At 35.2% G+C, this 72,089-nt stretch overlaps 2 protein-coding genes across 2 annotated transcripts; both read left to right on the top strand.

Annotated features, from left to right (window-relative positions):
• Positions 1–31,575: 31,575 nt before the first annotated feature.
• LOC142241424 (uncharacterized) lies at positions 31,576–41,009 on the top strand. The gene is made up of 2 exons (XM_075313195.1): positions 31,576–32,126; positions 39,530–41,009. Exon 2 carries the CDS (start codon positions 39,536–39,538, stop codon positions 40,424–40,426), a length of 891 nt encoding a protein of 296 aa, XP_075169310.1. The 5' UTR covers positions 31,576–32,126; positions 39,530–39,535; the 3' UTR covers positions 40,427–41,009.
• On the top strand, positions 34,242–39,455 carry LOC142239948 (uncharacterized). Its single transcript, XM_075311679.1, has one exon. The coding sequence runs from the start codon at positions 34,242–34,244 to the stop codon at positions 39,453–39,455; it is 5,214 nt and encodes a 1,737-aa protein (XP_075167794.1).
• Positions 41,010–72,089: the final 31,080 nt, after the last annotated feature.

Here is a 72,089-nt window from a genome sequence, read left to right as displayed (position 1 = left end):
CTTCATTGAAAAGTTTATCGACTTTTGGACAAGGAAAATAACTTTATTTTAGAGAAATGCGTCTTCTATGCTAGGCAAAATTTGTATTCGTATTTTAAAGACATCAAATCTTTGACCTCACGACAATATTTTTTTCAGTGTGGGGGCTATACGTAAAAGTGGTCCATTTTCAATACCATCTAGGTTAGGTTAGGTTAGGTGGCAGCCCGATGTATCAGGCTCACTTAGACTATTCAGTCCATTGTGATACCACATTGGTGAACTTCTCTCTTATCACTGAGTGCTGCCAGATTACATCTTAAGCTCAATGACAAGGGACCTCCTTTTTATAGTCGAGTCCGAACGGCGTTCCACATTACAGTGAAACCACTTAGAGAAGCTTTGAAACCCTCAGAAATGTCACCAGCATTACTGAGGTGGGATAATCCACCGCTGAAAAACTTTTTGGTGTTAGATCGAAGCAGGAATCGAACCCACGACCTTGTGTATGCAAGGCGGGCATGCTAACCATTGCACCATGGTGGCTCCCACCATCCGACCTACATCAATAACAAATACTTGTGCCAAGTTTCAAGTCGATATCTTGTTTCGTTCGGAAGTTAGCGTGATTTCAACATACGGACGCTTAGATAGAATCAGAATTTCAACACAACCCAGAATATATATACTTTATGGGGTTTTAGAGCAATATTTCGATGTGTTACAAAGGGAATGACAAAGTTAATATACCCCCCATCCTATGGTGGAGGGTATACAAATTTAACTAAAATATTTTACTATTGGAAACATCATACCCAAGAAATTTTAATATTTCGAAGGAAAAAATTTAAATTAAAATTGTTAAACTGCCTTCAAAACAGATACACTTTAAGGAAAATTTACACATTTGAAAAACTTATGAACGTAATCGGCTTTAAAAAATTTCTTTGACTTTTTCCTGCACCCTCAAAAAAATTGCTTCTGTAACATATACCCCAAACACATTTTGCTTCAAGCATATATATTTTCACGATTGGTCCAAATAAAATATTGTTTGTATTGTTCAAACATAGTATGTTTCACCTTAGGGCATACACTGGTAACATAATAAACAATTTTAATGAAATTTTCTTTGGGTGGATTTATTTTTACGGCGCCAATTGGTTACTTCCATTATTTTACTTGCAGCATACTCTCTAGGTCTCTCTTTCTAAACACATATATGTTTATAGACTATTTCTAAACTAATATATGTTTGCATCCTATCATATTATATTTACAAACATTTTATTCAATGATATAATTGTACAATATACGAGGGCAGTTCGGAAACTTCTTAGCCTAGCACAAAAAGCGCGGTATAAACAGAAAAAAGTTAAGTGTTTTAGAAACTTCCATCTCTGTTATGAATACATGTTAAATTTTGTTTCGATCTGGAAACTCTTTCATATAGAAACAGGTGTTCAAAAAAGACGCATCCGCAATTTTTTTACAATGGAAAAATTATAAATGCGTGCTGTCATTAAATATTTACATAAAAAGGTGAATGTGTTAGGTGAAAGTGCTCCTGCATATGCAACAGTAAAAAATTGGGTTGGTGAATTTAAACGTGGTCGTACGAGCATTGAAGATGAACCACGTAGTGGACGTCCAAAAACCGCAACAACAACAGAAATTGTAGCTAAAGTGCATGATATGGTATTAAATGATCGACGAATAAAAGTGCGTGAAATTGCTAATATCATGGGCATCTCAAATGACCGAATCCATTTAATTTTGCATGAAGAACTACAGATGAAAAAGCTTTCTGCTAGATGGGTGCCGCATTTGTTAACAGTCGATCAAAAACGCATAAGAATGAACATTTCCCAAGCTTGTTTGGATCGTTTTAAGCGTCGTTTCATAACTGTTAATGAGACATGGATCACCGCTATACTCCAGAGACAAAAGAACAATCCAAACAATAGACTGAAGCTGGAGGAAGTGCCCCAAAGATGGCAGACTTAAGATAAAAACGCTTCAAATATAAAGTAAGACCTATTTTGAGGATTTAGAATCTTTCGTTTAAAGCAATTTTTTTTTTTTGGAATAAAGAAAACATTTTTTACTTTGAAGTATCCGTCATAATTTGGATTTTTAAATTGCTATTTGTTTGTACGTGAACAGTTTTATTATTATACCGCGAAAAGAGAATGAAAATTCAATATATGAGATCTGTATCCTAATTTAAATTTTATTGATCTTAGATTTAAAAACCATATAGGTCGCTAAAAATGTCTTTATTGTAAAGAAGCCGCATCTTTGGTTCGGAATCAAAGCGAAATTCTTCAGGCAAGGTTAAAATCTTTAGATCTAAGTAAATTTTTCTGAGTGTTCAAAGCTTCATAGAATTTATCAATACGCACTTAAAACATTTGTTTTCCGAAGCTCTTCCGTTTTCTTTAAATAAACTATGTGGGAAATTTTCAAACTGCAAAAGTAGTCCCATATTAAATATCCACATTTTGTAAGAAATTAGAAACTATAGTTACCAAACATCTAAAAAATACATTATATATGACCAGATCTTTCTAAACGCATAATGAGTTTAGTTTCCTTTAAAAAAAAAATATACAAATTAATATCTCAAATTAATTGCCATAGGAAAAATTAATTTTCTCTTAAAGTTTTCCGCATATTATTTAAGACACATCATTCCAAAGGAAATACAACAAATCACTCAATACCACAAAAAAATGTTTGAAAAGACATAAAAAGCCTCCATTTTTGGGCGTCATAACAATAAACCATAATAAAAAAAATATTATTAACTTGTAACATCGTCAATGAGGAATTTATGTTAAGTTATACATTCCATTTAAAGAAAACTGGATCAGCAAAACATTATCCAAATTAGGATATAGTGACTATTATATATGGCAAGTGGTGAATGTATTCACCGGAGAATAGGGGGATATTTGGCAAAGAAAAGATAATCGATGCATATGCAAGAAATAACTGAAATTCGCGCATGTCTCTTGCAATTTGTTAATAAGCTTGAAAAAATGTTCGGTGGTGATTTATTGATTCGTATGGATAAATTAATTATGTCTCCACTATTGATAGTGAGTGGCAAGTCCTTATACGCAAGTAAGAAAGAGCTAAGATTTGTCGAGTCTACTCTATGATATCCTATATGTTAGGTATAGAGGCAACTCGATTAGGTTCACGTTGACTATTCACTTCATTGTGACAAGTTTTGAACTTCTCTCTTATCCAGCGTTGCCGCAATGAATTTTTAATTTGGACCAAAATTTTTCCACAATTGGACCAAAATTCGTACCAGTGGACCATTTTTGCAAATTAAATTAATATCATTTAAAAATCAAAATTTTGTCAAATTTTTATTTCTATAGAAAATTTTGTCTAAATTTCATTTCTACAGAAAATTTTGTCAAAATTTTATTTCTATAGAAAATTTGTCAAAATTTTATTTCTATAGAACATTTTGTTAAAATTTTATTTCTATAGAAAATTTTGCCAAATTTTATTTCTATAGAAAATTTTGTCAAAAGTTTATTTCTATAGAAGATTTTGTCAAAATTTTATATCAGCAAAAATTTTGTCAAAATTTTATTTCTATAAAAAATATTGTCAAAATTTTATTTCTATAGAAAATTTTGTCTAAATTTTATTTCCATAGAAAATTTTGTCAAAATTTTATTTCTATAGAAAATTTTGTCTAAATTTCATTTCTACAGAAAATTTTGTCAAAATTTTATTTCTATAGAACATTTTGTCTAGATTTTATTTCCATAGAAAATTTTGCCTAAATTTTTTTTCTATAGGAAATTTTGTCTAAATTTTATTTCTATAGAAAATTTTGTCAAAATTTTATTTCTATACAAAATTTTGTCAAAATTTTATTTCTATAGAAATTTTGTCCAAAATTTCATTTCTAAAGGGTGATACGATCAAAATTTAGTCAAGGGAAAACGCGTGTAAATCGGTGAAATCGTTTATTTAAAAAATCAAATTAAATTTCTTTTTCAAGTTCAATTAGTATAAAATTCAGGAAAAATATTCAGTTTCGCTTGAAACTACCGGCAACTCTCTTTGTCGTCTCAGCGGCTTCCGGTTTTCGATTTCCCCCCGATCCAGACTTCCCGGCTGTCGACAAACGTTCCCCAAACACTTTAATTACATTTGTAACCGTTGATTTGGCAACTTTTAACGATTTTGCCAGCTTTGCGTGCGAGTAGCTCGGATTTTCGCGTTGCGCGAGCAAAATTTTGATAAGCTGCTCTTCTTGCTTGGACGGCATTTTGACAACTGAAGAGTGAATTCCAAAATCAAAATAGGAGCAACATTCTACACACACACCTTCAAAATGAGGGGTGTTCAGGAGGGGTGCAAAATTGAAAGAAATACGTCAAGTTTATATTGACCAAATTTTGACCGTATCACCCTTTATGGAAATTTTTGTTAAAATTTTATTTTTATAGAAAATTTTGTCAAATTTTTTTTATAGAAAAATATCGCAAAACTTTATTTCAGAATAAAATTTTTAAAAAATTTTCTTCCTATATAAAATTTTAGTAAAATTTTGTATCTATTAAAAATTTTGTTAAGTTTATTTCTGTACAAAATTGTATTCCTATAGAAAATGTTGTTAAAATGTTATTTATACAGAAATTTTTCAAAATTTTATTTTAGATTTAAGGTGGGTATTAAGTTCGATTTTAGCCGCTAAAAATGTCATTTTTTCACGATTACTTTTCTTTAATAATCCATTTTAAGGAATGCAAACTTTGTGAAATTTTTTTTTGGGATTTTCCCCATCAAGTTATAATAAAATTTGCAACAAATAAGTATAATTTCATGCATTTTTATACCCTTCACCACTACTGTGGTACAGGGTATAATAAGTTTGTGCATTTGTATGTAACGCCAAGAAGGAGTAATCATAGACCAACCTTTTAGTATACGGATCGGCTTAGAATTAAATTCTGAGTCGATTTAGCGATGTCCGTCTGTCTGTCTGTCTGTCTGTCTGTCTGTCTGTTGATGTATTTTTGTGTGCAAAGTACAGCTCGCAGTTTTAGTCCGATTGTCCTAAAATTTGGTATAGGGTCCTGTTTCGGCTCAAAGACGATCCCTATTGATTTTGGAAAAAATCGGTTCAGATTTAGATATAGCTGCCATATATATTTTTCACCGATCTGGTCATAATTGGCGTGTATATCAACCGATCTTCCTCAAATTCCGTACATCCGAATATTTTATGAGTCTCGAAAAACTTGCAAAATATCAGCAAAATCGGTTTAGATTTAGATATAGCTCCCATATATAGCTTTCGCCCGATTTACACTCATTTGCCCACAGAGGCCAAATTTTTGCTCCGATTTAGTTGAAATTTTGCATAGGGAGTAGAATTAGCGTTGTAACTATGCGGGCCAAATTTGTTTGAAATCGGTTCAGATTTGGATATATCTCCCATATAAAGCTTTCGACAGATTCACACTCATATGACCACAGAGGCCAATTTTTAACTCCTATTTAGTTGAAATTTTGCACAGGAAGTAAAAAACTGTGCGTGCCAAATTTGGTTGAAATCGGTTCAGATTTAGATATAGCTCCCATATATATGTTTTTCTGATTTCGACAAAAATGGTCAAAATACCAATATTTTCCTTGTAAAATCGCCACTGCTTAGTCGAAAAGTTGTAAAAATGACTCTAATTTTCCTAAACTTCTAATACATATATATCGAGCGATAAATCATAAATAAACTTTTTCGAAGTTTCCTTAAAATTGCTTCAGATTTAAACGTTTCCCATATTTTTTTACTAACATTGTGTTCCACCCTAGTGCATTAGCCGACTTAAATTTTGAGTCTATAGATTTTGTAGAAGTCTATCAAATTCATCCAGATCGAGTGATATTTAAATGTATGTATTTGGGACAAACCTTTATATATAGCCCCCAACACATTTGACGGATGTGATATGGTATCGAAAATTTAGATCTAAAAAGTGGTGCAGGGTATAATATAGTCGGCCCCGCCCGACTTTAGACTTTCCTTACTGGTTTTTTACTAACATTGTGTTCCACCCTAGTGCATTAGCCGACTTAAATTTTGAGTCTATAGATTTTGTAGAAGTCTATCAAATTCATCCAGATCGAGTGATATTTAAATGTATGTATTTGGGACAAACCTTTATATATAGCCCCCAACACATTTGACGGATGTGATATGGTATCGAAAATTTAGATCTAAAAAGTGGTGCAGGGTATAATATAGTCGGCCCCGCCCGACTTTAGACTTTCCTTACTGGTTCTTACTGATTTAGTTTTCACTTTAGCGATTTTAGCGGCTAAACTCGAACTTAATACTCACCTTTAGATAAAAACGCTTCAAATATAGGCTAAGACTTATTTTGACGATTTAGCGTCTCTGGTTTAAAGTTTTTTTGGAATTGAGAAAATATTTTTACTTCGAAGTATCCGTCATAATGTGGATTTTTAAACTGTCATTTGTTTGTACGTGAATAGATTTATTAACATATGGGAAAAATAGAATGAAAATTCTATAAATGAGATCTGTATCCTAATGTTAGTTTTATAGATCCTAGATTTAAAGCCAGATAGGTCGCAAAACAATTTCCTTATGTTAAAGAACCCTCATCTTTGTCTCGAAATCAATACCAAAATCTTTAAAGGAAGGTCCAAGTAAACGTTTTTGAGTACATTGAGCAACTCTGGCTCACTAATATCTTATACTTATCCTAGCAAATGGGGGTACTATTGACATATTTAATGGTCTCTAGCAAAATTCATTGCATCGATGACTGGTATAAAATATGGGCTATGTGTTCATATTTTTGGAAATATTGATGATATATATCAAGGAGATATATTGAAGTCATATATAAAATCATTGAACAATTTGTTGCTCAAGACGGCCTAATTATTTGGCAAACTTAAGCACTATGATTTATTTACACTTCTCCATTTTCAAAAGGCGGCATAAAAAGTCATTTGTTAAAAAAGTGCCACATTTATTTCGAAAATTTGGAAAGGCCAAAAGTTTATGAACCTTGGAACGTGGATTGAGTACGAGTACAAAGATCTACTAAAGACTCATGCACAATCAAAATATCGGACTAATATTGGGATGGTTATTAGAAGCCATATACAGTGAAACCTCTCAAATTTGGACACTCTGAAAACCTGACAACTCTCAGTTTCCTGGGGACATTTGCTATATGAACACATTGAAATTAACCTCTCATACGTGGACACCTCTCAAAGGTGGACAAAATGTAGACGTCCGTGTGTGTCCACCTTTCAGAGGTTTCACTGTATTAATATCATACATATCATTGCAATAGATCTAAAGAAATTTGTTCTATTATTTGCATACTTTCAGGCGCCGAGTAACATATCAATGTAATTATTCATACACATATTTTGTTTTTAAACATTGATTTTTTCATATGCACATCAAACGCAAAAATTTTTCCCAATGTATTCATTTCCGTTTTTGCTACCATTTATATGCATTTGCCTTGACTTGTGGCTATTTGCAATGAACATTGAAGCATTTCACTTCGTATAATAAGACATCGATAAAGTAACAAGACCTTTTTCTTGTTGATAATTTGTTAATCTTAAGTGAAACAATTTATTTTAATGCCACCAAATTACCATTAAATGAATTGTGGTGATAACATCGATACAAGGTAATTTAGGGGTGCCATTGTATGCGAAATATCGATGACCTTAGATAGATAAAAAATCCATATAGTTAAAATGTTGTCGTTGTGCTGCAATAGCGATATATGTAAGCCGAAATTGATTCCATTTACAGTTTGGTTTAGTTGTGTTACTTGTCGTTATCTAAAGGGTGGTTAAATTGTAAGGGCCGATGTTGAATGTGAACCACACCTCAACGCCAAGTTTTTTTTTTTCGAATTTTATTTGACATTTCTCTATTTTAGACTTACTCAATTTGAACCATGGAGAGATACACAATCCAACAACGTGTTAAATGGTTCCAAGAAATGGCAACAGTGGATGATCAATTTTCAAAGAAAATCATCTTCAGTGATGAGGCACATTTTCACCTCAGTGGATTCGTCAATAAACAGAATTGCCGCATTTGGGCGAATGAGAATCCAAGAGTGATTGTCGAAAAACCAATGCACCCACAAAGAGTGACTGTTTGGTGCGGTTTATGGGCTGGCGGCATCATCATTTCCAAAATGAGGCCGGTCAGGTAGTTACTGTGAATGGTGTTCGCTATCGTGAGATGATTACGAACTTTTTATGGCCCGAATTGGAAGATATGGATGTGGACGGTGCCACTTGCCACACAGCTAACGAAACAATGGCTCTTTTGGGCAACAAATTGAATGGCCGTGTTATTTCACGTAATAGGGATGTCAATTGGCCGCCAAGATCATGTGATTTGACACCGTTGGACTTTTTTCATTGGGGTTATTTGAAAGAAAAGGTGTACGTCGATAAGCCAGCAACAATTCAAGAGCTAAAGGATGAGATAATTCGGCACATTAACGGCATAGAACCTCCATTATGCCTCAGCGTCATCGAAAATTTGGACCATCGGATGAATGTGTGCCACGTAGGTCGCGGCGCCCCTTTGGCCGATATTTTGTTCCATACATAATTGAGTAATACCAATATATCATAATAAAATAAAATTACAATAATTTCCGAAATAGTTTGTGTTTTATTCAAAATCAACATCGGCCCTTGACATTTTAACCACACTTTATTAATATATCGAACAGAGAACCATCAGTGTGAATAAGAATAAACAAGAACAAAAAATAATCCACGAGAAAATTTGGCCTTTACATTGATCTGACTTAAAGCCATCCAAACGAAGCAGAAATTCAAAAATTAATATATTGCACTGAAAAAAAGCACTACCAGTTCCAAAGATTTTGTCTCTACATTAATGAATTTGGTATTAATTTCGACCCAAAAAAGCGGAGAAATAATAATAAGGACACATTTAAGACACAATTCTCTTCAAAATTTAAGTTTTGCACTTGATTCTAGGAAACCAACTTCGTTTTTCATGTGCTGACCGAGTCCTTTAAAAGTATTTTTACGACAAATTCGTATTCGAAATTCAGACACGACTACAAGTAGAATTTATGCTATGTTTCAAGTTAAAAATGTCTTTAAAGTAAAATGTTGAAAAAAAAAATCTCATATTTTTCAAAGCTTTTTTGCTTTGCAGTCAAGATGCAAAATGTCAACAAATTTCAAGACGATTTCATTAATTTTGAAAGAATTTTCAGAATTATTAAAACCCAGTTGAGCTTGCCCAACCAAAAAGCGTCGCCAAAAATGTAGCGAAAATGTTCTCTTAGGACCTGGAAATGGTCCAAAATCGGCGCAGAAGCGATGAATTTAACATGGGCTTGTCATTGGATGGATGTCAACCATTTCAACGACCGGCACAGAATTTCCGTGCTACAGCTATCAATTAAATTGCTGAAATGTGGTACATATTGAAAAACATATATTCAGCACAATAATTGATGGCTGTAGCACAGAAATTCTGTGCCGAACTAGTGATGTTCATTCGTCTGTTGAAATCAGGTTAACTTCCGAACGAAACAAGCTATTGATTTAAAAAACAAGTACTCGTAGTAGTTGTTGATGTAGGTCAAATAGTATTGCGAATAAATATCCAGATTTGACTTTTTGAGACTCTAAGGCCGAAATTTTCAAAATTGGTTGAAGTTCAACATCCCAGCAAAAAAGAGCTTCCAAAAAGTAGTTTGGATCCCCAATTTGTGATCTAGAAGTAGGGCAAACTTGGATCATCTCTAATGAATTTTGCATGGGCTTGTCATAAGACGGAAGTACTACACGCAAAAAAATAATTCTTTCTTCCCAAACAAAATTTTAGACAAACAAAGTTCGTTTCTCATTTGCTTTTCGCTGTAAGGAAGTTTATTTCGAAGAAAAGTATATACTTTTTGTGATAAACGTTTCTTTTTTTCCCAGGATATTAAAACCATTTCATAAAGACTAACTCAAAAAACAATTTTTTTGCTAATTGCACTTTCCCTCACATCTTTCTCTTTACCACGAGGTTTTTTAGTTCTTAGCACCTTTTTCTGTAATACAAACAATGTAGAAGAAATTATTCGATTTTATAAATTTTTTAAATTTTACCTTTCGCCTGGACGGAAAATCGAACCGCGGACCATGCACTTTGTAAGCCAGCACACTATCCACTGAGCTACGTAGCTGTTATTGTCATCAATAGATAATTATCCATATAAGTTATATTTATATAGCATAGCTTGCGGCGCCCACGAGCCGATTAAACAATCTTCGTTTAACAGAAACAAACATTTAGTTGGGCACTGTGGAGCAGTGGTTGCTACGTCTGCCTTGCATGCCAAGAGTCCTGGGTTCGAGCCCTGCTTCGACCGAACACAAAAAAGATTTTTTTTTTTTGTTTTTTACATATATTCCAGACATGTTCGGAAGATTCCGAAAAGATGTTCAACACTACATACTACTATATTAAATTTTTACTATGAAACTGTAAAATGTGCCTTAATAAAGACTTAAAGTCAGAAAAGAACAGTGCTTGTTATAAACGAAATGGACTGTGTTGTTGGTTCAAAAATAACTTTTTTTATTGAAAACATAAAACTTTTGCAACAAACGAATTTTTGTGGTGACAAAAGTTTAAAATTTTCGAAGAAATTTAAAAAACTCTAACAAAAGAAAAACATTTCCGGCACACGTTTTCCAAACGTTTTTTTTCTTTGCGTGTACCTTTTCCGATCCTTTGCATTGCTATAGAAGTTATGGCTTGGAAGTTCATTTGAAATGCCACTTCAAATGTTTGTGATATGATTGTAATATGACACCAAAGCATAAGATTTTGAATACTTCTCGAGATGTTCTTTATTAGTGTAAACGAAAATATAAAGAAACCAGATCCATACCTCGCAAGCGGAAAACTTTTTGATCAAATATTTTTATACCCTTTTTTATACCCATAGGATGGGGGGTATATTAACTTTGTCATTCCGTTTGTAACACATCGAAATATTGCTCTAATACCCCATAAAGTATATATATTGTTGGTCGTGGTGAAATTCTGAGTCGATCTAAGCATGTTTGTCCGTCCGTCCATTTGTTGAAATCACGCTAACTTCCGAACGAAATAAGCTATTGACTTCAAACTTGGCACAAGTAGTTGCTATTGACGTAGGTCGGACGGTATTGCAAATGGGCCATATCGGTCCACTTGTACGTATAGCCGCCATATAAACGGACCCCCAGATTTGGCTTGCGGAGCCTATAAGAGCAGCATATTTCATCCGATCTAGCTGAAATTTGGTACATGGTGTTATTATATGGTCTCTAACAACCATGCAAAAATTGGTCCATATCGGTACATAATTATTGTGACGATCTACCGAATGGTTCCTTTCTCTTTCGAACTTGGCTACCTTGTGGCCCTGGCCGTGCTCAGTCTGGGGCAGTTCTTGTCCATCAGAGAAAGGATATGATTGGTCCACATAAAAGAAAAATTATAAAGGTAGCTATGGAAAAAGTGAAAGAATATAGTATAGAAGGTACCAGTGAAATTTTTAGGGTAGCATATGATGTAATTTTGCTACCCATTTTCTGTACCCGCCCACCTTGCTGACGTCTTTGATGATATTATGGTCAGCCCAATATTGGATATATTTTGCTTAGCCTTCATCACCTTTCGATAATTGGATAATGTTTAGAAAGACATTATAAATTTAAAGTAACATATATTTTATATTAGGAAGTGTCTTACACTCGTGAAGCAAAGGATAAGTACATAAACTAATATTGTATTGGTTAGAAACAAGTAATGAGAGGTTCAATTCAATTTAGAGGAAATCAATTTTTAAACAAAGAGGGAAAATATAAATTAAACAATAAATTAATTAAATAATAGTAATTAGTGAAGAATAGAAATTAAGTATAATTATCGTTAAGAATGTTGGTCAGGTAAAATAAATGTTGAGCTTTTACAATTTAGAAGGTAAACTGAATTATTGGAACTTTCCGACAGAGATCCTCCTTATCCACAGGCCTGTTGATGGGGATTCTGGTCCATTATAATGCTATGATATAGGAAAATTAATTGGCCTCCAAAATGCTTAGCTCAATCAGGGTAAAAATGTGATGATTAAAACTAATTTGATTAAAATATATCAATGTTTATGAAAAGACGACAAATTGAGGCTATACTGCGATATTCATAAATTGACGTAGGATCGCTTGCGACCTTAGTATTCTGCTTCACAGTTAGAGATTTCCATTTTCATTAGCTAACCTTATCCAATAACTTTACACAGATAATTCTTTTAAGAAAATATTTTTCGTGACCATCTGACTTTACAAATTATCCGCATCCATCGTTGAAAGAAATGAAATATGGGCTTTTTCCGTCAAAATTTAGGATATTGCGTGAGTCAATTGATGTCAACAGCGGAATTCTCAACCAAATTATAGTTCCGTTTAGAATATAAATGCCCAAACAAATTGTTATCCTTTCTTTTCAGTCCAGGATTTACGAAATTTTGTTAGCAGCGTCCAACGTCAAAATGGTTTATTTCCCTTTTTATACCCTCCACCATCGGATGGGATGTCATTCCGTTTGTAACACATCGAAATATTGCTCTAAGACCCCATAAAGTATATATATTCTGGGTCGTGGTAAAATTCTGAGTCGATCTAAGCATGTCCGTCCGTCCGTCTGTTGAAATCACGCTAACTTTCGAACGAAACAAGCTATCGACTTGAAACTTGGCACAAGTATTTGTTATCTATGTAGGTCGGATGGTATTGCAAATGGGCCATATCGGTCCACTTTTACGTATAGCCCCCATATAAACGGACCCCCAATTTGGCTTGCGAGGCCTCTAAGAGAAGCAAATTTCATCCGATTCGGCTGAAATTTGGTACATGGTGTTAGTATATAGTCTCTAACAACCATGCAAAAATTGGTCCACATCGGTCCATAATTATATATAGCCCCCATATAAACCGATCCCCCGATTTGGCTTGCGGAGCCTCTAAGAGAAGCAAATTTCATCCGATCCTGCTGAAATTTGGTACATGGTGTTCGTATATGGTCTCTAACAACCATGCAAAAATTGGTTCACATCGGTCCATAATTATATATAGCCCCCATATAAACCGACCACCAGATTTGACCTCCGGAGCCCCCCTGGAAGAGTAAAATTCATCCGATTCGGTTGAAATTTGGTACGCGATGTTAGTATGTGGTATCCAACAACCATGCAGGAATTGGTTCATATCAGTCCATAATTATATATAACACCCATATAAACCGATCCCCAGATTTGGCCTCCGGTGCCTTTTGGAGAAGCATAATTCATCCGATCTGGTTGAAATTTGGTACGTGGTGGTAGTATACGATATTTAACAACAGTGCCAAAAGTGGTCCATATCAGTCCATCATCATATATAGCCCCCATATAAACCGATCCCGAGATTTGGTTTTGGGGCCTCTTGGTACGTTTAGAAGAAGTTTCTACGCAATCCATGATGGAGGGTACATAAGCTTCGGCCTGGCCGAACTTACGGCCGTATATACTTGTTTTTCTTATTCTTTTAATGGTGTCTAGTTTTCCTATCTATCTATCTATCTATCTATTTAATTTTTTCCTGCAATTTTTTTTTCTTGACTTTTCTTTTTCAGCCCATGTTAGGTTAGGTTAGGTTAGGTGGCAGCCCGATGTATCAGGCTCACTTAGACTATTCAGTCCATTGTGATACCACAGTGGTGAACTTCTCTCTTATCACTGAGTGCTGTCCGATTCCATGTTAAGCTCAATGACAAGGGACCTCCTTTTTATAGCCGAGTCCGAACGGCGTTCCACATTGCAGTGAAACCACTTAGAGAAGCTTTGAAACCCCTCAGAAATGTCACCAGCATTACTGAGGTGGGATAATCCACCGCTGAAAAACTTTTGGTGTTCGGTCGAAGCAGGAATCGAACCCACGACCTTATGTATGCAAGGCGGGCATGCTAACCATTGCACCACGGTGGCTCCCTTTTTCAGCCCATGTTACTAGATCAAAATTATTTATTTTTGTTTTTTATTGAGCAAGTGGCACTCGCCCGTAAAATTTTAATACAACTTACATTATATATAGCCCCACACTGAAAAAACAGTGAACCCTTTTCCATTGCAAAATGAACTAAACTGTAGTAATATTGACCATGATTTAGCCCTTAAGATTTTTTTCAACTTGTCTAGTTTATAATTCTCTTAAATTTTAGTTCATCTATAACATTGTAGTTTAGTTCATTTTTACAACACCATAAGATTTATATACCCCTACCAAGTTAAAAAGTCAGTATTATTTTGTTTTACTTGCTTATTTTGTGGGAAACCCGATAATAAAAATTGGTTAACAGTCTCTTTAAAATGTTGACGATTAAACTATTTTTAAATCAATCATTCCACAGTACAGAGAAATTAAATAATTAAAGGAACAACAAACCGTTTTACTATTATGAAAATTTTCATACATTAAAATTAAACTTTCTTTAAGCAAAAGTACTTTATTATAAAAACTTATGTGAATAAAAATTATGACCACGTGGAACAGAGAGTAGTTCATTTGAACCCGCTGTTTGGACATTTTGACTTATCCTTTTTTTATTCATCGTAGGTGATTTTTTCACATATCTTGCTGGAAAAAAATGGAAACAATAATGAAAATTGTTAAAAATTAACACCATGTAATGAAATATAATTTTAATTCTTCATTTTAGCTTGTAACTTACCATATTTGGGGGCATTTTATCGAATGGTGTAAGGAATTCAACTTTTCTTTGGAAAACGTATCTCATAAAATTGGTACCTGAAACAATTAGAGAAATAATGAAGTATTCTATATAAACTCATAAAACTGTGTTGTTATCGATGTGAAGGATATAATAAAATAAATATTCTAGTTGAAAGAAAGCCAGAGTTTTAATATAAAACTTACCAATTCTCTATTAAATTGTACGCTGAGGGGAAATATAAAAAGTTGTCCAAATTTATTTGGGCTATTCTGAAATTAAATATTTTTTTTACATTAAATAAAATTATTAAATAGGTTTCCAAAAAATCTAATGAAAAAATAATATTATGCATAAAAAAACAAATATTCTGGTTAAAAGAAAGTTAAAGAATCCTTACCAATTCACTATTAAATTACAAGCAAAGGAGTACTAACATTTTTTTCAAATTTTGAAGGGGTTATTCTGAAATTAAATATTTGTTTTTTTACATTAAAATATTACATTGGTTTCCAAAAAATTAATTAAAGAAATACTAAAATAAGGTATTAAAAACCTATAATTTTGATGATAAAAAGGTCATAAAAACGTGAATATTCTAGTTGAAAGAAATCCAAATTTTAAAAGAAAACTTACTAATTCTCTATTTTCGAACCCATCTGGAGTTGCTCTGAAATTAAATATTGCTTTTACAACAAAGAAAAACATTAAACTGGTTTCCAAAAAAAAATAATTAACAAATAATAATATACATAAAAAATATTATTTTTAAAAGAAAGCCATATTAAAAAAAACAATACTTACCAATTTATGGCTAAACTATACGCTGAGATATAACAAAAATTTTCCAAATTCATCTGGAATTGAATATTAATTTTTTACATTGAATAATAAAAATTTCAATACACCTTCAATTTCAACATATTTTCCTAAATATTCTTAATAACTTTTCTCGAAACTACCGATAAAATATTAATAACTTTCATTTAAAAGGTTTAATAAACAAACACCAATATATGTCTCAAAATTCCAAAATATTCCATGCCTTTATATTCCCTTGTTGCATATTAAAAGATGCAACAGCCCACGCCAACGACAACTATACAACTGAAGCATGCCAAACAAAACCAAGCAAAGCCAAAAAATTCCTACAACAACAAAAACACATGTGCCTTTATTGAAAACAACACCTCATCCAGCCAAATAAACCATCCACGAATAACAAACACACACACACAAACCACTAAATGAACAAAAATAAAAACAACCCCACTCTCATGTATACACAACAAAACTCAAGTAACATCATCTTTACATTAATCACATTCCACTATGCCGATAAATATCTCTGTACTATGCATTAGTTCATCGCATCTGCTGACAATTTACTCTACGAATAATATTCGTAAAGGCACACCAGTTTATGAACGATGAAACGTTTAACTTAAAATTTGCAAAATTTTCATGAAATGTTATCTACCATTTTTGACGAAAATGTCTATAAATTTAATTACATGTGAACTAAAAATATTTCATTGGGTAATTTTTTACCAACAATTATTAACTATAGGAATTGTCACTAAGAAATTGCTATCCACTTTCAAGTTCATTTTTCGTAAAAAAATATTTTCTCATACAAAAAAATCTTATAGTAAATTGCACTTATTATTTAGAAAATACTTTACATTTCACAAGTAGTTTTATAGCATAACAAACGAATTTTTAACTACCAGTTAAGAAATTTTTTAAGGAAATTTCCATCGTATTTTGTAGGCCATGAACTAAACGATTGCTACTTAGAATTTGTAAAATTTCCTTTCGAGTAGTTAATTTTCGTTGAAGATACGAAATGTGAACTAAAATTCTAGAAAATTCGTGTAATAAATTATTGTAAAAATCTTCTTAAATTTACGAGACACTTTTTTTTCTGTGCATATAAACCGATCCCCAGATTTGACCTCCGGAGCCTCTTAGAGGAGCAAAATTCATCCGATCCGGTTAAAATTTGGTACGTGGTGTTAGTATATGGTCTCTAACAACCATGCAAAAATTGGTCTATATCGGTTCATAATTAGATATAGCCCCCATATAAACCGATCCCCAGATTAGGTTTGCCGATCCTCTAAGAGAAGCAAATTTCATCGGATCCGGCATGGTATTAGTATATGGTCTATAACAACTATGCAAAAATTGGTCCATATCGGTCCATAATTATATATAACCACCATATAAAACGATCCCCAGATTTGAACTCCAGAGCCTCTTAAAGAAGCAAAATTCATCCGATCCGGTTGAAATTTGGAAGGTGGTGTTAGCATGTGGTCTCCAACAAACACGTAAGAATTGGTCCATATCGGTCCATAATTATATATAGCCCCCATATAACATGTTTCCCACATTTGAACTCCGCAGCCTCTTGGAGAAGCAAAATTCATCCGATTCGGTTGAAATTTGGAACGTGGTGTTAGTATATGGCCACTGAAACCCATGCCAAAATTAGTCCATATTGGTCTATAGTTATATATAAGCGATCCCCAATCACACAAAAATTGGTCCATATCCGGTTCATATTCATGGTTGCCACTCGAGCCAAAAATAATCTACCAAAATGTTATTTCTATAGAAGATTTTGTCAAAATTTTATTACTATAGAAATTGTGTCAAAATTTTATTTCTATAGAAAATTTTGTCAAAATTTTATTTCTATAGAAATTTTGTCACAATGTTATTTCTGTAGAAAATTTTGTTAAACTTAATTATGTACGTATTTAATCGGCCTTTTTTAGTTTAATATATAGCACGTATGGACTACCGTGCAATTTAGAACACGGTGTTAGGAAGTTTTAAGATACCTTGCTATCGGCAAGTGTTACAGCAACCCGAGTAATTCGATTGTGGATGACAGTCTTCAGTAGAAGTTTCTACGCAATCCATGGTGGAGGGTACATAAGCTTCGACCTGGCCGAACTTACGGTCGCATATACATGTTTTTATGTAGGTTTTGTTTTTAGCGGATATTTTTGTAACAATATATTTTTTTAAAATTCAATTCAATAAAAAATTAAAATTTTTGTAATTTGACAAACTTTTTCAAAAGAACGTCCATGGAAGTGAAAAGGTCAACAGGCATAGGTTCAAATCCCCGCGGGGGTGAAAATTTTAATTTTATTTTGATTGTTATACCCTCCACCATAGGATGGGGGTATATTAACTTTGTCATTCCGTTTGTAACACATCGAAATATTGCTCCAAGACCCCATAAAATATATATAAATATTCTCGGTCGTGGTGAAATTCTGAGTCAATCTACTCCGGCAGGAGCTACTACTCTACTCTTGCAGGAGCAAAATTCATCCGATCCGGTTGAAATTTGGTACGTGGTATTAGTAAATGGTCTCTAACAACCATGCAAGAATTCGCCCATATCGGTCCATAATTATATATAGCCCCCTCTATATACCGATCCCCTGATTTGTTATCCGGAGCCTCTTGGAGGAGCACAATTCATCCGATCCGGTTGAAATTTGCAACGTGATGTTAATTCTATTGAAAATTTTGTCAAAATTTTATTTCTATAGAAAATTTTGTCAAAATGTTATTTCTATAGAAAATTTTGTCTAAAATTTTATTTCTATAGAACATTTTTTAAAATTTTGTTTCTATAGAAAATTTTGTTAAAATTTTACTTCTACAGAAAATTTTGTCAACGTTAATTGTATACGTATTTAATCGGCCTTTTTTAGTTTAATATATACCACGTATAGACTACATTGCAATTTAGAAGACGGTATTAGTGTTACCTCAACCCAAGTAATTCGATTGTGGATGACAGTCTTCAGAAGAAGTTTCCACGCGATCCATGGTGGAGGGTACATAAGCTTCGGCCTGGCCGAACTTACGGCCGCATATACTTGTTTTTTGTTTGTTTGTTTTTTTTTAAGTTTTTGTTGATTTTCTTTTCTTTTTTGCGACATTTAATTGCCCAAAATTTTAATTTTAACTTTAAACCGCCAAATACACCAAGAGAATGAATATGATCATCTCGTACATGTTTGAAAAGCAAAATGTTATTTTCGGATGGTGACCACGTATCATATTTGTCGCAAAAATATTGTTTTCTCGCCAAACATAACATGCTTTCCGAAAACAGATACATAATTTCCGAACAAGATTGCAGCGAACATGTTACATGTTCACCATCCAAAAATAAAATTTTGCTCTTGAAACATGTTTGAGGTGATCATATTCCTTCTCTGGGTGTAGCATATTTTTTATGACTGGTCCAAAAGGATGAGGAATTTTTTTGCAGGGATACTTTTAGTTCATTTGTTTTCTATGAGAGGGTATAATTTCATGAGTTGTAGTTAAAACACACATCAGAGCATTAAATTTCTCTGCACCGAAAAAATTTTCTTCGTGAAAAGAACGAAAAATTTCGTTAAAAGTACGAAATTTGTCATTGTTTTACAACCAAAGAAATTTTTCATTAAAAGTACGAAATATTTCGTTCTTTTTACGAAGAAAAATTCTTCCAAATTGTTCGTAGTTTGTGAGAAAAACTTCGTGAAAGAGTTTCATACTTTTTATGAAAGAGTTTCATACTTTTTATGAAACAATTTCTTTTTTTTAATGAAATTTTTACGTAATTTTAATGAAAAATATTCGAACTTTTAGAAAAAAATTTATGGTTCAAAGTGCAAAGTTTTTGAATAATTTTTAGTTTACTATTTTTATGTTAGTCTGATATCAACGCAGGCTGGTTTTTCGTCCAAATCAATTACTTTACATTAATGACAATTTTAAATGCGAGCTAATTGGACATGAAGATTAAGGAATTGGTATTATTATGCTATTGAAAAGAAAATGCCAGATATCCATCTTACAAGCCTGACTATACATATGTTTCAGTGTTGGCTAATCCACATTTCTATAGTCTCTAGTAAGATCTGGCTGGGTGAGATGATTCAATTTGGGTCTTATATGCTAATTTCTTATGGAAATTACATACGAGAATCATTTCTCCCAAGTTGAATAATTTTTAGTTTAGTGGCTTCACTTTTGTTTATAACATGCTGTCACCCAAATGAGAAGTAGCATAGACATGCATTGAAAATTAAATAAGGAATATACTCAAGCTCATTATCAAAGACAATTTTATGTCGCGAAAGGAAATTTTCAGAAACTTCAATGAAACTTCTTCGTTATTTGAAAGAAATTGATACGTATTTTTTATGAAGAAATTTTAACGCAGAAAGTTTCGTAAAGTATTCATAAATTCGTAAAAACTTCTCCACACAAAAGTCATAAAATTTGAAGAAATTTTCGTTACAAATGCGAACTTTTTACGAAGAAAAGAATATTTCGTAGATGTTTCGTATATTCGTAAAATGTTCTTCGTAAAATTTACGAAAATTTACGAATATGAATGAAAATTTCGTTGTTTTATGAAGAATTCACGAGGAATAATTAATGAAGAATTTTTCGTAAAACTAACAAAGTGTATTCTTTCGGTGTGGTTTTATCAATGCTTTGTGGAAATCTCAAAATGTGAAGTATAATTTAGTTAAATTTTCGCACAAGGTAGTTCATTCATGCTACAAAAATGTTTACTTTTTTCTGTGTACATAGTCTTAGAATTTCACCTTAATCGAGAGTACATTTTTGAAGTTAACAACGAGTCTGTATTAAAGTGAAATTTTGAAAAACAATATCTACTATTGAATATTGATGCATGATTCAAATAAAGGGAGATGTTTTATATTACAGAAAATCTATTTCGATGAAAATTTTTCTTATACTCCACAGTCCATGCTGGCAGGTATGGCTGTGTATGACATATGATTTCAAATGAAAATGGTTTCTGGCCACAATAATTTGAAAGTTATTTCAATTTTTCTAATTTAATAGTAACATAAAAAAATCGATGTGCAACATTTCCAGATACAACCATGCCCCATGCCTAGGACAGTCGTGATAAAAATGCATTAATCTTTTCCACTCGGGTTATTTTGTTGGTAGTCACCTGGTTTTGGAGTGTGCGAGTGCTATTGACATATTTCGACTGTCGAATTGTTGCGTTAGCTTTTCCATGAAATGACTTAGAGATTGGCTCCATAATCAGCTGCTGACCAGCGTCGTAGTCCGTTTCTCCTGATACCAAGGCATGTTAATTATGTTAACACATTGTAGTACCGTCGACCATTCACACACTCTGACAGAGAGTAGATAAAAACAATAAAAAAAAACGCATAAACTTTTTAATTTATTAATAATAAAAGCAAGAAAACAATTTAAGCTAAATGCAAATGAAATCGAAAAATCAGATCTCTCTCTCTCCGACACACCAGAGACATTCAACGAAGGACAAGAAGTAATTAATCATAATTTTTTTATTCGTAATTTCGAAATGTTCATTGGACGGATTGTTGATGTTAGATCCCCAGTGATTGTTGCTCCAGCTTTTGGTTTTGTTGTTTGTACTGGTGAACTTCCTCAATAATAATAATACTAATAGTACAACGTTCACAAATCTTGATTTCAAAGTCTTTTTTTTTTTTAGTTCAATTGGAATGTACCACAATTACATTGATATAAAATCCCAAAAACACAAGTACATATCACCATAAAATTTAAACATGTACTTGATCATGTTTATGAAATTGTGATTTTGATAGGATAAGTGTAGAAGACAATGCATCCAAAAATTGTACAGTGTTTTAAAATCGATGGCATATGGACCGATGTGGATCAATTTATGCAGGTTTGTTAAGAGACGTATACTAACATCGTCTACACCGAAAGAATTCTCTTCGTTAATTTTACGAAGAATTCTTCATTAATTATTCTTCGTGAATTCTTTATTAAAACAACGAAATTTTCACTCATTTTCGTAAATTTTAAGAAGAACATTTTACGAATATACGAAACATCTACAAAATATTCTACATTAACTTTTTATACCCTCCACCATAGGATGGGGGTATTTTAACTTTGTCATTCCGTTTGTAACACATCGAAATATTGCTCTAAGACCCCATAAAGTATATATATTCTGGGTCGTGGTGAAATTCTGAGTCGATCTGAGCATGTCCGTCCGTCCGTCCGTCCGTGTGTTGAAATCACGCTAACTTCCGAGCGAAACAAGCTATCGACTTGAAACTTGGCATAAGTAGTTGTTATTGATGTAGGTCGGATGGAATTGCAAGAGAAGCAAATTTCATCCGATCCGGCTGAAATTTGGTACATGGTGTAAGTATATGGTCTCTAATAACCATGCAAAAATTGGTCCATATCGGTCCACTTTTACGTATAGCCCCCATATAAACGGACCCCCAAATTTGGCTTGCGATTGCTCTAAGAGAAGCAAATTTCATCCGATCCGGCTGAAATTTGGTACATGGTGTTAGTATATGGTCTCTAACAACCACGCAAAAATTGGTCCATATCGGTCCATAATTACATATAGCCCCCATATAAACCGATCCCCCGATTTGGCTTGCGGAGCCTCTAAGAGAACCAAATTTCATCCGATCCGGCTGAAATTTTGTACATGGTATTAGTATATGGTCTCTAACAACCATGCAAAAATTGGTCCACATCGGTCCATAATTATATATAAACCGATCCAATATAAACCGATCCCCCGATTTGGCTTGCGGAGCCTCTAAGAAACGAAAATTTCATCCGATCCGGCTGAAATTTGGTACATGGTGTTGGTATATGTTCTCTAATGACCATGCAAAAATTGGTCCCTATCGGTCCATAATTATATATAGCCCCCATATAAATCGATTCCCTGATTTGTCCTCCGGAGCCTCTTGGAGGAGCAAAATTCATCCGATCCGGTTGAAATTTGGAACATGGTGTTAGAATGTGCTCTCTAACAAACACGCAAGAATTGGTCCATATCGGTCCATAATTATATATAGCCCCCATATAAACCGTTCCCCAGATTTGATCTCCGGAGCCTCTTGGAGGAGCAAAATTCATCCGATCCGGTTGAAATTTGCAACGTGGTGTTAGTATAAGGCCGCTAATATCCATGCCAAAATTGGTCCATATCGGTCTATAGTTATATATAACCCCAATCACACAAAAATTGGTCCATATCGGTTCATATTCATGGTTGCCACTCGAGCCAAAAATAATCTACCAAAATTTTATTTTTATGGAAAACATTGTCAAAATGTTATTTCTATAGAAAATTTTGTAAAAATTTTATTTCTATAGAAAATTTTGCCAAAATTTTATTTCTATAGAAAATTTTGCCAAAATTTTATTTCTATAGAAAATTTTGTTAAAATTTTATTTCTATAGAATTTTTTCCAAATTTTATTTTTATAGAAAATTTTTTCCAAATTTTACTTCTATAGAAAATGTTGTCAAAATTTTATTTTGTTAAAATTTTGTTTCTATAGAAACTTTAAACTTAATTATATACGTGTTTAATCGGCCTTTTTTTAGTTTAATATATACTACGTATGGACTACCTTGTAATTTAGAAGACGGTGTTAGGAAGTTTTGAGATACCTTGCCATCGGCAAGTGTTACAGCAAACCCAAGTAATTCGATTGTGGATGACAGACTTCAGTAGAAGTTTCTACGCAATCCGTGGTGGAGGGTACATAAGCTTCGGCCTGGCCGAACTTACGGCCGTATATACTTGTTTTATTTATTTAAGCAAATACATATTTGATGCTTAACTTATACTACAACTAGTCTCTATTATGAAGAAGTGGCTAACCAATAGTTTATTTATTAACATCAGTATATTTGTAGAAATTTTTTATTGGAAGTGAGGCGTTCATAGTTATACAATAGATGACGGAAGTGGTGCCAAATTGACGCAGAAGCGATGGTTAGGAATTATTATTCAACCGTCGAACGGAACGGACGTGTTTTTTAATAGCGGATAAACTCATCGTAATAGGTACCTACTAAGAATTTCAAGTGTGGTGGGATATTACGCCGAAATTCAAAGTCATCCACTGGGTTGCTAACTTCAGGGCCCAGTAGACGGGTATCGACTGGAGTTATAAATCTGGGCAATGACCAAGAGTTAGGCCCAATTAGTCGACCTGTAGACGGGTCGACAGTTGGTTAGGTTAGGTTATGACGATTTCGATTGGGAAAAAAGGTGCAACATTCTCGAAATTGATTGCAAAATATCAAGGACACTGTCATAGATTTTGGATACTTTATACCTCACAATATTATAAATTAATAATAAATTTAGAATTACACTATCATTTGGCCGAAATGTCAATTAGGGAAAAAGTAGTGTAACACCAAGGCAACATATTTTTTGCGAATCGAAAACGCCCTTAGTTTAAAGTGGCAGCCCGATTAAGATTCAGGCTCACTTAGACTATTCAGTCCATTGTGATACCACATTAACTAATAGTACCTATTACATATGGGCACTTCTAGTTTTAACCACTGAACCTTTTGGATTATTTTTCTTTGTTGAACCCACCAGATTGTTCCAAAAACATTAGCAGACTGCTTAAGTTCATGTTTTCCAGATCCGTCAGTAATCTGAAGCTATATGCTCCTTGCTTGAGTTGCTTGCGCTTTACACAAAATGCAGGACACTCACACAAGAGGTGTTTAATTGATTCCTTTTCCTCCGCATCATGACAGCTCATACAATAGTCATTATACTTCGCACCAATAGTTTTTGCAAAATCGCCGCACATCCGTTGTTGCAGCTGACTGTTTGGCCAAACGGTCTAAAGTCAATACATTCAGCATGACATTAAGGGAATCTGTTCCTGTCTTGCTGAATGCGCCTGAGATACACACACTGAAAAAAAAGCATACTCGGTTCCAAAGATTTTGTCTTTACTTTAAAAAATTTGGTATTGATTCTGAGCCAAAGAAGCGGAGAATACAAGTAAGGATACTTTTAAGACACAATTCTCTTTTAAATTTAGGTTTTGTGTACTTGCTTCTAGGAAGCAAATTTTAATTTTTCGCTTTCTCAGCTTTTTTTCTTCAAATGCTATCAAAGTCCTTTAAAAGCGAGTTAACGGCAACTTTATTTTCCAAATTAGGACTCGACTTCCAGTAGAAATTATGCTATGTTTGAAGTAAAAAACTTCTTTAAAATAAAGTTTTGAAAAACATGTCCTATATTTGAACGATTTTTTGCTTTGTAGTCAAGATGCAAAAAGACAACAAATTTAAAGACAATTTCATTAAATTTAAAGAATTTTTCTGAATTATTAAAGTCAAGTTGACCTTAGCCTATAAATTTTTTCTTTCGTGTTAAGATACCCATTTTTAAGTCAAATCACTTAATTATGAGGACAATACGACTTCATTGAAAAATTTATCGACTTTTGGACAAGGAAAATAACTTTATTTTAGAGAAATGCGTCTTCTATGCTAAGCAAAATTTGTATTCGTATTTTAAAGACATGAAATCTTTGACCTCACGACAATATTTTTTTCAGTGCAAGCACGCCATATGCTGAACTTTGTCTAAACTAGTCGGCTGGTGAAGTGCCGGCCACAAGACTACAACACCATATAGCATTATAGGTCTAACCACTGCCGTGTATAGCCAACGCACAATTTTTGGTTTTAGTTCCCAATTTTTTTCCTATTGCCTGTTTGCACGAGTACAAAGCTACCGTTGCTTTTCTCGCCCTTTCTTCAATATTAAGCTTAAAGTTCAGCTTCCTGTCCAAAATAACGCCAAGGTATTTTGCACACACTAAAGGGAATTTCAATACCCCCTAAGGAAATGGGCCTAACCGTGGGAATTTTGCGATCTTTGCAGTACATGACTAGTTCTGTCTTTGCTGGATTTACCCCCAGACCATTATCTTTCGCCTATTTCTCAGTCATCCGGAGGGCTCTATGTATAATATCTCTGATTGTGGATGGGAATTTTCTCCTGACTGCTAAAGCGACATCATCTGCGTATGGTACCACTTTTATCCTTTCATTTTCTAAGGAAACCAGAAGGTCGTTTATAGCAATATTACAAAGTAGAGGTGTAGATCTCCTCCTTGGGGAGTGTCTCTGTTCACACACCTTTGTATGTTTGCTTGTCCTAGTGTGACTGAAATACGTCTCTTCGTAAGAAGTTCGTCTAACAGCCTAAGTATACCTGGATCAACATTCAGAGTTGTCAGTCCATTTAATATCGAGTTCGAATGTATGTTATTGAATGCTCCTTCGATGTCTAGAAACGTGTATTCATTGACAGACAGTGAGCTTCCAATAAAGCTGACTAGTTCATGTAATGCGGTCTCAGTAGGTTAGGTTAGGTTAGGTGGCAGACCGATGTATCAGGCTCACTTAGACTATTCAGTCCATTGTGATACCACATTGGTGAACTTCTCTCTTATCACTGAGTGCTGCCTGATTCCATGTTAAGCTCAATGACAAGGGACCTCCTTTTTATAGCCGAGTCCGAACGGCGTTCCACATTGCAGTGACGCCACTTAGAGAAGCTTTGAAACCCTCAGAAATGTCACCAGAATTATTGAGGTGGGATAATCCAAAGCTGAAAAAACTTTTTGGTGTTCGGTCGAAGCAGGAATCGAACCCACGACTTTGTGTATGCAAGGCGGGCATGCTAACCATTGCACCACGGTGGCTCCCTTGCGGTCTCAGTAGACCTGCCCTTCGAGTGTACATGCTGTCGTTTCGAGAGCAAACTTGAATCGACGGTAGTTCTAAGATAAATATTTTTCATCCTCTCCAGAGTCTTAGGTAGGAATGAGGATAAACTGATTGGTCGGAAATCCTTCGCACTCGAGTGAGAGGCTTTTCCCGCTTTAGGTATGTAAACGACTTTTGTTTCTCTCCACCTTCCTGGAATATATGCTAAGTTGATACATCCTATATAAATCGCCGACAACCAGGGGATGATTCTGTCAGTCACTGCTTGTAACTCCGTCGGAGTAATTCCATCAGGTCCGGGGGATTTGAATGGTCGAAAACTATTTAACGCCCATTTTATTATTTATTAGCTATTTATTTAACGCATATTTCATTCTCGATTCCGATACAATTTTCTTGATAGGAAACGACCGCTGAGCCCCTGTGGCACTGCCAGAACATGGTTCGACCGTTTGATTTCCAGGAAAATGTATGTCCAATAGTACCTCTAGCGCCTCCTCACTGGACGTTGTCCAATTTTTTCTAATAACTCACTCTAATAACTTACTCAAATTTAGTACAAGGTACTATTATATTATGGTAGTATATTAGTTGCAGAGGGATATTTTGCAAAATTTTTGAATACATCAAGAATTCTACCAAACAGTAAAAAATCTGCCATTTTTGGTAGAATCGTGTTCATAATTGTATATAGCCCCAAATTAAAGCGACCCCAATATTTCTATTCTGGGTTTATAATTACCGCACAAAAGTTCATATCTATTCGTAATTAACAGGTTGGCTGATTAGTCCCCTGTCTAACAAAGAAAAACACATTTTTTTGTCAAAATTCGTTTTTATTATTCAACATAGTTCTCTTCAAGAGCGATACAACTATTATAGCGACCTTCCAATTTTTTGATACCATTTTGGTAGTACTCCTTCCGTTTTGCCTCAAAATAGGCCTCAGTTTCGGCGATCACCTCTTCATTTGAGGTCTGAGAAGAAGAAAAAATCGATGGGGGCCAGATCTGTAGAATACGGTGGGTGGGGAAGCAATTCGAAGCCCAATTCATGAATATTTGCCATCGTTCTCAATGACTTGTGGCACGGTGCGTTGCCTTGGTGGAACAATACTTTTTTTCTTCTTCATATGGGGCCAATAACGCCATATAATAGTCACTGTTGATGGTTTTTCCCTTCTCAAGATAATCGATAAAAATTATTCCATGCGCATCCCAAAAAACAGAGGCCATTACTTTGCCAGCGGACTTTTGAGTGTTTCCACGCTTTGGAGACGGTTCACCGGTCGCTGTCCACTCAGCCGACTGTCGATTGGACTCACGAGTGTAGTGATGGAGCCATGTTTCATCCATTGTCACATATCGACGGAAAAACTCGGGTGTATTACCAGTTAACAGCTGCAAACACGTTGTTTTTTTTTTCAAATGTGAGCTCGCGCGGCACTAATTTTGAACAAAGCTTCCGCATATCCAAATATTGATGAATGATACCAACACATTCCTTTGATATCTTTAAGGCCTCTGCTATCTCGATCAACTTCATTTTTAAGGTCTTTCAAAATCATTTTGTGGATTTTTTTGATGTTTTCGTCGGTAACCACCTCTTTCGGTCGACCACTGCGTTCACCGTTCTCCGTGCTCATTTCACCACGCTTGAATTTTGCATACCAATTAATTATTGTTGATTTCCCTGGGGCAGGGTCCGGAAACTCATTATCAAGCCAAGTTTTTGCTTTCACCGTATTTTTTCCCTACAGAAAACAGTATTTTATCAAAACACGAAATTCCTTTTTTTCCATTTTTTTTCACAATAACAAAAGTTGCTTCACAAAAGACGCTCTATCTCACAAACTTACAGATGTTAAATTTTGACACGAAGGTTGGTACTATATAAAAATAATATGCATTTAATACCAGCGACGCCATCTATGTGTCAGACCGGGGACTTATCAGCCAAGCCGTTATATAGCCCCCATATAAAGCGACCCCCATATTTCAATTCTGGCTTTATAATTACCGCAAAAAAGTTCATATCTGTTCGTAAATATTTCTTCCCCATATATACCGGTCAAGAACCATAAGCGTAGGAAGGCCTCTGGGGAGGGGGCTTAGACCCCCCCAGAAAAATTTAAGCCCCCCCCCCAGAATTTGAAACTCTATTTATGATTTTCCACTTTTCAATAAATGTCAATAGTTTTTTTTTTTAATTTTTATAAAAATTAAACAAGTATATACAATCGCACAAAGTTCCGCTAAAGACTTTCATGAACAATCGAATTATTTGGGTTGTGGTAGCAGTTGCCGATGGCAATGTTTGAAGTCAGATATTTATGAAATAAAGCTGTGGTTGAACTTATGATTGATTTAGTTTAGTCAATTTAATTTATAAAATAGTAATTGATATTAAAACTATTCTTTCATAAATTAATATCTTAATAATGCTGCGAAAAAGCGTTGCCAAAAAAGTAGTGAAAATGTTCTTTTTGAGTCTAGAAGTGGTGCAAAATTGGCGGAGAAGCAATTCATGTAATATGAGCTTGTCATAGGACAAATGTCCACCGTTTCAACAACCGTTGCAATGAATTTGCATCACTTCTTAAGGTGAGATCCGAATACAGTCTTTTGAATGTGAATTAAAAAATTTTGTGATATTTGCCCAAATAAATAATTTTTATATTGTTTTTATGATTTTTTTTTATTATAAATTAATTGTCGAGTTATTTTGATGTCTAATTTTTTATTCAATTTTATGAAATAAAACATTAATTGAACCTATAAGTTCAGTCTATAAATTTTTAGCTAGGGGGGCTATAGCCCCCCCCCCTAGGAAAATTGTTTAGCTACGCTAATGTCAAGAACTGAATATATACGTATTTCATCGGTCTTTGTTTTGCCTAATATATATCCCGCATGGACTAACTTACAATTTAGAAGATGATGTTAAGAAGTTTTAAGATACCTTGCCATCGGCCGAAACCCAAGTAATTCAATTGGGGATGACCGTCTTTAGTAGAAATTTCTACGCAATCCATGATGGAGGGTACATAAGATTCGGCCTGGTCGAACTTACGGCCGTATATACTTGTTTAATAATGGACTCAATATTAGTTATTACTATCTCTGTTGGAGTGAAATCAAGTATAGCTCCTAATATCAGGCGTTTCTGTTCAGATTGAGATAAAGCTCCCATAATCATGCACCTCGTAATATTAAAATACGGTGGTTCCCGGAATTGCTTATATGTAATAGGTATTTCTAGTTAATATTAATAATTGATATAGTATCACAATGGACCGATTGTTTAAATGAGTCTGAAGTTCCTGGCCGCCACTATAGTGTAATATGGACTCACACAAAAAAAAAAATCTGATTCAATCACGAAATTAATTTATCCAAGTAATTTTTTAATGAAATGTCTTCAATCACGGAAATGATAGTATCAATTAAAAAATTAATTGAAGGTCAATTAAAAATTTAATTGATCCAATTAAAAAATTAATTAATACTATTAATTCTTGTAATGGATTTTTGTTTCAATTAAAAAATTTGTTGAATCAATTAAATTTTTAATTGAATATTTTTTAAAACTCAATTCAATTTTTAATTGGAAAATTTTTCGTGATATTTTTTTCTGTGCTATAGGGTATATAACATACAACACGTATCCCCTTTCCAAGGCGGCCACCGTGGTGCAATGGTTAGCATGCCCGCCTTGCATACACAAGGTCGTGGGTTCGATTACTGCTACGACTGAACACCAAAAAGTTTTTCAGCGGTGGATTATCCCACCTCAGTAATGCTGGTGACATTTCTGAGGGTTTCAAAGCTTCTCTAAGTGGTTTCACTGGAATGTGGAACGCCGTTCGAACTCGGCTATAAAAAGGAGGTCCCTTGTCATTGAGCTTAACATGGAATCGGGCAGCACTCAGTGATAAGAGAGAAGTTCACCACTGTGATATCACAATGGACTGAATAGTCTAAGTGAGCCTGATACATCGGGCTGCCACATAACCTAACCTAACCTAACCTAACCTAACCTAAGGGAGAAACTGATGCATAAAAGACGTTCATAATGTATTGATTGCATTCCACTGTACAATCGTTGATCTATTGTCCATTTATGATGGAATTTTACCTTTTTGACATGGCCAATAATGTAAACAAGATCTCAATACGCGATATTGAGTTGAATGTTGGCAGGGCGGTCAATTACAATGCGATAATAAACGTTCGAACTTATTAATTATATTAGCAACCACCACCACCATGTCTTTGACTGACCACCCAACAAGGTGGGGTCCATACAAGCAAACAATTCATTAAGTTAACTTCTTTGAAAATCTATATCGAAATGGTCAATATCGAATTCAAAGGAGAAGAAGACGAAAAACTACAACACACGCAAGCTCATGAATTTAATGAAAGACTCATGATGGACTTGCTGCACAGTTATGGATGGCTAGATGGGATATGATAACAATTTGGCCATTTTTCATTTTGTCATTCGATTTTTATTCGATTGCCATTTATGCGATTCAAGTGATTGAATTGTGTGGATTTTTTTTGTACACCTTAATAATCACAGCATACACCTCAAATTAATTGAAGGTATATCAAGTGCATTTAAAGTTGTTACAATCATACGAAATTTAATTTTTATTAATGTATTTTTCAATGCGAATTATTACACCAACAAAATAATGGGAGAGGTCAAATTAATCGGTGGTAATTTTTTCATATTTATTTTTTGGGAATATTGAGATATTGCACTTGACATTGCAGCATTTATCAAGCATTGCGGATTTTTATGAAATTTGTAATCCGTAAAGCGTGAGAAATTACATTTGGGCATTTTTTTTCATTAAATTAGAAATACATATCATATATGTGTGGACCTCCTCTGGTGTTTGCAGAAAAAAATTAACTACGATAGGAAGTTCCACTAAAACGAATAATTGTGATATTAAAAACTCGGGTAGCCGTAAACATCGCACTTACTACAATTCTCATGTAACATATTGAGTTAAAGATATTTTTCATTGCACTACGGCGGAAAATAAGTTTAATAAAATTTTAGTGTATGAAAGGTAGCTGTTTATGCCAAAATGCATAAATAGTATTTTTACATAATAGTATAATTTTATCTTAAAGTAGTTTACTTTAAATTCCTGAAAACTAAGCGAATAATTCCCAATTATTCCAAGTATCTAAAGTCAATTATCGATTATAGTTGAAATGTATTTTAACGAAATCATCGATACTCATGCTGAAGATAGAACTTCCGATAAAAAATTGAATTGTATGATCTATCGTTGTTCATCTTTCGCACTGGTAACAAGACTAGAAATAAATCCTCTCTCATCTTTGCAATCCTAACAAAATATTGTTTTATTCTTCCATAATTCTTCACGTTCTTCTAATTTGGACACATTTCAATTCGTTTGGAGAAACAAAAACTACAATAGCGCAGGTCTTTGTTTTGGCTCCGAGAAGTATTTCATTCCTCCTCCAGTTGTGCTTCACTACTGTCCCACCTAAACATTTGGTCCTACACGAGCCGGATAAGTGTGTGTACTTTTGGAGACATCATCGCCTAGGAAATACTCTGAGAGATTTCTACCAGTGCTCACTCTCCATCACTCATCTTCAAATTCTAACAGGTCAGTTTACATATTTTCTTTGTTCGGCAGTTCATATATGAGTGGAGTGCGAATAAGTGTACCACGTGCGTTGTAAATTTCGATAGATTGTAAATTTGGAAAAGTTCGTAGTATATTGTTAATATTTCTGAAGTAATTGGAAAAATTGTAAGGAGTATTTTTGAGAATTGCGGATTTTATCGGACAGGGGCCCTGTAACTGCATATCGAACATGAAGTATTGACACAAGGTGCATATGATCTAAGAGTATAAATCGGCAATATTTTTGGAACGGGAATATATCAATGAGATAATTTGGTGAGTCCTCAAAAAACACTGCTTGCAAAAACGCTATTAGAGTGCTCGGATGGATTTTTATATGAGTTGGATATTTTGCATTACTGTACTGTATGAAATTTATTTGTGGACCGAATCCTAACATCGTCCATTAATATAATAAATTTATCCTAACATTAATTCCACAATAGCAAATTTGGTGCCAGAACTTGTAACAATAGCTGTATGAAGACTTATGTATGTTTGCCCACAATTTGTCTTTTACAGCGCTGTTGATATAACATAGTCCATTAATATAATAAATTTCTCGTAACATTAATTCCACAATAGCAAATTTGGTGCCAGAACTTGTAACAATAGCTGTATGAAGACTTATGTATGTTTGCCCACATTTTGTCTTTTACAGCGCTCTTGATATATGTATGTATGACCCCCCATCTTAGCAGACCCCTTATACCGTTTACAGAGAATATCCCTGTTAATATTTCTTTAAGTAACTCACATATACCGCTTCATTACTCTCCAGAGTCGATGGAGATTTTCTTATGCTAATGCTGCTCTTATGTCGTCTTAAGATTCTTGATCCATTTCTCTTAAGGCTAGAGCGCTTTAGAACGAGAACTTTGTTCTTCTTCATTCAGATTCTCGTAGTTTACTACTCATCTTCCATTTTCATAATTTGTTGACTTTTTCCCAATTCTCATATTTACACTACACATAAGGAGATTCTGTTGGGTCTTGTTTCCATTATTATTGTCCTCTTCTTATGAATATTTTTATGACTATTTGGTGGAATACACACATAAGGGCATTTCATTCTGTAAACTGCGTTTTGTTTTGATTATGGTTTTTCTTTTTTATAAGTAGTTCTCATTACTATTTTGTGGAACCCACAAATCAAAACAAACTGCATTGTGAGCCATCGATTATTTTGTTCCCGTATCCTGAGTTTTGTTTTGGTAATTATTTTCCTCTTTTTTGGGGATTGCTATTATTATTTTGTAAGATCCACACATGAAAATTCCCATAGAGTGGGTTTTGTTTTGATTCTTACTTTCCTCTTTTTATGAGGATTCTTTTTCTATTTTGCGGAATGCACACATCAAAACAGACTGGATTGTCTCATGGATTATTTTGTTCTCGTAGTCTGAGTTTGTTTTGATTATTATTTTACACTTTTTATGGAGAATCGTATTGCTATTTTATGGAATCTACTCATCAAAGTGGACCATTCCATTTCGTTCCCTTAATTTTGAAGGTCAATGACTCGAACAATCTAGTATCTTGTTTCCCTTTAATTATCAGACAGTTTCCCAACGAACTTTTTCCAAAGTGGATGTCCGCAATAGGTTGTATCTGTGGATCGAGATCTATTTATTATTTGTTTGGATATTTATAATAGTTGGGATTATAATAAATATAGAAGGCTATTGGCTTGGTTATTATTTCGTTTATACTAAGCGCTTATGATATGATTTTTCTTGTATGGATAAATGCTGGAATACCTTAACAATTGAATTCATTACGCTATCTTTGTTTCGCTTTGTTATTCCGATCTGTGAGTAAGCTTGCGATAAGGGGCCCATTCTTAGCCGATCTGTACTTCCGTGGAACGAAGTGTCACGGGTGCCTGACGTTTAATTTCGGATCATTCGGTTTATAGTTTCGTGACATTTTGTATCGTGGTCAGGCAGTTTCTCTGGGTTTACCCATACCGGATTCCTGATTATCGACAAATTCCAATCGTCCTTGTTATCGGCCATGTCCCTTGCGAGGTTTATTCGTATAGCGGACACACTCGTGGTCTTCGAGGCTAACTTGAATGACAAAGAGTTTCCCATGAACTCCGTCCATGCGTTAGAGGTGCATAAGGAGGAGCTGGTTTCGATATGGGAGAGACTCAAGTTCTCCTACGAGCAATGTTTGGTAGATATCGAAGCGTCGGATCAGGACGTGGACGAAGATGCCGCTACCGAAACGAAAGAGGAGAACCAGGAGCTTATTACAGTCAGACATAAGTACACCAGTGCTTATGTGACCTACTGCAGATGTAGCACTAAGATTCGTGAACTGATACAGGAGCTGACGGTAATACCGGGTGCCCAAACAAATCCGGATTCTAGTTTTGGCTTAAAGTTGCCTCCGTGTGAAATTCCAACATTTTCCGGGGACTATTCTTCCTGGCCTACATTCCGTGACATCTTTGAGGCCACCTGTATAAAGAATCCTAGGCTCAGTTTGGTGGAAAAACTTTTCCATTTGAACCAACGAACTAGGGGTGAGGCCAATGATATTGTATCCAAAGTGCCACTTACAAGTGAGAGTTTTTCTATTGCCTGGTCCAGCCTCTATTCGCGCTACGAGAACAGGAGAGTGCTCGTCAATTTACAACTTAAGAAGCTATTCGGACTTTCGGCTATATCTACCGAATCGGCCAATTCACTCAAGGTGTTACAAAGGGACATTAATTCGTGTATCGCGCTGCTCAAACTATACGAGATCGATGTGGCAAGTTGGGACCCCATATTTGTTTTTGTATGTTCCAATTGCCTACCGAATTCTACGCTTACTTTATGGGAGCAGACGCTGCTTGATAAGACGTCTATACCGAAATGGTCTGGTCTGGACATTTTTTTGACAAATCGTCATCGTACTCTTGAATCCGTATCCGAATTGAGGAGATCCGGGGATTCATCTAGTCATTCATCTAGACCGAATAATAGAGCGTCTTTGAGCTCGAACGTTAGGCCGAATTCGGGCACTGTTCGCACGTTTCAGCAAAATGTCGTGGAGCCAAAATGTCCTTTTTGCCCTAAAGAGGCTCACGTCATTCGCAAATGCCCCAAATTTCTCCAAATGCCACAAACCCAGAGGCTATCTGCGGTTAAGAAAGGTGGTTTATGTTTGAATTGCTTTTCCAAAGTTCACTCTTTGAAAAATTGCACCAGTAAGTTTTCCTGCTACAAGTGCGGCAAGAAACACAACACACTGCTACACAAAGATGTAGTGAACTCTCCTTCTACATCTACAGAGACTACTACTCAGTCATCAGTTACCCAGCCTATTACCTCCAATGTATCTTCTGATCGTTTTCTTCATCCGTCATCATCATCGTCTTTACAGTCCACCAATTATCCCGAAAACAATATCCAAACTTGCTTTGCCACAGGCTCAAGTAATGTTTTGCTGGGGACTGCCCTGGTACGAGTATGCTATAATGGGCTTTCATACGGTGCCCGAGCTTTGGTAGACTCTGGTTCTCAGGGCACCTTTATATCCGAGAAGTTATTCAACTCAATGAGACTACCATTCAAACGGGTCTGTGCACGAGTGACAGGTCTCAATAACACGATCTCGGCTTCTATACAGAAGCAGTGCACGTTCGTCTTAGGTTCTACCACTGATGACGAGATAGAAATACCGACATCGGCGTTGGTTGTGCCATATTTGTCCGGATCGCTACCTTCTAGTACAATCGAGGCTGATTTTAACAGTAGTCTTCCGAACATTCCATTAGCAGACCCTAATTTCTTTCAGAGCTCTAAAATCGATATTTTGTTGGGAGGAGATATTTTTCCGTCAATTATGTTGACAGGGGTTCGGAATAAGGTTTGTGGCTCCCTGATGGCTCAGGAGACAGTATTTGGATGGATCCTTACGGGTCCTGTGGCTGTCGAATCCTCCAAAACGTCTTCCTCCGTATTCGCTCATTTTAGCGAAATATCTTTATCGGATGAGCTTACACGTTTTTGGGAGGTAGAGGAACTCCCGAGAAGAAGGTTCCTATCTCCATCCGACCAATTTTGCGAGGACTTATACCGTCGAACGACAAGGCGTACTTCAAATGGAAGATACGTGGTTTCACTCCCGTTTAAGGACAATTCTTCTGGAAGAAGTAGCATCGGCTTCTCAAGAAACAACGCGGCTGCCCGGTTCTACAGAAACGAGGCGCGACTCCTTCGAGCACCTCAGTTCAAAGAAGAATACGATAATGTCCTTAGGGAATATATTAATCTGGGACATATGAATGCGATATCCCCTACGGATCCGGCGGGGTCTTCAACTTGTTATTATTTGCCGCACCACGCGGTGATAAAACCGGAAAGCACAACCACTAAGGTGAGAGTTGTGTTCAATGCTTCATTCCCAACATCCAATGGGTTAAGTCTCAACGATATCTTACACATTGGACCGACGCTACAGAATGATTTAACCCTTCTTATGTTGCGATGGAGATTTTTTCGATTCGTTTTTAACGGTGATATCACTAAAATGTATCGCCAAATTCTAGTTGACCCCCGTCATACTCCATTCCAGCGCATAATATTCCGCTTCCATCCTGATTGTCCTATCCAAGATTACGAGTTGAAGACCGTCACATTCGGGGTGAACTGTGCCCCATACTTAGCGATCCGTACTCTTTTGCAATTAGCGGACGATGTACAAGATATTTATCCTTTGGCCAGTGACATCCTCCGGAATTCTATGTATGTCGATGATGCACTGGTGGGCGCTCATTCAATTGATGATGCCAAACTATACAGACAACAGCTAGTGCAAGCGTTGGAATCGGCTGGATTCTCCATGAAGAAGTGGACGGCTAATTCGAAGGATATCCTCGCCGATATACCTCATGATGATTTGCTTTGCGGTGATTTCCTTCAATTGGACAATAGAAGTACCGCGAAACCTTTAGGGATCCGTTGGAATGCGCTGTCCGATTCCTTTTTCTTTGATGTGGAGGGCTTTTCCGAGGATAATACCTTTTCTAAGCGGGAGGTGTTGTCTCGAATTTCTAAGTTGTTCGATCCGGCGGGATGGCTTTCACCTTGCATTGTCATTGCCAAAATGATTATGCAGAAAATTTGGATGGATAAAACTGATTGGGACGAACGGATATCTCCACATACTCTATCTCAATGGCAGCTATTCCAGTTAAATTATCCGATTATTAATTCGATTAAGATTCCCCGGTGGTTTCGATATGTCCCGGGAAATGAGGTCCAGTTCCATGGGTTTTGTGACGCTTCGGAGAAAGCGTACGCTGCTGTCCTATATGTTCGCATATCCTCAGGCGATTTGATATCCACGAATTTGGTGGCGTCCAAAACCAGGGTCGCACCTATTAAGACCCTATCTATTCCCCGCTTGGAACTCTGCGGTGCCACATTGTTGGCAGAAATGATTGATTCCATCATCCCTCAATTGAATATAACTAATTATTCTACATTTTGCTGGACAGATTCTACTATCGTCCTTTCTTGGCTAGCTAAGGCCCCATGCTCTTGGACTACCTTCGTTGCCAACCGGGTTTCCAAGATCGTTGAGGTCATTGACCCTTCCCATTGGTCACATGTCAGTTCTGAGTCCAATCCTGCCGACCTAGCCAGCCGGGGCATATACCCCCAGGAAATTATAGACAACCAGCTGTGGTGGCAGGGTCCCGATTGGCTCCGAAAGAGTGAATACAATTGGCCGAAGTGGGCCAATAGAGACCGCGAGAGTCTCGATATTGAGAAAAGGACTTTACGGGTCAATTTTAATTACTTCCAGAGCTTTGAAGATGTCCTCGATCATTTCTCTTCACTTCCCAAAGCTATACGAGTCATTTCGTATATGTATCGTTTCTATTTCCGCACACATCCCAAGTATCGATCCAGGTATCACATTATTTCAACGGACATATCACCTTCGGAGATCATTATGACCCAAAATCGGCTTATATCCGTAAGTCAAAGGGCTTATTACCCAAATGAGTATAAGGCCTTGTTTTCCAAGATGCCAGTTCCCAAGGCGAGTCCAATTTTAAGTCTGAATCCATTTTGCGATTCTGAGGGTATTCTACGACTCTGTGGAAGACTCGCCTCAGCACCATCGTTAAGCTATAATGAGAGACATCCGGTACTGCTTCCCTACAATTGTCAATATGCTCGTCTACTTGTACGTTTTATTCATGATATTTCTTTACATGGAGGGAACCAATTAGTGCTCAGATTACTCAGGATGCAATTCTGGATCCCCAAGGTTAAGAACCTGATAAAGACTACTATACATAATTGTAAAACTTGTGTAATTTATAAACGTCGTTGTCAGACCCAGATAATGTCCGCTTTGCCTCCAGAGAGAGTAGACATCACTCGTCCCTTTGCCCACACTGGTTTAGATTTCGCGGGACCGTTCGACATTAAGAGTTATAGTGGTAGAGCATGTCGTATCAGTAAAGGATACGTATGCGTCTTTGTGTGCTTTTCAACTAAGGCCATTCATTTGGAGGCGACATCTGACCTTTCCACCTCAACATTTTTAGCCGCCTTTAGCAGGTTTGTCTCTCGTCGTGGTTGTCCTCTACATCTTCATTCCGACAATGGCACCACATTCGTCGGAGCATCAAAAATCATTGCCAGGGAATTTTTGCAAACGTCGAAACAGGCTATTCTCTCCAATTATGCACACCAGAATATTTCATGGCACTTTATCCCGCCAGGAGCGCCGCACATGGGAGGTCTCTGGGAAGCAGGGGTCAAAAGTTTCAAGCTACACTTCCGCAAAATTGCTGCAAATTCCAAGCATACCTTTGAAGAGTTTCTGACTCTTTTATCGCGCATAGAATCCTGTTTGAATTCTCGTCCCCTCTCCCCGATGTCGCAGAATCCTGACGATTTCGATGCTCTGACACCAGGTCATTTCCTCATTGGTTCGCCTATCCTAGCCCCCTTAGATCCGAATATTCGAGAAACTTCTCTCTCCCTAGTAAACAGATGGCAAAAAATGAAATCCATTCATCAAGAATTTTGTATACGATGGAAAAATGAATATTTAAAGGAGCTCCATAAACGCCAAAAGTGGAAAACCCCATCCGAAAACCTTCAAGAAGATATGCTTGTTGTTGTACGAGATGAAAACCTGCCTCCAAACGCGTGGCGACTTGGTCGTATAGTGAAGACATTTGCTGGAAGTGATAATAGGGTTCGGGTTGCCGACATCCGAACTGAACGTGGTATAATTACCAGACCTATAACTAAATTGGTCATATTGCCTCCTAACAACTCTTAATTCACAAACTGAACTCTTGTCAACCGCACTTTATTCATAGAATCCATTTTTTTCAACGCCTTTGTCTGTTGCAGTATACAATGCCTTCTCACCGTCTCAAACGTAAAACTAAACCGAACGGAAAACAGCAATACCTCTGCCGGCTTTGCAGGTGTCCACATGCTTTACGGAAATGCCGTCGGTTTCTATCCATGAACGTCAACCAACGGGAGCACGTTGTTAAATCTTATGGGTACTGTATAAATTGTCTGGCACATACACACTCTGAAGGATCTTGCTTTACCAGAACAGGTTGTAAAATCTGTCACGAAAAGCACCACACGTTAATCCACACTAACCCTAGGCTCCAAAAACAACAATCGACTTCACGGAAAAGAGACTCTACCAAGCATACGAAATCATCGTCCAACCGATCCGTTTCTCAAAACAACGAAGAGAGAAACACATTATCCAATCGATCAAACACCACAACTGAGAAAACTTCTCTATCCGCCATTCTACGACAGAACTCCATCACACTGCTACCCACGATTGTGGTAAAAATCGTCTGCAAAGGACAAACACATAAAGTGAGATGTCTTCTCGATTCTGGTGCTAGATCCAGCTATATATCTACGAGGATTGTTGATAAATTGGCTTTGACCATTTTGACACTCGACACCGAATCGATATGTCCGCTCACTTTAATATCCACATACAATCCTGAAATCCAACTACAGGCAATCCTCAAAACCAATAATCGGGTCTCCAGTACTACTCCTCGTCGTTCCGTATCCAATTCTTTTTTAAAACACTTTAATAATCTAGTTTTAGCTGATCCTGAGTTTTATCGATCGGCACCAGTCGATATTGTTCTTGGAGTAGATATATATTCTAATATAGTCAGCGAGGGAATACTAAACCGCAGTGGGCTTCCTACCGCTCAAAATACTATATTCGGATGGACCTTATATGGTCTCTGTTCTGATTAATCCCTACATGTATAATATAGCACTCACAACTCTCTACCTCCGAAACAAAGAAATTATGTAAACTACTTAATAACAAAATTTGTATTTATACATTATCATAGTTTTAAGAACCAAAAAGTGAACTTATATGAATTTTTGTACATATACGTTTAAGCTCTCAATTTGAATTCATTGTCTTTACGGTTTCATTTTTCTTAACATTTTTATTTTTTGAATTGCTCATTACATAAGTAAAGTATCTAAAGCATGAGAACTATGATTTCTTTCGTATCCTTACATCAAGGCGGGCGGCATTGTTTATGCCAAAATGCATAAATAGTATTTTTACATAATAGTATAATTTTATCTTAAAGTAGTTTACTTTAAATTCCTGAAAACTAAGCGAATAATTCCCAATTATTCCAAGTATCTAAAGTCAATTATCGATTATAGTTGAAATGTATTTTAACGAAATCATCGATACTCATGCTGAAGATAGAACTTCCGATAAAAAATTGAATTGTATGATCTATCGTTGTTCATCTTTCGCACTGGTAACAAGACTAGAAATAAATCCTCTCTCATCTTTGCAATCCTAACAAAATATTGTTTTATTCTTCCATAATTCTTCACGTTCTTCTAATTTGGACACATTTCAATTCGTTTGGAGAAACAAAAACTACAATAGCGCAGGTCTTTGTTTTGGCTCCGAGAAGTATTTCATTCCTCCTCCAGTTGTGCTTCACTACTGTCCCACCTAAACAGTAGCAAAAACGAAATTTTACTAATTCAAAAGAAGAAAATTTTTTGTATTTTGACAAAATTTTCAGAAATTATTAGAACTAAATGTTGATAAAATGTTCTGTATAGAAATAAAATTTTGGCAAAATTTCCTATAGAAATAAAATTTTGGCAAAAAAGATTAAAACGATTTCTCGAAAAAATGTCCATTCCAAAATTTATGAAAATTCTCCAACAAATCCCCAAGTCCCAAACTCAGAAATTTCGTCTCCATTAATGAACAAAATATCCCCAATTTGGCAACACTGCTCTTATCGATGAGTGCAGCCCGATTCTATGCACAGAAAAAAATTCCTTAGTTGTTGTTTGTAGTTAAATATTATTATTCGAAGTTTTCCACAGCTTAATGAAATTTTACAGTTTTTAAGTATGTCGCAAACGTTCTATAAACTAAACATGGATATAAATAAAGTACAGTGACCGTACACCTAACGTAAGTTCAATATGAATTACAGCAAAAAAAAAAAAACAAGTATATACGGCCGTAAGTTCGGCCAGGCCGAAGCTTATGTACCCTCCATCATGGATTGCGTAGAAACTTCATCTAAACACTGCCATCCACAATCGAATTACTTAAGTTGCGGTAACGCTTGCCGATGGCAAGGTATCTTAAAACCTCCTAACACCATCTTCTAAATTGTATGTAAGTCCATACGTGGTATATATTAAATCAAAAAAGATCGATCCAATACGTATATAATTCAGTTTGACAAAGTAGACATCAAATTTTCACAAAATTTTCTACTGAAATAAAATTTAAAAAAAATTTTCTATAGAAATAAAATTTTCACAAAATTTTCTACAGAAATAAAAATTTTTACAAAATTTTCTATAGAAAGAAAATTTTGACAAAAATTTCTACAGAAATAAAATTTTAACAAAATTTTCTATAGAAATAAACTTTTGACAAAATATTCTATAGAAATAAAATCTTGGTAGATTATTTTTGGCTCGAGTGGCAACCACGATTATGAACCGAATAAAATTTGAACAAAATTTTCTATAGAAATAAAATTTTGACAAAATTTTCTATAGAAATAAAATTTTGACAAAATTTTTTATAGGAATAAAATTTTAGTAGATTATTTTTGTCCACGTGCCTAATTTGAACCGGATCGGATGAATTTTGCTCCTCCAAGAGGCTCCGGAGGTCAAATCTGGAGAATGCTATATATAATTATGAACCGATGTGGACCAATTTTTGCATGGTTGTTAGATACCAATACCATGTACGAAGTTTCAGCCGGATCGGATGAAATATGCTTCTCTTAGAGGCTCCACAAGCCAAATCTGGGGATCGGTTTATATGGGGGCTATATATAATTAAGGACCGATATGGACCAATTTTTGTATGGATTTAGAGACCATATACCAACATCATGTACCAAATTTCAGCCGGATCGGATGAAATTCGCTTCACTTAGAGGCTCTGCAAGCCAAATCTGGGGATCGATTTATATGGGGGCTATATATAATTATGGACCGATGTAGACTAATTTTTGCATGATTGTTAGAGACCATATACCAACACCATGTACCAAATTTCAGCCGGATCGGATGAAATATGCTTCACTTAGAGGCTCCACAAGCCAAATCTGGGGATCGGTTTATATGGGGGCTATATATAATTAAGGACCGATATGGACCAATTTTTGCATGGTTTTAGAGACCATATACCAACATCATGTACCAAATTTCAGCCGGATCGGATGACATTTGCTTCTCTTTGAGGCTCCGCAAGCCAAATCTGGGGATCGGTTTATATGGGGGCTATATATAATTATGGACCGATGTGAACCAATTTTTGCATGGTTGTTAGAGACCATATACCAACACCATGTACCAAATTTCAGCCGGATCGGATGAAATTTGCTTCTCTTTTAGGCTCCGCAAGCCAAATCTGGAGATCGGTTTATATGGGGGCTATATATAATTATGGACCGATGTGGATCAATTTTTGCATGGTTGTTAGAGACCATATACCAACACCATATACCAAATTTCAGCCGGATCGGATGAAATATGCTTCTGTTTGAGGCTCCACAAGCCAAATCTGAGGGTCCCTTTATATGGGGGCTATACGTAAAAGTGAACCGATATGGTCCATTTTCAATACCATCCGACCTACATCGATAACAACTACTTGTGCCAAGTTTCAAGTCGATAGCTTGTTTCGTTCGGAAGTTAGCGTGATTTCAACAGACGGACGGAAGGACATGCTTAGATCGACTCAGAATTTCACCACGACCCAGAACCTTTATGGGGTCTTAGAGCAATATTTCGATGTGTTACAAACGGAATGACAAAGTTAATATACCCCCATCCTATGATGGAGGGTATAAAAAAAATCATACGATTCCCAAAAATAGTAAGTATGGTTAAAATGGTCATGATTTAACGCCAATGAGTTTCTTATTTACTTTGTCATTCCGTTTGTAGCACATCGAAATATTGCTCTAAGACCCCATAAAATAATCGGTTCTTGTTTACGTATAGCCCCCATATAAACGGACCCCAGATTTGGTTTCCGGAGCCTCTAAGAGATGCGTATTTCATCCGATCTGACTGAAATTTGGTACATGGTGTTAGCATAACCTCTAAAAACCAAGCAAAAATTGGTCCACATCGGTCCATAATTATATATAGCCCTCATTTAAACCGATCCCCATATTTGACCTCCGGAGACTCTTGAAGGAGCAAAATTCATCCGATCCGGCTAAAATTGGGTACATTGCGCTAGAATATGACCGATAACAACCATACCAAAATTGGTCCGTATCGATCTATAGTTATATATAGCCCCGAGATAAACCGATCCCCAATCACAGAAAAATTTGACCTTTTCGGTTAAAAAATAATCTACCAAAATGTTATTGCCTTAGAAAATTTTGCCAAAACTTTATTTCAATAGAATTTTTTTTTTCCGAATTGAATTGCTGTAGAAAATTTTGTAAAAATTTTATTTCTATAGAATATTTATGAAGCACCTCTTAGTTGGAGAGGAATATTTTGCAAAATATTCCAAAACATCAAAAATTCTACCAATCTACCAAACAGTAAAAAAATCTGCCATTTTTGGTAGAATCGTGTTCATAATTGTATATATCCCCATGTAAAGCGATCCCCATATTTCAATTCGGGCTTTATAATTACCACACAATAGTTCACATCTGTTCGTAATTATTTCTTCCCTATATATACCTGTCAAGAACTGAATATATATGTATTTAATCGGCCTCTAAGAGAAGCAAATTTTATCCGATCCGGCTGAAATTTGGTACATGGTGTTACTACACGCAAAAAAATAATTCTTTCCTCCCAAACGAAATTTTAGACAAACAAAGTTGGTTTCTCATTTGCTTTTCGTTGAAACGAAGTGTATTTGGAAGAAAACTATATTCTTTTTGTGATAAACGTTTATTCTTTTCCAGGATGTAATAACAATTTCATAAAGACTAACTCAAAAAATTTTTTTTCTGGCTAATTGCATTTTCCCTCACATCTTTCTCACTTCCACGAAGTTTTTTATTTCTTAGCACCTTTTTCTGTAATACAAGCAATGTAGAAGAAATTATACGATTTTATAAATTTTAAATTTTTTTTACCTTTCGCCTGGACGGAGAATCGAACCGCGGACCATGCAATTTGTAAGCCAACACACTATACACTGAGCTATGTAGCCGTTATAGTCATCAATAGACAATTACCCATATAAGTTATATTTATATAGCATAGCTTGCGGCGCCCACGAGACGATTAAACAAAGTTTATTTAACAGAAAAATACATTTAGTTGGACACCGTGGTGCAGTGGTTGCTATGTCCGACTTGCATGCCAAGGGTCGTGGGTTCGATCCCTGCTTCGACCAAAGTTTTTTTTTTTTTTTTTTACATATATTCCAGAGATGGTCGAAAGATTCCGAAAAAATGTTCAACATTACATTCTACTATATTAAATTTTACTATGAACTTTAAAATGTGTCTTATTAAAGACCTAAAGTGTTTTTGGTTCAAAAATAACTTTTTTTATTGAAAAAATAAAAATTTTGTACCAAATGAATCTTTTTGGTGATAAAAGTGTATACTTTTCGAAGCAATTCAAAAAACTCTAACAAAAGAAAAACGTTTTCGGTACACGTTTTCCAAACGTTTTTTTTTTCTTTGCGTGTATATGGTCTCTAACAACCATAAAAAATTGGTCCACATCGGTCCACATCGGTCCATAATTTATATAGCCCCCATAAAAACTAATCGCCAGATTTGACCTCCGGAGCCTCATGGATAGGCAAAATTCATGCGATTCGGTTGAAATTTGGTACGTGGTGTTAGTATATGGTTTCTAGCAGCCATGCAGGAATTGGTTCATATGGGTCCATAATTATATGTAGTGCCCATATAAAACGATCCCCAGATTTGACCTCTGGTGCCTTTTGGAGAAGTAAAATTCATCCGATCTGGTTGAAATTTGGTACGTGGTGGTAGTATATGATATTTAACAACCATGCCAAAAGTGGTCCATATCAGTCCATAATCATATATAGCCCCCATATAAACCGATCCCGAGATTTGGTTTTGGAGGAGCAAATTTCATCCGAGTCAAACTATTTAGGAAATTATTGTAATTTTATTTTATTATGATATATTGGTATTACACAATTATGCATGGAACAAAATATCGGCCAAATAGGCGCCGCGACCTCGGTGGCACACCTTTATCCGATGGTCCAAATTTTCGATGACGATGAGGCATAATGGAGGTTCTATGCCGTTAATGTGCCGAATTATCTCATCCTTTAGTTCTTGAATTGTTGCTGGCTTATCGACGTACACCTTTTCTTTCAAATAACCCCAATGAAAAAATCCAACGGTGTCAAATCACATGATCTTGGCGGCCAATTGACATCGCCAGTACGTGAGATAACGCGGTCATTGAATTTGTTGCGCAAGATAGCCATTTTTCGTTAGCTGTGTGGCAAGTGGCACCGTTCTGCTGAAACCACATATAGTCCACATCCATATCTTCCAATTCGGGCCATAAAAAGTTCGTTATAATCTCACGATAGCGAACACCATTCACAGTAACTGCCTGACCAGCCTCATTTTGGAAAAATACGGTCGCCAGCCCATAAACCACACCAAACAGTCACTCTTTATGGGTGCATTGGTTTTTCGACAATCACTCTTGGATTCTCATTCGCCCAAATGCGGCAATTCTGTTTATTGACGAATCCACTGACGTGAAAATGTGCCTCATCACCATCGTTGCCAGAATTGTTTCACCAAAAACCGCTAGATTTGTCCAAAAAACTAGCCAAAAAAAGCTAAAAAATGTTAAAAAATAGCTAGAAAAAAGCTAAATTTTTTTGTATCAAAAGTCACATTTTTGATTGAAATTTAACAAACTTAAAGGCTTTATTTCACTTAAAATGCATATTATTTTAATTGTATTCATTTTATTTCCATTTCTGTGAGACTGTAAGAAAATCTATGTTATATTAGCTCTGTTTGCTTACTCGATACATTTTGATTAATATCACAAATTTTTACTGGAAGTCCTTCATTTATATTTCCTAGTAAAAATTTTTTCCCGGTAAACTTGCAATTATCACCTGGTTAATCATCAACAAGTCCAATGTCACATAGAACTGCATTAGAAAATATCAATATCTTTCGTTTTAACTGAATTAATGATAAATTCGTGAACGTGTACACTTCTCCTAATATTACCCAAGAGAATAAAACACATTCTGGTTTTTTCAGCTTTTTCTTCATGAGCTATCACAGTGCTTTAAAAACGTGCTAACGCAACTTAAATTTCCAAATTCAGACTCGACTTTAAGTAGAAATTATTCTGTGTATACGTTTTTAAAATAAAATGTTAAAAAACCTCTTCTATTTTTGAACGCTATTTTGGTTTGTGGTCAAGATACAAAAACTCCACAAATTTAAAGACTATTTAATTAATTTTAAGAATTTTTTAGAATTGACCCTAGCCTTCTTTCATGAAAAGATACCCATTTTTACGTTGAATCACTTAACTATAAGGACAAAACCATTTTATCGGCTTTTGGACAAGGAAAACAGTTTATAACATATAAGAGAAATTCACAAATGCTATTATAACCAAAATTCGCGTTCGTATTTTAAAGACATGAAATCTTTGGCCTCATGACAATATTTTTTCAGTGTACAAAGCAATTCACATCTACTATTTTAATTTAGTAATATCATAATAACTTTAGAATACGTATTAAATATAATAACATAAAAAGGATAAACGAGTCAAATGCTATTATTCCTAATATTCCTAATAATTTACTGACAGTTTATATAAGGAATTTGTATGGTAATAGTAGATTTAAAGTTTACGATAACTTTTATGAATACGAGGAAAAAACTTTATGTGTATTTGCTGCAAAAATGCCCGCATAATGGCTGGAATAATTATTAAGGCTTCAATTGAGCTTTGAAATATGCGGAAAACCTTATTCTGGCAGCAAGACTTAGATAAAAACGAAGTTTTATCCATATTTCAATAGGAACATGTCGAAAATAAAAAAGCCAAAAATAGCTAAAAGGGTCATGAAAAAAAGCCAGAAAAAAAGCTAAAAGCTAAATGCATTTTTTTCCCGCTAAACGTCTGCAAAAAAAGCCAAATCTAGCGGGAAAAGAGCTAAATTGGCAACGCTGCTCATCACTGAAGATGATTTTCTTCGAAAATTTATCATCCACTGTTGCCATTTCTTGGAACCATTCTGCCCATTCACGACGTCCATGGTTCAAATTGAGTAAGTCTGAAATAGAGAAATGTCAAATAAAATTCGGAAAAAAAACTTGGCGTTTATGTGTGATTCACATTCAACATCGGCCCTTACAATTTAACCACCCTTTATATACCACGTATGGACTAACTCACATTTTAGAAAACGATGTTAAGAAGTTTTAAGGTACCACAACCCAAGAAATTCGATTGTGGATGACAGTCTTTCTAGAAATTTCTACGCAATCCATGGTGGAGGGTACATAAGATTGGGACTGGTCGAACTTACGGCCGTGTATACTTGTTTTTCTTCATATGCTATCAAAGTCCTTTAAAAACGAGTTAACAACTTTATTTTCCAAATTGAGAGTCGACTTCCAGTAAAAATTATGCTATGTTTCAAGTAAAAAAATGTCTTTAAAATAAAGTGTTGAAAAACATGTCTTATATTTGAACGATTTTTACTTTGTAGTCAAGATACAAAAAGCCAACAAATTTAAAGACAATTTCATTACAATTAAAGAATTTTTCTGAATTATTAAAGTCAATTTGACCTTAGTCCAAACGTTTTTTCTTTTATGTTATGATACCTATTTTTAAGTGAAATCACTTAAGGACAATACGACTTCATTGAAAAGTTTATCGACTTTTGGACAAGGAAAAAACTTTATATTAGAGAAATGTGTCTTCTATGCTAAGCAAAATTTGCATTCGTATTTTAAAGGCATGAAATCATTGACCTCACGACAATATTTTTTTTCAGTGTATCTATCTACCTATCTTGGCAAGATCTAGGTCATTTCATTGAAAAATCGTCACTGCTCAGTCGAAAATATTGTGAAAATGCCATAAAATATACCTCTAATTCATACACTGTTATAAAAATATGTTTTTCATATGTTCCGATATAAACAAAATGTGTTTCGGGCACAATTTTTAAATACAATACATTTAAGTGCAAACAAGTAATGTTCCTACACTAACACTAAATGTTTGGGACACATATGTTAATATGTTAGAATATATTATGTTTGGGGCATGAATGTTTCATAAAAATAATATGTGTGAATATAAACATATATAAATTTACAAATTTCTAGTAAACATGTATATGTTGTGATATTTCATTCAGAGAGCGACAGAGAGAAAGTATAAAGAAAGAAATAGAGATGGAAACCGGGAGTGTTGACCAAAGATATCAACATAACACAGCGAGAGAATCAAAAGAGAGCAATTTCTGTGAAACCGCTTGTATGTTGTTTTGGAAAACTGTTTTATGATAAGGCAAAACATTTGATATGCTTAAGTCTAAATATTATTTAATTTGAATATTAGAATGAGTATTCGGAGTAAAGAGAATAGACATTCGGAACCAAGAGAATATACTAATTAAAAGTAATCGGAACGTACGAGGAGTAAGTCAAAATATTCAGGCAACGGAAATTAAAAAAAAAAAAACGGTGGAAAATATACAAAAATTATAAAGGGATCTTCATAAAAAAATGAATGAAAAGTCATTTTAGAGCGATAATGCCAACTTAATACCGGCCTTAAAGGTAAAAATGAAATTATGTACAAACCACGATAAGTTTTAAATGCATTTAAAATTGTGTTAAATGCTAGTAAAAAACTTTTTACGCCTAAATAAATGTATGTGTATATTATAAAATTATTTATGTATGTTTATACTCGACTACACGTTCTTCTTTTGTTAGAGTTTTTGAATTCCTTCCAAAATTTCAAACTTTTATCCAAAAACAGTTTTTTGTTACAAAATTGTTATTTTTGCAATAAAAAGTAATATTTCATCCAAAAACTCAGTCCATTTCGTTTACATCAAGCACTGTTCTTTTCTGACTGTAAATCTTTAATAACCCACATTTCGAAGTTTCATTATAAAAATTTAATATAGTATAAATATAAATGTGTAAATTAAAACAAAATGGTTCGGTCGGAGCAGGGATTGAACCCACGACCCTTTGCATGCAAGGCAGACATGTTAAATAATGTTATGTTGTCATGGGCTCGTGGGCGCTGCAAACTATGCTATATAAATGTAACTTATAACGATAATTGTCTACTGGTGACTATAACAGCTACGTAGCCCAGTGGGTAGTGTGTTGGCTGACAAATTGCATGGTTCCCGGTTCGATTCTCCGTCCAGGCGAAAGGTAAAATTTAAAACAAGTATATACGGCCGTAAGTTCGGCCAGGCCGAAGCTTATGTACCCTCCATCATGGATTGCGTAGAAACTTCTTCTAAACACTGCCATCCACAATCGAATTACTTAAGTTGCGGTAACGCTTGCCGATGGCAAGGTATCTTAAAACCTCCTAACACCATCTTCTAAATTGTATGTCCATACGTGGTATATATTAAATCAAAAAAGATCGATCCAATACGTATATAATTCAGTTTGACAAAGTAGACATAAAGTTTTGACAAAATTTTCTACAGAAAGAAAATATTAAAAAATTTTCTATGGAAATAAAATTTTCACAAAATTTTGACAAAATTTTCTATAGAAAGAAAATTTTGACAAAAATTTCTACAGAAATAAAATTTTAACAAAATTTTCTATAGAAATAAACTTTTGACAAAATTTTCTATAGACATAAAATCTTTGTCGATTATTTTTGGCTTGAGTGGCAACTATGATTATCAACAGAATAAAATTTGAACAAAATTTTCTATTGAAATAAAATTTTGAAAAATTTTCTATAGAAATAAAATTTTGACAATGATGAAAATTTTATTATGAACCGAATAAAATTTTAACAAATTTTCTCCAGAAATAAAATTTTGACAACATTTTCTATAGAAATAAAATTTTGGTAGATTATTTTTGGCTCTAGTGGTAACCATGATTATGAACCGATATGGACCACTTTTTGTGTGATTGGACCAATTTTGGTATGGTTGTTAGCGACGGTTGTTGGAGACCATATACCAATATCATGTACCAAATTTCAGCCGGATCGGATGAAATTTTCTTCTCTTTGAGGCTCCGCAAGCCAAATCTGGGGATCGGTTTATATGGGGGCTATATGTAATTGTGGAACGATGGGAACCAATTTTTGCATGGTTGTTAGAGACCATATACCAACACCATGTACCAAATTTCAGCCGGATCGGATGAAATTTGCTTCTCTTTTAGGCTCCGCAAGCCAAATCTGGGGATCGGTTTATATGGGGGCTATATATAATTATGGACCGATGTGAACCAATTTTGGCATGGTTGTTAGAGACCATATACCAACACCATATACCAAATTTCAGCCGGATCGGATGAAATATGCTTCTGTTTGAGGCTCCACAAGCCAAATCTGGGGATCGGTTTATATGGGGGCTATATATAATTATGGACCGATGTGAACCAATTTTTGCACGGTTGTTAGATACCATATACCAACACCATATACCAAATTTCAGCCGGATCGGATGAAATATGCTTCTGTTAGAGGCTCCACACGCCAAATCTGGGGATCGGTTTATATGGGGGCTATATATAATTATGGACCGATGTGGACCAATTTTTGCATGGTTATTAGAGACCATATACCAACACCATTTAACAAATTTCAGCCGGATCGGATGAAATATGCTTCTTTTAGAGGCTCCACAAGCCAAATCTGAGGGTCCCTTTATATGGGGGCTATACGTAAAAGTGGACCGATATGGCCCATTTTCAATACCATCCGACCTACATCGATAACAACTACTTGTGCCAAGTTTCAAGTCGATAGCTTATTTCGTTCGGAAGTTAGCGTGATTTCAACAGACGGACGGACGGACAGGCTTAGATCGACTCAGAATTTCACCACGACCCAGAGTATATATACTTTATGGGGTCTTCGAGCAATATTTCGATGTGTTACAAACGGAATGACAAAGTAAATATACCCCCATCCTATGATGGAGGGTATAAAAAATATATAAAATTGAATAATTTCTTCAAACTTATTTGTATTAAAGAACAAGTATATACGGCCGTAAGTTCGGCCAGGCCGAATCTTATGTACCCTCCACCATGGATTGCGTAGGAAATTCTACTAAAGGCTGTCATCCACAATCGAATTACTTGGGTTGCGATAACACTTGCCGATGGCAAGGTATCGTAAAACTTTTTAACACTGTCTTCTAAATTGTAAGTTAGTCCATAAGGGGTATATATTAAACAAAAACAAGTATATACGGCCGTAAGTTCGGCCAGGCCGAAGCTTATGTACCCTCCATCATGGATTGCGTAAAAACTTCTTCTAAACACTGCCATCCAGAATCGAATTACTTAAGTTGCGGTAACGCTACCGATGGCAAGGTATTTTAAAACCTCCTAACACCATCTTCTAAATTGTATGTAAGTCCATACGTGGTATATATCAAATCAAAAAAGATCGATCCAATACGTATATAATTCAGTTTGACAAAGTAGACATAAAATTTTGACAAAATTTTCTACAGAAATAAAATTTTCACAAAATTTTCTATAGAAATAAAAATTTTGGCAAAATTTTCTATAGAACGAAAATTTTGACAAAATTTTCTATAGAAGGAAAATTTTGACAAAAATTTCTACAGAAATAAAATTTTAACAAAATTTTCTATAGAAATAAACTTTTGACGAAATTTTCTATAGAAATAAAATCTTGGTAGATTATTTTTGGCTCGAGTGGCAACCATGATTATGAACCGAATAAAATTTGAACAAAATCTTCTATAGAAATACAATTTTGACAAATTTTTTTTTTCATTTTGACAATGATGAAAATTTTATTATGAACCGAATAAAATTTTAACAAAATTTTCTCTAGAAATAAAATGTTGACAAAATTTTCTATAGAAATAAAATTTTGGTAGATTATTTTTGGCACTAGTGGCAACCATGATTATGAACCGATATGGACCAATTTTTGTGTGATTGGACCAATTTTGGTATGGTTGTTAGCGACCATATACTAACACCACGTTCCTAATTTGAACCGGATCGGATGAATGTTGCTCCTCCAAGAGGCTCCGGAGGTCAAATTCGGAGAACGTTTTATATGGGGGCTATATATAATTATGGACCGATATGGACCAATTCTGCCACGGTTGTTAAAGATCATATACTAACACCATGTTCCAAATTACAACCGGATTGGATGAAATTTGCTTCTCTTGGAGACTTCGCAAGCCAAATCTGGGGATCGATTTATATGGGGGCTATATATAATTATGAACCGATGTGGACCAATTTTTGTACGGTTGTTAGAGACCATATACCAATATCAAATTTCAGCCGGATCGGAGGCTCCGCAACCCAAATCTGGGGATCGGTTTATATGGGCGCTATATATAATTATGGACCGATGTGGACCAATTTTTGTACGGTTGTTAGAGACCATATACCAATACCATGTACCAAATTTCAGCCGGATCGGATGCAATTTGCTTCTCTTTGAGGCTTCGCAAGCCAAATCTGGAGATCGTTTTATATTGGGTCTATATATAATTATGGACCGATGTGGACCAATTTTTGCATGGTTGTTAGAGACCATATACCAACATCATGTACCAAATTTCAGCCGGATCGGATGAAATTTGCTTCTCTTTGAGGCTCCGCAGGCCAAATCTGGGTATCGGTTTATATGGGGGCTATATATAATTATGGACCGATGTGGACCAATTTTTGCGTGATTGTTAGAGACCATATACCAACATCATGTACCAAATTTCAGCCGGATCGGATGAAATTTTCTTCTCTTTGAGGCTCCGCAAGCCAAATCTGGGGATCGGTTTATATGGGGCCTATATATAATTATGGACCGATATGAACCAATTTTTGCACGGTTGTTAGAGACCATATACCAACACCATGTACCAAATTTCAGCCGGATCGGATGAAATTTGCTTCTCTTTTAGGCTCCGCAAGCCAAATCTGGGGATCGGTTTATATGGGGGCTATATATAATTATGGACCGATGTGGACCAATTTTTGCATGGTTGTTAGAGACCATATACCAACACCATATACCAAATTTCAGCCGGATCGGATGAAATATGCTTCTGTTAGAGGCTCCACAAGCCAAATCTGAGGGTCCCTTTATATGGGGGCTATACGTAAAAGTGGACCGATATGGCCCATTTTCAATACCATCCGACCTACATCGATAACAACTACTTGTGCCAAGTTTCAAGTCGATAGCTTGTTTCGTTCGGAAGTTAGCGTGATTTCAACAGACGGGCGGACGGACGGACGGACGGACGGACATGCTTAGATCGACTCAGAATTTCACCACGACCCAGAATATATATACTTTATGGGGTCTTAGAGCAATATTTCGATGTGTTACAAACGGAATGACAAAGTTAATATACCCCCATCCTATGATGGAGGGTATAAAAAGGCCGATTAAGTACGTATATAATTCAGTTTGACAAAATTTTCTATAGAAATAAAATTTTGACAAAATTTTCTATAGAAATAAAAACTTGACAAAATTTTCTATAGAAATAAAATGTTGACAAAATTTTCTATGGAAGTAAAATGTTGACAAAATTTTCTATAGCAATAAAATTTTGACAAAATTTTCTATAGAAATAAAATGTTGCCAAAATTTTCTATAGAAATAAAATGTTGACAAAATGTTCTATAAAAATAAAATGTTGACAAAATTGTCTATAGAAATAAAATGTTGACAAAATTTTCTACAGAAATAAATTTTTTACAAAATTTTCTATAGAAATAAAATTTTGACAAAATTTTCTATGGTAATAAAATGTTGACAAACATTGCTATAGAAATAAACTTTTTACAAAACTTTCTATAGAAATTAAATTTTGACAAAACTTTTATAGTAATAAATTTGACAATTTTTACATGGCTGTTAGAGGCCATATACTAACGAAATGTACCAAATTTCAAGCGCATCGGATGACTTTTGCTCCTCCAAGAGGATCCGGAGGTCAAATCTGGGGATCGGTTTATATGGGAGCTATATATAATTATGGACCGATATGGACCAATTTTTGCATGGTTGTTAGAGACCATATACTAACACCGCGTACTAAATTTCAATTGGATCGGATGAATTTTGCTCATCCAAGAGGCTCCCGAGTTCAAATCTGGGGATCGGTTTATATGGGAGCTATATATAATTATGGACCGATATGGACCAATTTTTGCATGCTTATTAGAGACCGTATACTAACATCAGGTACCCAATTTCAAACGGATCGGATGAATTTTGCCCCTCCAAGAGGCTCCGGAGGTCAAATCTGGGGATCGGTTTATATGGGAGCTATATATAATTATGGACCGATATGGACCAGTTTTTGCATGGTTGTTAGAGACCATATACTAACACCATGTACCAAATTTCAATCGGGTAGGATGAAGTTTGCTCCTCCAAGAGGCTCCGGAGGTCAAATCTGGGGATCGGTTTATATGGGAGCTATACATATTTATGGACCGATATGGACCAATTTTTGCACGGTTGTTAGAGACCGTATACTAACATCAGGTACCAAATTTCAACCGGATCGGATGAATTTTGCCCCTCCAGGAGGCTCCGGAGGTCAAATCTGGGAATCGGTTTATATGGGGGCTATATATAATTATGGACCGATATGGACCAATTTTTGCATGGTTGTTAGAGACCGTATACTTAGATCACGTACCAAATTTCAACCGGATCGGATGAATTTTGCTGCTCCGGAAGGCTCCGCAAGCCAAATTTGGGGGTCCGTTTATATGGGGGCTATACGTAAAAGTGGACCGATATGGCCCATTTGCAATACCATCTGACCTACATCAATAACAACTAATTGTGCCAAGTTTCAAGTCGATAGCTTGTTTCGTTCGGAAGTTAGCGTGATTTCAACAGACGCACGGACGGACGGACGGACATGCTTAGATCGACTCAGAATTTCACCACGACCCAGAATATATATACTTTATGGGGTCTTAGAGCAATATTTCGATGTGTTACAAACGGAATGACAAAGTTAATATACCCCCATCCTATGGTGGAGGGTATAAAAAGGTGCCAAGAACAAAAAAAAATCTTGGAAGTGAAAATTATGTGTGGGAATGAGCACAATTTTCTGTGGGGAAAATTCTTCCAATATTTTTGGGCTCAAAATGCTTCCAAATATATAATATGTTCACATAAAACAAATGTTTCGGCAGTATCCAATAATATATGTGCTTACTGCAAAATATGTTTGGAACATATGTTAGAGAAGCAATTTTTTTTAGGGTGTATGTATCTCCCTATGATGTAAATGCGATTGCAATATTGCTTAAAAATGTCTTTAGAATCAATTATTTCTAATATTTGTATACTAACTTTGTCATTCCGTTCGTAACACATCAAAATATTGGTCTCAAACCCCATGAGTCATTTTGAAATTCTGATTCGATTTACAGATGACCGTACCTCTAGCTGTCCGTCCGTATCTTTAAATTACGCTAACTTCCAATCGAAACAAGTTATCGGCTTGAAACTTGACACAAGTAGTTATTAATGTAGGTTGGTATTGGAAATAGACCATTTAGGACCACTTTCGGGTATGGACCCATAAAATCATTTGTCCATATGTACACCCAGAGAAGGAATATGACCACCTCAAACATGTTTTAAAAGCAAAATGTTATTTTTGGATGGTGACCATGTAACATGGTTTTCGCAACCATGTTATTTTCTCCGTTTATATTTGACGAGAAAATAACATTTTAGTGACAAACATGTTACATGGTCACCATATAAAAATAACATTTTGCTTTTGAAACATGTTTGAGGTGGTCATATTCCTTCTCTGCGTATATAAATATATAGACCTTATAAACGGTTCCCCAAAGTAGCTTTACGGAGCCTCTTGGAGGAGCAAATTTCATCCAATCTGGTTGAAAGTTCGTACGCGATAATAGTATATGTCCTCTAGCAACCGTGTAAAAATTAGTTAACATCCACAAAATTGCCTTAGAAGAGCAAATTTCATCTAATATGATTGAAGTGTGTCTTCATTTATTTTCGAGTAAATCTTATTTTTTATTAATTGCTAGTACATGTCTGTGCACGTTATAATAGTCAATACAAAATTAGCAATATAACTTAAATTAAATTTCTGCAAATTACACTAATTTCAGTTAATCATTTGGCAATCTAGGAAAAGTTCATTAAAACAAAGCAAAAGTTAGTGATTACCATCTATTCAAATAAAATTTAAAATGTTGCAAATTGTTTTAGTTTACCACATCGATGACAGCAGCTTCATGGCATTGCAATAAAATAATGACATAATGCAATGAAAGCTAAAACAAAATATATATAATGTGGAGAAACTGCTGGGAAAATTTAGTGAGCATTTGCAAAAAAAAAGCAGTATACTGCAGATGAGACAGTAGAAAAGTTAGCATTGTATGAACTCAAAATTACGAATTTGCACACAAACTGGAGCAGATTGTGCTGAAAGGAAAACTTGACAACGAAGAATTCAAAATGACCACAATGAAATGTGGTTGCTTAGTTAGACTCCATAGATTGCAATGTGAGTGAATGTTAGAGATTGCAATATTTTACAAAATATTCAATCAAACATATAAATGTTGGCAGGTTTTTTAAATCATAAAATCATCAAAACTGGGATTCAAAAACAAAAAAACGGCATTCGCATCCACAATCACCATCAAATCATGAACCATTTGTATAACATTCGCCATTGGGAGCCACCGTGGTGCAATGGTTAGCATGCCCGCTTTGCATACACAAGGTCATGGGTTCGATTCCTGCTTCGATCGAACACTAAAAAAGTTTTTCAGCGGTGGATTATCCCACCTCAGTAATTCTGGTGACATTTCCGAGGGTTTCAAAGCATCTCTAAGTGGTTTCACTGCAATGTGGAACGCCGTTCGGACTCGGCTATAAAAAGGAGGTCCCTAGTCATTGAGCTTAACATGGAATCGGACAGCACTCAGTGAGAGAGAAGTTCACCAATGTTGTATCACAATGGTCTAAGTGAGTCTGATGCATTGGGCTGCCACCTAACCCAACCTACATTTTGGCCAAGTGTGCCAAATTTGGTCAAAACCGGCTCAGATTGAGACAAAGCCCCATATATATGATATTCTGATTTAGTCAAATATGACCAAAATAAATTCAAATTTTTCTACACCTCTAATACATATCTATCGACCAATAAATCATATATGAACTTTTGCGAAATTGCATAACATCTTAGCAAATTTTTTTTCCAAATCGGGTCAGATTTAAATATAGGCATAAGTTTACTTTATTTAAATATAGGTTATGTTTACTAAAACCATCTGGACTACACTCAGAAAAAGTGAAACCTATATGGTACTAAAGCCACACAGAAAAAAATTTCACGCAAATGTTTTCAATTAAAGTCTTAATTGAGTTTTTAAAAATATTCAATTAAATATTTAATTGATTCAACAAATTTTTTAATTGAAACAAAAATCAATCACAAAAATTAATAATATCAATTATTTTTTTAATTGAATCAATAATTTTTTAATTGACTTTCAATTAATTTTTAATAGATACTATCATTTCTGTGATTGTATACATTTCAATTAAAAAATTAATTCGATCAATTAATTTCGTGATTGAAACAGAAAACAAATGTTTGTGTGCAATTTAATTCTATTTTAGTTCCTGATATTATAATGGTTTGAGAAAGTTTCCTTGTCTTTAATAATTTTTGCGCCTTTTTGGTTAAATTAACTAAAAAGCAGAAAAAATATACACAAGTTAAGCATAAAGATACACTTCATTTGTAATGTTTACCACAAATGCGTCTACCTTCAACTTCGTATGGCGCTAAAGGTATTCTTGTAATTATACCCTCCACCGTAGGATGGGGGATATAATAACTTTGTCATTCCCTTTGTAACACATCGAAATATTGCTCTAAGACCCCATAAAGTTTACATATTCTGGGTCGTGGTGAAATTCTGAGTCGATCTAAGCATGTCCGTCCGTACGTCTGTTGAAATCACGCTAACTTCCGAACGAAACAAGCTATCGACTTGAAACCTAGCACAAGTAGTTGTTATTGGTAGGTCAGATGATATTGCAAATGGGCCATATCGGTCCACTTTTACGTATAGCCCCCATATAAACGGACTCCCAGATTTGGCTTGCGGAACCTATAAGAGTAACATATTTCATCCGATCTGGCTGAAATTTGGTACTTGGTGTAAGTATATGGTTTCTAACAATCATGCAAAAATTGGTCCATATCGGTCCATAATTATATTTATATAGCCACCATATAAACCGATCCCCAGATTTGTCCTCCGGAGCCTCTTGGAGGAGCAAAATTCATCCGATCCGGTTGAAATTTGGTACGTGGTGTTAGTATATGGTCTCTAAAAACCATGAAAAAATTGGTCCATATCGGTCCATAATTATATATAGCCCCCATATAAACCGATCCCCAGATTTGGTTTGCGTATCCTCTAAGAGCAGCAAATTTCATCCGATCCGGCTGAAATTTGGTACATGGTATTAGTATATGGTCTCTAAGAACCATGCAAAAATTGGTCCATATCGGTCCAGAATTATATATAGCCCCCATATTAGAGGTGTGCGCGTGAGTGAAATTTCACTCACACTCACGCACATTCACGAAATGAAATATTTATTCACACACGCTCATTCACGATACGTGTGGTAGCCAACCCCACTCACGCACATTCACGAAATGAAAACCAGTACTCACGCACGCTCATGCATGAATTACTTTTAAAAACTCACGTTCACGCACTATTCACAACAATTTCAGTGACTCACGACATTTTCCAACAAGGATTGAGCATGAATAGAATATAGTTCGACAGCTAAATCAATTTAAGTCAATTTCACATACGGGTAAGAATTAAATATTAATTTTTGTCGTGAGCGTGATTTTGCAAAAATTTTATTCACGCACATTCACGAACCGATTTTATTACTCACGCACGCTCACGCACGACATATTTGTTTTAGTCCCATTCACGCAAATTCACGAGAGTTACTTCAAATTTTATTCACGACTCACGTGATTCACGCGTGTCACGACAATGTCGTGTCACGCGCTAACCTCTACCCCATATAAATCGATCGTGGGGGATTTGACCTCCGTAGCCTCTTAGAGGAGCAAAATTCATCCGATCCGGTTGAAATTTGGTACGTGGTGTTAGTATATGGTCTCTAACAACCATGCAAAAATTGGTCCATATCGGTACATAATATATATAGCCCCCATATAAGCCGATCCCCACACGGATGAAAAAGACTGTTTTTCATATGTTTGGCTATAAACATTATATGTTTGGAACACAAATTTTTAAACGCAATATTTTTGAGTGCAAGCATATAATGTTCATAAACTAGCATAACATGTTTGGAACATATATGTTAATATGTTAGAACATATTATGTTTGGGACATAAAATGTTTGTAAATATAATATGCTTGGATGCAAACATATATTAATTTAGAAATAGCCTATAAACATATATGTGTTTAGTAGCTTGGAGCGCAATTTAACAGGGAGAGATATTGAATTAAGTTGGTGGTTGTTGCTTGTTATTACAAAATTAACATTTTATTTTTCCTTGGGCAATTGATCAGCTACTTCTTTGATCCTTACAAACTGTGTGGTCCGCTGTTCGAATCCCCGTCCGGCAAAAGGTAAAATTAAAATAAAATAAAAATCATAAAATTGAATAATTTCTTCTACAATGTTTGTATTACAGAAAAAGGTGCTAAGAACTAAAAAATCTCGTGGAAGTGAGAAAGATGTGGGGGAATATACAATTAGGCAGAAACAAAATTTTGAGCATTCAGGTCGAAAACCTATGTTGCTAGCACCTATATTACCTGTTTATTTTCATAATTCATTATGATTGTAAATATATAAATAAAATTTTGAGCAAAATATTGTTTGGGAGAATTTTTTTTAAGCATATAATATTTTTGGATGCAAAATGCTTCCAAACATATTATACGTTCACATAATAACATATTGTTTTTTAGAAGACAACATTATTGAATTTGGATGCAAAAATACAAAATGTTTGGAACTTAGACTACCCAAACATATATTGTTTAGACCAATATGCTTTCAAACCTATTATATATTGGAAGAGATCAAACATATAAATGTTTGGGCAATACCCAAAAATGTATATGCTTGAAGCAAAATATGTTTGGGAGTATATGTTACAGAAGCGATTTTTTGTGAGGGTGCAGATTTGACCTCCAGAGCCTCGTAGAGGAGCAAAATTCATCCAATCCGGTTGAAATTTGGAACATGGTGTTAGAATGTGGTCTCTAACAAACACGCAAGAATTGGTCCATATCGGTCCATAATTATATATAGCCCGCATATAAACCGTTCCCCAAATTTGATCTCCGGAGCCTCTTGGAGGAGCAAAATTCTTCAGATTCGGTTGAAATGTGGTACGTGGTGTTATATGGTCTCCAAGAACCATGCAAAAATTGGTCCATATCGGTCCATAATTATATATAGCACCCATATAAACCGTTCCCCTGAATTGATCTCAGTATATGGCCGCTAATAGCCTTGCCAAAATTGGTCCATATAGGTCTATAGTTATATATAGCCGATCCCCAATCACACAAAAATTGGTCCATATTGGTTCATAATCATGGTTGCCACTCGAGCCAAAAATAATCTACCAAAATTTTAATTCTATAGAAAATTTTGGCAAATTTTTAATTCTATAGAGAATGTTGTCAAAATTTTAATTCTATTGAAAATTTTGTCAAAATTTTATACCTATTGAAAATTTTGTCAAAATTTTATTTCTATAGAAAATTTTGGCAAAATTTTATTTCTATAGAAAAATTTGTCAAAATTTTATTTCTATAGAAAATTTTGACAAAATTTTATTTCTATAGAAAATTTTGTTAAAATTTTAATTCCATAGAAAATTATGCCCAAATTTTACTTCAACAAAAAATGTTGTCAAAATTTTATTTTGTAAAAATTTTATTTCTATAGAAACTTTTATAAAGATTTTATTTCTATAGAAAATTTTGTCAAACTTAATTATATACGTATTTAATCGGCCTTTTTTAGTTTAATATATACCACATATGGACTACCTTGCCATTTAGAAGACGGTGTTTGGAAGTTTCAAGATACCTTGCCATCGGCAAGTGATACCGCAACCAAAGTAATTCGATTGTGGATGACAGTCTTCAGTAGAAGTTTCTACGCAATCCATGGTGGAGGGTACATAAGCTTCGTCCTAGCCGAACTTACGGCCGTATATACTTGTTTTTATTTTTTATTTCAAATTAAAAAAAAAAAAAAAACTTTCTCTATCATGTGAAAAAAATCGAAAAAAAATTCCTTCCTAATGGGTTCATTGTTTTTTGAATGTATTATTTCATCCGATACACATTTATATTTATTCTTACGGAGACACTCGAGACGACTGAACTTACATAAACCGACAAGAAAATCACGTCAAAACAACATATATTTATAGTTATTGCCTATGGTTTTACAATGACCAATTTGTCTTAACGTTGGGTAAATCCATCTCTATTAATGGCATCCCTATTTATTTCACATCCTAATAACCAGCGCATGATATATGCTTGTACGTATATGTATATAAACTTAAGGAAAGGAATAAACCCCTAGTGGTACACAATTGTTACTCCAGTGACCTATATATGAAATTTTAAATTTGTTTGTTGTTTTCCTTTAAAAGACGTGTTGGCAAATGGAGACCAAATCAGAAATTCATTTCGCAATTTTTTTAGTTAAAAAAAAAAAAAAAATTTCATATACTAACTGGTGGGCATATGTTTCTTCAGTGTGATCAATTTTTTTGGCTGGTAGTTTTTTGGAAATTTATCAAAGCTTTTGGTTGAGACTGGTTTAGAGACAAGTACCCACGAAGTTCCTATGCACCATACATACATGAGTACATATTTCATCCAAATGACTGTTTTAGACTATGCTAAAATTGTTATGGTTATTGGTTTTTTTCGCAAGATTTTCTTGTCGTTAAATTTTGTTTTTTCTTGGTTGATCAATGTTTTTTTCTTTGAAATTTTCTATTTTTACCAGCCAAAGCATGGGTCATTTGATACGAAAAATGTAGCGGTCTGTTCAAGCATTGTATTGATTTAAAATTCAATGGAAATTGTACATAACTGGGCCATTAATGTTACCACCAACATTATCACTTACACTGCAAAAGTCTAAAGTACTTGGTCATATTGCTCACATGGACAGACATCTGTTTTGGTCATTAAAATCAACACTTCATTATTAGCCATAAGGCACAGTGGACACTTTATGTTCCTCAGTAATAGTCTATGGTGCCCAATATGTAATGGAACAAAGTAAAGCGCTGTTTTTATGCCCTTCACCATAGTATGGGTGGTATATTAACTTTGTCATTCCGCTTGTAACACATCGAAATATTTCAGATACCATAATGCACACAACTGTTTTATAGCAAGAATGAACTACCTCGTTCGAAAATTGAACAAAATTATACTACACATTTTGAGATTTAAACAAAGCGTTGTTGATACCAGGAAAATACTTTTTAACTACAACTGACGAAATTACACCCTCTTATAGAAGAAACAAGTAAGGAAAGTCTAACGTCGGACGAAGCCGACTATATTATACCCTGCACCACTTTGTCCACCACTTTGTCCACATTTTCGATACATATCGAAACCGTCAAATGTGTTAGGTGCTATATATAAATGTGTATGTTCCCATACATACATACATATATTTAAATCTGAGCCGATCTGGACAAAATTGTTGGAGTTTTACAAAATGTATAGTCTTTAAATTTAAGTCCGCTAATGCTCCGGGGTAGAACACAGCGTTAGTAAAGAAAATTGGGAAACATTTAAGTCTGAACCATTTTTGAGACTCTTTTGCAAAATTGCATTTATGATAAAGGGTGATACGGTCAAAATTTGGTCAAGGGAAAACGCGTGTAAATCGGTGAAATCGTTTATTTAAAAAATCGAATTAAATTTCTTTTTCAAGTTCAATTAGTATAAAATTCAGGAAAAATATTCAGTTGGGCTTTCGCTTTTCCAAATCCGAATTGCCGGGCCTCACGCTTGCCACCTGCCAGTTTTTTTGGTCTTCTTTAGGTTCCGCAGTTTTTTTGGTCTTCTTTAGGTTCCGCTTGACAATAGCCCAGTATTTCTCAATTGGGCGGAGCTCTGGCGTGTTGGGAGGGTTCTTGTCCTTGGGAACCACCTGCACGTTGTTGGCGGCGTACCACTCCATGGCCTTTTTACCGTAATGGCAAGATGCCAAATCCGGCCAAAACAGTACGGAACAACCGTGTTTCTTCAGGAAAGGCAGCAGACGTTTATTCAAACACTCTTTCACGTAAATTTCTTGGTTGACAGTCCCGGAAGCTATGCTTGCCAAACCAGATATTTCTTTGCGACCTTTGACAGTTTATGTACTTGAAAATATCTGCTACCTTTCCCCTTCCTTTTGCCGTATAAAACTCCTGTCCCGGAAGCTGCTTGTAGTCGGCTTTGACGTAGGTTTCGTCGTCCATTACCACGCAGTCAAACTTCGTCAGCATCGCCGTGTACAGCCTCCGGGATCGCGCTTTGGCCGTCGTATTTTGTTTATCATCGCGATTTGGAGTCACTACCTTCTTGTAAGTCGATAGTCCGGCTTGTTTTTTGGCTCGATGCACGATTGAAGACGATACACCCAGCTTATTTGCGGCATCTCGGAGAGAGAGGTTAGGGTTTCGCTTGAAACTATTGGCAACTCTCTTTGTCGTCTCAGCGGCTTCCGGTTTTCGATTCCCCCCCGATCCACCCTTCCAGGCTGTCGACAAACGTTCCCCAAACACTTTAAATACATTTGTAACGGTTGATTTGGCAACTTTTAGCGATTTTGCCAGCTTTGCGTGCGAGTAGCTCGGATTTTCGCGATGCGCGAGCAAAATTTTGATACGCTGCTCTTCTTGCTTGGACGGCATTTTGACAACTGAACAGTGAATTCCAAAATCAAAATAGGAGCAACATTCTACACACACACCTTCAAAATGAGGGGTGTTCAGGTTTTTAAATGCAAAATTGCAAGAAATACGTCAAGTTTATATTGACCAAACTTTGACCGTATCACCCTTTATATAACATTTTGGGGAAAATTGTCTATAGGAATCAAATTTGCACAAATTTTATTCCTGTCTATAGGAATAAAATTTTGACAAAATTTTCTAATGAACTAAAATTTTACCAAAGCTTACTACAGAAATAAAATATTGTCAAAATTTTCTAAAGAAAAAAATTTGGGCGACATTTTCTATAGAAGTAGAATTTTTACAAAATTTTCTGCAGAAATAAAATTTTTAGAAAATTTTCAATGGAAGTAAAATGTTGGCAAAATTTACTATAGAAATAAAATTTTGACGACATTTTCTCTAGAAATAATATTTTGCAAAAATTTCTATAGAAATAAAATGTTGACACAATTTTCTATAGAAACAAGTAAGGAAAGTCTAAAGTCGGGCGGTGCCGACTATATTATACCCTGCACCACTTTGTAGATCTAAATTTTCGATACCATATCACATCCGTCAAATGTGTTGGTGGCTATATATAAAGGTTTGTCCCAAATACATACATTTAAATATCACTCGATCTGGACAGAATTTGATAGACTTCTACAAAGTCTATAGACTCGAAATTTAACTCGGCTAATGCACTAGGGCGGAACACAATGTTAGTACAAAAATATGGGAAACATTTAAATCTGAAGCAATTTTAAGGGAACTTCGCAAATGTTTATTTATGATTTATCGCTCGATATATATGTATTAGAAGTTTAGGAAAATTAGAGTCATTTTTACAACTTTTCGACTAAGCAGTGGCGATTTAATAAGGAAAATGTTGGCATTTTGACCATTTTTGTCGAAATCAGAAAAACATATATATGGGAGCTATATCTAAATCTGAACCGATTTCAAGCAAATTTGGTACTCATAGCAACAATGCTAATTCTACTCCCTGTGCAAATTTCAACTAAATCGGAGTTAAAAATTGGCCTCTGTAGTCATATGAGTGTAAATCGGGCGAAAGCTTTATATGGGAGCTATATCTAAATCTGAACCGATTTCAACAAAATTTGGCTCGCATAGCAACAATGCTAATTCTACTCCCTGTGCAAAATTTCAACTAAATCGGAGCAAAAAATTGGCCTCTGTGGTCATATGAGTGTAAATCGGGCGAAAGCTATATATGGGAGCTATATGTAAATGTGAACCGATTGCAACCCAATTTGGCACGCATAGCAACAATGCTAATTCTACTCGCTATGCAACCAAATTGGGGTAAAACTCTGGCTTCTGGGACCGTATTAGTCCATATCGGGCGAAAGATATATATGAGAGCTATATCTAAATCTGAACCGATTTCAATAAAATTTGGCACACTTGACTATAGTACTAATTGTTCTTCTTGTGCAAAATTTTAGGCAAATTAGGGTAAAACTCTGGCTTTTGGGGTCATATAAGTCCATATCGGGCGAAATATATATATGGGATCTATATCTAAATCTGCACCGATTTCTTCCAAAATCAATAGGGATCTATTCTGAGCCAAAACACATACTTGTGCCAAATTTGAAGTCGATTGGACTAAAACTGCGACCTAGACTTTGATTACAAAAATGTGTTCATGGACAGACGGACATCGCTATATCGACTCAGGAGCCCACCCTGAGCATTTTTGCCAAAGACACTATGTGTCCATCTCGTCTCCTTCTGGGTGTTGCAAACATATGCACTAACTTGTAATACCCTGTTCCACAGTGTGGAGCAGGGTATAATAAAAATTTTGAATAGGAATAAAAATTTGACAAAATTTTCTATCGAAGTAAAATTTTGGAAAAATTGGAACTTTGGTATCAATTTGGATAGATGGTCCGCTGGTACGAATTCGGTAACTAGTAATAGTACGAGAAACAAATGGTTTATTCCTAATTAAATGCCGGAGGGCTCTAACGATTACCACTTGGGATTTTCCAGCAAACTATAAAGCAATCACATTATCACGCTTGAATTCTCTCACGAATAACATTTTTCCTGAATGCAATAGCTCAAAATGCATTTGTAATCTTGTAAACAATAAAATGAACTATCATTACAATAAATCGGTCAATTGAAGTTTTAATACATATCAGCCACATTATAATTTTTACAAAATATAATCAGGTATGTTCTTTGATAGTAAATTTTTATGACTTTGATTTGATCGATTTGCCAATAGAACGAACTATGATCAGTAGCTGACATTTTTGGCAATTTAAAACTTTTGTAAGAGTTCGTTTTAGCTACCCTATGAACAGCAGAAATATATACATATATGACCACTGTTTACAATGCCGCTATTTCAGTATACAAATCTCACATCTGGAGTGTTTAATCAGTGGATTCGTTTGCAAACAGGGTCATTCATTATTGAAGTCTCTGGTTGTGGACTACATTCAGCTGACTATTAACATTTTTAAGCCACTCACAGTGGCTACAGTAAATACAGTAAACTTGCATTAAGTTCACGTGTGTTCTTCCTTATCCTATTCCATTTATAAAATTGTTTAATGCCTTGGTTTGTTTTGTGAAATGTTGAAAACTTTTTAAATTCCAGTTACTTTTTATTCCCCATATTTGATAAGAATATCCTCAAACTCACTGTTTGAAATACCTCTACTGCTGTTGCAGAGTAAATAGTACATGGTCCATATCTTCTGTGAACGATTTGGTCCATTTGATCATATCACACAGATGTTTTGGTTATAGATTTATGGTGATTGTTAGTGTTAAAATGGAGAGGCAAAAAAAAAAATGTCCCCATCGTTAAACCGACATTAACTGCTGACATTAAATTACAGGTAATTTAACTGGATGGACAGACAGAAAACTACAAAACTTAACACTCTGTGCATTGTGGTTAGATCGTTGTATATAAAAACCAAACAAACAAAGTAGTAATACCACTTATCTTCTTTGGATCACATTACAATTTCTTTTAGATTTCCAGAAAAGAAACAAATAAACTAAGGCTAACAGTCAGCGTGAAGTAAAAAAGTACGCTCATCTCAAGTGTTTCCAGTAGCTATGTAGTGTGCCCAATATATTCATGTTCTTAAGTATGGATTTATTGGTTTTTTGACCCAGTTACCTGTCTACTTCTATGGGGCTTTGTTAACACATTTGCCGTCTTTGATCCCAAGCAGAAACTGTTAAACATCTGTACATTATATTATAGGCTGAGCTTGTAATGTTAGGCATCTTTAAGTCAGTGAATTTTTATAGCTATTGTAGCATAACATGAAGAAACTTTTGTAGTCTACTTCAATATGGCCCACACATTTCATGAAGTTCATTGCCAAGTTATATGAAGCTCTAGTTTTCATGGAAGAGTTGCCATAAATGTTTGCCGAAAAAAAAAAATATAAAATCGGTTAAATATTTTGCCCGTTCGAAGGAAATTTATTCTTATTTTTGTGAAATTATGAACGATTAGAAAATTGGGTTAATATTTTGTTAATGTTTTACCATACAGTGTGGTAAAAAATGGATGGTATATAGCATGTACTCTAGGGGAGATAAATCAAACCAAGGACCGGTAGACAAGTCACAGATCTGGTCGAAACGTATCAAGGGGCCAGGTCACTTTAACATAAGTTTGTCATTGGCCGGGTAGATTTACACATAAGAAAACCAACGGGACTCATTCGAAAAGTCACATTCTGGTAGGATACATGGGGACCATAACCAGGTAAAATTAAAAATTTGATTGAAGCTGAAAAGGTTATCAATTACAAATTAACTGCTAGAATTAACTATTTAACCAAATATTAGGGTTTCCTTTGAAATTTCAGGAGGGCTTGAGGACACTTCCCGAAGATAAATTTAAAGATTTCACCTATGAGGACTATATCAGATTCTGAATTTATAAGAACCATTTTTGTTTGAGTTTTAGAGGAATCATTAACATCTCTAGTAAGTGTGCAAGAAAATTATAAAATAACGTCTTGATTTTAAATCTTAAATCTGTAGAAGTAAAATCTTGAAATTTTACATTGAGTTTCAAGCAATTTTCATGATCAGTGCGCCTTCTACACCCTCAAGAATTGAAGTCGGTCTATATAGAGGCATTACCAAATGGACCGATAAAAACTTAATCCGATACACGTTTTTGTGAGCCTAAAATACCAGAATATTTACAATTTCAGGCAAATCAGTTAAAAACTACGGTTTCTAGAAACCGAAGGAGTTAAATCGGGAGATCGTTCTTATGGGCGCTATACTAAAATATGGACCGATACTCACCGTTTTCGGCGCACCTCTTTATGACCCTCTAGATTTCCAATTTCAAGCAAATAGGATAAAAACTTCGGATTCTAGAAGCCCAAGAAGTAAAATCGGGAAATCGGTCTATATGGGGGCTATACCAAAATATGGACCGATACTCACCATTTTCGGCACACCTCTTTATGGTCCTAAAATACCTCTAGATTTCCAATTTCAGACAAATTGGATAAAAAACTACGGTTTCTATAAGCCCAAGACCCCAAATAGGAAGGTCGTTTTATATGGGGACCATACCAAAACCTGGACCGATACTCACAATTTTTGGCACACATATTTGAGGTCCTACAATACCTCTAGATTTCCAATTTCAGGTAAATTGAATAAAAACTGCGGTTTCTATAAGCCCAAGAAGTAAAATCGGGAGATCAGTCTATATGGGGGCTATACCAAAACATGGACCGGTACTCACCATTTTTGGCACACCTCTTTATGGTCATAAAATACCTCTAGATTTCAAATTTCATGCAAATTGGATAAAAACTACGATTTCTATAAACTCAAGACCCCAAATCGGGAGGTCGGTTTATATGGGGACTATATCAAAACCTGGACCGATATAGCCCATCTTCGTACTTGACCTGCCTGCACACAAAAGACGAGTTTGTGCAAAATTTCAACACGATTGCTTTATTATTGAAGACTATAGCGTGGTTACAACAGACAGACAGACAGACGGACATCGTTATATCGTCTTAGAATTTCTCCCTGATCAAGAATATATACTTTATATAGTCGGAAATCAATATTTCGATGTGTTACAAACAGAATGACAAACTTATTATACCCCCGTCACCATTTTATGGTGGTGGGTATAAAAAAAACAAGTATATACGGCCATAAGTTCGGCCAGGCCGAATTTTATGTACCATCCACCATGGATTGCGTAGAAACTTCTACGAAAGACTGTCATCCACAATCGAATTAATTGGGTTGTGGTATCTTAAAACTTCTTAACATCGTTTTCTAAATTGTGAGTTAGTCCATACGTGATAGATAGCCAGAATTGAAATATGGGGGTCGCTTATATGGGGGCTATATAAAATTATGAACTTGATATGGACCAATTTTTTGTGATTGGGGATCGATTTATCTGAGGCATGGTTGTTAACGGTCATATACTAGCACAATGTACCAAATTTCAACTGACTCGGATGAAATTTTCTCCTCCAAGAGGCTCCAAAACCAAATCTCGCGATCCGTTTATATGGGGGCTATATATGATTATGGACTGATATGAACCAATTCCTGCATGGTTGTTGGATACCGTATACTACCATCACGTACCAAATTTCAACCGAATCGGATGAATTTTGCACTTCCAAGGGGCTCCGGAGGTCAAATCTGGAGATCGGTTTATATGGGGCCTATATATAATTATGGACCTATTTCGACCAATTTTTGCATGGGAGTTTGGGGCTATATATTAACACCACGTACCAAATTTGAACTGAATCAGATAAATTTTGGTCTTCCAAGAGGCTCCGGAGGTCAAATCTAGTGATCGGTTTATATGGCGGCTATATATAATTAAAGACCGATGTTGACCAATTTTTGCATGGTCCTTAGAGACCATATACTTACACCATGTACCAAATTTCAGACGGATGGGATGAAATTTGCTTCTCTTAGAGGCTCCGCAAGCCAAATCGGGGGATCGGTTTATATGGGGGCTTTATATAATTATGGACCGATGTGGACCAATTTTTGCATGGTTGTTGTAGACCATATACTAACACCATGTACCAAATTTCAGCCGGATCCGATGAAATTTGCTTCTCTTAGAGGAATCGCAAGCCAAATTTGGGGGTCCGTTTATATGGGGGCTATACGTAAAAGTGGACCTATATGACCCATTTGCAATACCATCCGACCTACATCAATAACAACTACTTGTGCCAAGTTTCAAGTCGATAACTTGTTTCGTTCGGAAGTTAGCTTGATTTCAACAGACGGACGGACATGCTCAGATCGACTCAGAATTTCACCCCGACCCACACCCTAAAAAAAATCGCTTCTCTAACATATGTTCCAAACATATTATGCAGGAAGCACATATATTATTGGATATTGCCGAAACATTAGTATGTTTGTTTTATGTGAACATATTATATGTTTGGAAGCATTTTGAGCCCAAAAATATTATATGCTTGGAAGAATTTTCTCCCCAAGAAGATTGTGCTTATTCCCTCACATAATTTTCACTTCCACGAAATTTTTAGTTCTTGGCACCATTTTCTGTAATACAAATAATGTTGAAGAAATTATTCAATTTAATATTTTTTTTTTAAATTTTACCTTTCACCTGGACGGAAAATCGAACCGGGAACCATGCAATTTGTAAGCCAACACACGACCACTGGGCTAAGTAGCTTTTATAGTCACCAATAGACAATTATCGTTATAAGTTACATTTATATAGCATAGCTTGCAGCGCCCACGAGCCCATGCAAACATAACATTATTTAACCGAAACATATACTTGTTGGCCACGTGGAGCAGTGGTTAGCATACGTTCCGATTTCTTTTAACGAACCAAGAAAGAAAATTGTGCCCATAATGTCAAAATGATAAACAAAAAACATGTCCACACATACATAAAATGCTGCTCTCAAGGCGAAAACACATGCTGTTTTTATACCCTCCATCATAGGATGGGGGTATATTAACTTTGTCATTCCGTTTGTAACACATCGAAATATTGCTCTAAG

The sequence above is a fragment of the Haematobia irritans genome, chromosome 5 (assembly GCF_050003625.1).
Source record: "Haematobia irritans isolate KBUSLIRL chromosome 5, ASM5000362v1, whole genome shotgun sequence".
NCBI classification, from domain to species: domain Eukaryota; kingdom Metazoa; phylum Arthropoda; class Insecta; order Diptera; family Muscidae; genus Haematobia; species Haematobia irritans.
Note: the sequence above shows the minus strand (reverse complement) of the source record. Positions and strands in the feature narration are given on the sequence as shown.

Coding starts and splice junctions, on each gene's coding strand:
- LOC142239948 (XM_075311679.1), top strand. CDS start 34,242: ATGAACTCCGTCCATGCGTTAGAGGTGCATAAGGAGGAGCTGGTTTCG.
- LOC142241424 (XM_075313195.1), top strand. CDS start 39,536: ATGCCTTCTCACCGTCTCAAACGTAAAACTAAACCGAACGGAAAACAG.